This window comes from Parambassis ranga, chromosome 10 (genome assembly GCF_900634625.1).
Source record: "Parambassis ranga chromosome 10, fParRan2.1, whole genome shotgun sequence".
NCBI classification, from domain to species: Eukaryota; Metazoa; Chordata; class Actinopteri; family Ambassidae; genus Parambassis; species Parambassis ranga.
In genome coordinates this window covers 4,824,813-4,896,901 of record NC_041031.1, presented here as the reverse complement: position 1 = coordinate 4,896,901, position 72,089 = coordinate 4,824,813, and the positions used below count along the sequence as shown (strand labels likewise).

General features: G+C 39.8%; 1 long non-coding RNA gene across 1 annotated transcript; it reads left to right on the top strand.

The window, feature by feature from the left end:
* The first annotated feature begins 31,558 nt into the window (after positions 1 to 31,558).
* On the top strand, positions 31,559 to 56,721 carry LOC114442149 (uncharacterized). The gene is made up of 5 exons (XR_003671322.1): positions 31,559 to 31,619; positions 41,332 to 41,337; positions 42,355 to 42,363; positions 43,513 to 43,517; positions 56,712 to 56,721. It is a non-coding gene; the product is annotated as an uncharacterized LOC114442149 (long non-coding RNA).
* The last annotated feature ends 15,368 nt before the right edge of the window (positions 56,722 to 72,089 follow it).

Below are 72,089 nucleotides of genomic sequence, written 5' to 3'. Positions count from 1 at the left end.
AAAGTGTTTAACTTGACTTAAGCGTAGAGTGAAAATAAAAGGACAGAAAATGCACATGATTTATTAGTCTAATTTATGGGAAGTTTGATGAGTAGTTTATGTTTTAATTAACTTAACAAGATAAAAAAACATTAGGCCACAGTCATTTCTTCCTATAACATGTACAGTAATTTATGACATTCATTTTATTAGAGGTTGTTGTAAATGCCAGAGCACTGCCTGTTGAATCAAACCACTGTTAAAACACTTAAAAATATCAGTGTTGAAAATACCTAATCATTTAACAGTGACCTTTAGTAATTGCTGCTCTGCCTGTATTGATTACTGAACCTCGACAGTAGCTGTAGAGCAGACCAGAGATATAACAATTAATAGACGGAGTGCCAGGGCAGCCCCAGCGATGTGTGTGCACTTGTTTGTGTGCGTTTGACAGGATTTCAGATTGAGCTCTCTGCCTCGGTCTGTGCGATGCAGGTTGTCTTCTCTCTGCCAGGTCATCTAGGAAGATGCAGTCATTGCTAACGTGTCAGTGACTTCGCTCCTCGGTCGGGGGGCAATGCTGAAGAACAAATTCCCGGGACTGTTCATACATCAAAAGCAGTCAATAAGTGCTACTGATGCCGCTGCTTCTCCTCTGCAGCAAAATGTCACTGACCTCATGGGTAGCTGTTATCTCTCTCGTTCTCTCTGTCCTGCCACATATGGCCCGAGTCAATATGTGCTCTACTTTAGCTACATTTGACTTATTGATGGATGAAAGTGCCCCTTACTATCTATTTCAAACATTCACAAGTGTATTCCATTACACATAATTGTGACCATACGGTACCATCCATCCAAATTACCCAATGTCACCTTTATCAGCAGTTAGTGGCCTCTTAAAAGAGGATAAAGCGAATGACATAAATGCTATTTATGTAGCCTTATTTTCATACCTCAAGACATGGTTTATGGTCACCTTGCTTGACCCTCTTTGGAAGGCGAAAATGCCTTTTTAGGGCTGCATAATGCCCTAACCCACCATGCCATGCTTCTGGTGTCCTTCCACTGCTGGACAGGTAGACTTGATTTTGTGACAGATTTAAGGGGTTCAGTATTAATCAGTGTAGAAGGAGAATTATTTAAATAAATGTACAAAATAATTAGATTTATATTATATCATCAGGCAGCTAATCTACTACTCCAACAGTGACAAACAAAAACTAGTACCAGAGTTGATGTAAACAATCAAGTCGCCACTGTCATAAAAAAAAAATGACATGATCATAGATCATTCCACAATTAGGTAAAATTAGCAGCTCCGTGCATACACTGAGGTGTGTAAAATAAACAGTTCGCTGTGCTGACTGTGAACACAGTGGTAAACCTAAGTATACCTAGTACTTAACCTTAGTATATTTGTATTTTTCATGGTTTATTTTGGCTGTTTAGGTTGTTTCCTGTTTTACTTTGAAAGTCTGTTGTCCTTGTGTATCTGTGCGTGTTTTACCTCCTCCTGTGTTTCCTGTCTTGTTGAAAAGCCTTTAAGGCTCGTCTTTGAGAGTTTTTCTGCATTAATACCTGTTGTTGCTCCTGTGTTCTGAGTTGTCAGATCTGAGTGACAGCTTCCAGCCCAAACAGAACGTAAAATCCAGCAGTCCCATGTGGTTTTCACGTGTCATTTTTCAGCAGCGTCACTTAGGAAAATGCATAAGCATTGAAATGGGCAGAGTGAGCAATCTGAGCAGCACCCAGTGCTAGTTTTTGAAAACAACTGTTTCCCGATGATGCTACGTTTCTCCATTGGCACTCTATGGTGTTGTCTAGACATGGGGAAAACTCTCAGTGGACCCTGGCCGATCTATGGTAGACATTGCTATTTCTGGGTAAAGCACCTCTAGTTTTTGCAATATTTCCATTATATATGATAATGTGCAAAAACTTCTTTTAGAAAAAGCCAAAAACCATGCTGAGATAGTCTCCTTAAGTTCAGGTACAAATGTGCTTACCTCCAGCAGCTGTTGGTAGGCGGTACCCAGGTCTGCATCCTGATGTGAGAGGTAGATGCTGGGTGATTTAAGATCAAGCTCCCAGGGATGACTTATTCAAGATCTCCAAATACACCAGGCGTGTCTCCTGCTTCCAGCTGGAAGATTTCTTTTGAAGAAAGTGTCAGGTGTGTTGGTAAGGAGGACTCAGGCACAGACACAGACGCAAAGTTCTAGATCCAAGTTTTTTAAACAAAGTCCAAACCAGATCCAACAAGGACAATCCAACAAGGCGAAAGCTCGGGGGAACAAACAAAAACCAATCCAACAAACCGGGCAGGGCTTAACAACTAGAAAAACACTCGCATGGAAAACAAAGGCTGAGACACATGGATGAAAACAAAATGCTCTGGCGGGGAGAGACGACAATAAATACACGGGGGAATGGGAAGACAATGGGACACAGGTGACACACATTAGGACGGGGCAGGTAATCAACAAGGAGGGAGACACACAGAAACATGAGGGAGCAAATGCACGAGCAACAGATCTGGTTGACATTCCTGCTGTCAGCATGCCAATTGCACGCTCCCTCAATGCTTGTGGCATCTGTGGCATTTTGCTGTGAGACAAAACTGCACATTTCAGGGTGGCCTTTTATTGTGGGCAGTTTAAGGTACACCTGTGCACTAATCATGATGTCAGATCAGCATCTTGATGTGGCACACCTGTGAGGTGGGATGGATTATCTCAGCAAAGCAGAAGTGCTCACTATCACACATTTAGACAGATTTGTGAACAATGTTTGAGAGGAATGGTAATATTGTGTATCTGGAATGAAGTTTAGATCTTCAAGTCCATCTCATGAAACATGGGAGCAAAAACAAAAGTGTTGCGTTTATATTTTTGTTGAGTGTATATATTAATAGGGAGCCATTTTTCAAAGATCCAATTGTAAGTCTCCATGTAGTGATGGTGGGTGGCAGCTTTTTATCTCATTCCTTTTTATTTCCTGAATATCTTTTGAAATTCCTGGAATGTGTCAGCTGCCTTTAGGGATATGCATGGTATTTTCTCACAAGACCTCACAGATTGTATTGGCTTTCACAGCTCTCCTTCTATCTGCCTTTCATTTTTGTCTGTGTGAGAGAATAAGTGAGAGTGAAATGATGAATTATAGGCAGAAAGCACAGTATTTAGAGCCAAGATTGCTATAGAAGGTTGATTGATATCTAATTTATAGTAAGACTGAGGGTGAAGAAGCTTAAAAAATATATATAATTCTCTTATTATTTCTACTCCATAGTATCCAGGAGTACCAATACAATCCTACTGGCCAAGCTTACTGTGCTGTGGTAGAGGAGAGGCTAGCTGCATCTCATGAACAGAAGAAGGCAAAGTACCAGGACCTGATCAACAAAGCTCAAGTTGCTCATGCAACCATCTTTCCCATCGAGGTAGGCTGCCGCGGATTCCCAGCGACATTACTGTGTTTTTTTTCTTAGAGAAAATCAGCATAGAGTCAAAACATCTACAGGAGGCCATAAGAGAGATGAAACTAGCTCAAGATGGCTGACAAGAGCCCACAGTTAGAACACTTCTGCGAGCTACAGGGCGAAACACCAGTGACCCTGAGATACCTGCTGATAATGCAGACGTGTTACCACCATTGCGCATACCACAACCGTCAATGTTACCTGCAGTATAATCTGCATAGTTCCTGCACTTGCTGCTTGTAGTGAAGCATCTCTTTATGGCTTATTTCACCATATATATGGTTCCAGTATTTCTCTGTAGGAGTGTGGCCATGCTTACTAGTAAGTCCTGAACTGCATTATTTATACTTTTACCTAATGATAAATAATGTATTTCCTGTGCTGTAACGTGAAGGTTTTTTTTCTCCCTGGTGTGGTCAGACATGGACGGTATGTCATTAAGACAAACACTTTATTAGGGTGTACTTCTATACACTTTTTTAGCAAGTTAATCACAATCATGGTCTTTCACAATATTTTCTCAACATATACAACAAATAAAAATCCAAAAATCACATGAATAAATTCACTAATTGCAACATTAACCAGTTTAACATGGTCCCATTGCTTTTTAGCAACGAAAAAAACAAGGGGGCAAAGCTGCCCTGGAGCTTCCAGATGACAGAACGAATAGAAATAACTGTATGAATCTCAACATGCTGCATGAATTAGAGAGCCCATCTGAATTTCAAAAAGTCTCTGCAAGCGTTAAAGAGGGTTATCAGCATTCAGCGTAGCAGCATGGGGTAGCACGCTAACCATACTACTGAGACACCAGTAAAAAGTGAGATCATCATGACTGTCAAACTAATTAGACAGCTGAAAGGAAAAGATAAACATAAAATATTCGAGGGGCCCCAAAAAAAAGATGATTGGAAGAGGTCTCTGACAGCCTGTTGGAAACCAGCTATGCTGGCTTGCATTACATGGCTTTAAAGTAAGGCTTATGTAAGTTAAGTGATATTTCTAGTAACCTCATTTCCAGTTCTTGTTGGCTCCGCATTTTGTCCTTATATAATGGACAAGTCTACAGATGTGTGTAGAGTTGCCACACTTTGGCCATGTGAAATGAATTACCCTTACATGTCACTCATTGATTTTAAAGTGTTCTACTTTGGTTCAGGGTTGTGGTGCAGGGCATCACCAGCACTGGATCTACCTACAGTATGTTCCAGAGTGCAGTGGTCAAAGCAGTCATGCACTTAAGCCTCTAACTGTGCGATTTTGGGGAAGTCTGTGTTTAACACCAACCCACACAGTACGAATAATGGGATGTGAAGTCAAAGCTCACGATGTATGCGCTCACACTGTACGATGCAATGGTCGGCTGCAACGTCACTGCTCACGCTACACACTCAGGTGATCACACCGAACCGGAAATTGAACTTGTCTAACCCGGAACTGTTGCTATTTCAAAGAAAAAGTCAAAGTCCGTCAGAATTTGTGCACGCATTCACGCTGCCTCAGCTTGTCAAACACAGCCTCCATCACCTCTGTCCAGCACCATGTGTGTTATCATCTAAAAATATTTTGTATAGGAGCAGTGACGTTGAGCGTGTTCAGCAAATGCATGCGCAGTGGAGCAAAACACAGACTTCGGACCGTATCTCTGTTAAAACTGCGATACTCTCACAAGGGGTGACAAAAATATCAGAAATTCAACTGATCATCTGACCAATATAAGTTTTTGTAAAAACAAATACAGGCAAAAAGAAACTACATGTATAAAAGTATTTTCTATTCAGTTTTTGAAATTGGTGTCTAAATAATTGCATATGTAACAAATTATTTACAGCATATGCAACATTTCTGTTATTTCATTCTAATTTATATACTCACAGATTGTTCTAATATTGTTTAAATTAGCTTAAATATTAAAAATTAAATTGACCAATTTTGTAATGGTAAGACCATTTGTTAATGCATGCATGTAAAACTGTTCATTTCTATATATTATTTTAACATTAAACAATGTAATAATTAACTCCACAAATAATTTAGTGTGTGATCATTCTCTTCACAGCGCATTCTGGTTTCACATATCATCACATATTGGTTCATGTAAATGAATGATTGATAGATTCTCAGTGAAATTGTCAAGAGTAGCAGCATTATCATGACAGATCCCATCCAAACACCAACACACCATCTGCACAAATGTTTCTGGTGGAACATGTATACACACACACACACTCTTACTAGCTGTGTAGGTGTGTACATAGAGTTAACGAATGTTCACAAATACACACAGGAGAAAAGTGGGAGGACGGACAGTCTGTGCACAATTTTAGGAATTAGCCTTGAGATGTTCACAGAACTCTGAAGGGGCTTCTAAACATTATCTTGATGCCTACTGTATTTTGACTCATAGCATTACCCATTAGTATAGCATTGTATTTTTCCAATGAAGTCAAGCTGCTGTTAAGAAGTTTTAGAAATATTTACTTATTAAAAATAAGACTGAGGTTGCAGCTTTTATCCTCCAGACAGCTTTTGGCTAGATAAAAACACATATTGTAGAACTGATTTACATTGTTCTCTTTTAACATGTTAGAGTAGAACAGTGTCAACACAGCAAATGGTCATTTCACCAAATGTGGTTTTATCTGAGCATTTGTCACAAAGGCTGTTCTCCATCACACATGTGGATTTAACATGCAGCTGTTTAAAATCAGGTGTGTGCAGAAAAGAGCAGCAGAATTGCTTGTTTACTGGTGTGGAGAACAACCATAGTGTCTGTGAATCAGTCAAGTCACTTTCACTGACATAACTGAGACATTACACAAAACCTTCAGGGGTTCTTCCTGTTTTTTCTTGCCACTGTTGCTCTACGGTGGTTCAGTCTCTGGCTCCGGTCGGATGACGTCACAGGCCGCTGTCGGGTTAGGATTTTAATTCCGGAATTCTGTCTACCATTCCGGAATCCTGCCTATCATTCTGGAATACAGATGTCTATTCCGGAATGCTGCCTGTTTTTCTAGATTTCTGCCTTTTATTCCGGGATGCTGTCTTGCTGACTTCCGTTTCATAATACTAACTGTTATTTGGGAATTCTGCCTATCATTCCGGAATACTGATGTCTAATCTGAAATGCTGCTGCTTATTCTGGATTTCTGATTTTTATTCCAGAATTTTGACTTTGATTCTGGAAAGCTTTACATTCCGGAATGCTGTCTTTGTAAATCTGCTCTTCATTCTGTTATGCTGACTTTTGTTTCAGAATGTTGCCTTCCATTCTGGAATCCTATCTATCATTCTGGAATACTGATGTCTATTCTGTAACTGGGGATCAATAAAGTCTTATTGCAGAATTACGTTTCCATAAATATATGTAAGCTACTTCAATTGAACTAGAACACACTGTAATACAACCTATGGCCTTATGACGTGACAAGACGTGCAATCTTTTTTTCTCTTCCCAACCCTTCAGCTCTATTGGTTAGCATAGTGTTACCAGTCTGTACCAGTTCAGACACTGTAACTCAATGAGGATCCTTGTATTCAGATGTAGTTGGGCAAGATCAATTTATAGCAGGCACAGCCTGAATCCTCTCTGGCTGTTTAAATGCCCAGTTATTACCTTTTTGAAGTCAAAACGTTGGGATTAACCTTTTACCACTGTGATATTGACTCCCTGACTGACGGATATTATATTCTAATGGAATGTGAAGAAGTGACTCCAGTAGTATTCAATAATTTATATTAACATCAGTGGTGAAACCAGGCAGAAAAAGTGTTCTGTTCACTGATGATCTATTAAATTACAGAGCGATGAAGAGAATTAAATGATGATGATGATGATGATTATTATTATTATTATATAAGCAACAGCATCCGATAAGCAATTTTTATGATAGGTAAATCATAATACGGGACACCTTGCAATTATCAGCTGCAGTTGTATTTGTTGTATTTGTATGGAAAACTGACAATTAAGAGCTGCGTATTTCTTCAGCTCTGACAAAATATGCAAAACAAACACTGAAGCACAACAAATATATTGTTTTTTTTGCAGTGTTCACTGATTTTGTCCAAGGTTTCTTTAACAGCACTGAGCATAACTCACAAACCCATTTTACACCCATTTCCTCAATCATTGGATAGTCCAAAAAATATATAGTGGACACACTGTTGCTATGCACAACGGATCATTGCTATAGAGGTCTGGATTACCAGGAAGGGTCAGGTCCAATCACTTTTAACATTTCAAATGACTAATTTAAAATGAACACCCATGATATGAATAATTGATATAATGAAGGGTGGCACGGGGGTTAGCACTGTTGCCTCACAGCAAAGGTTCCCGGGTGCTCCGACTTCCTCCCACATTCTAAAGATGTGCTTGTTAGGTCAATTGGTCACTCTAAACTGCCCATAGGTGAGTGTGAGTTTGAATGGTTGACTGTCTGTATGTTGCCCTGTGATGGAGGGGTGACCTGTCCAAGGTGTGCCTCGCCTCTCATATACTTCACATATTTAAAGACATGTGAAAAGTACAGAACTAGAACTAGAACTTGTTTTTATGCCTCATAGTGCAACAGTTTCACACTTAACATTCAGAGAGAGGGCGTCTAATGATTATTGCTCCAGTAATTATAAAGCACCAGTCAAGACAGGTGATTAGGAAACACAAGGGAGTCAATAATGTGTTGAATAGATGTGAGAAATTGCCACGTGTGAAAATGATTGTGATGTCACAGAATTGCTAGGGCAGACAAGCAATGATCAAAGAAAGAGGTATTCAAGAAATATCATGGAAAGAAAAAAAAGAATTTGACCATTGAATACAAATGACATTATACATGTATGTTTAAGAACACAAGAGGACAGGAGGGATCAGCAAAGATGGAAAATCAAAGAGTAATGGAGGGAGTGGGCCTTTGAAGCTTTCTCACTTAATCTTTGTCTTGGCCCTTCCCAATGACTCCCCATGCTCCACTGGAAGTCATGAAGACGGCACATCTGAACACTTCAAAGAGCTTCCCCTCGCTAACAGCCACTCTTTATGGATAAATATGGCTTAGTTTTAATAAAAAACCCCATCGAACTGCAATGAAGGATGATATCGCTAAATTACATCTGTTCTTCGCGATGAGCGTGGCCTGCTGTGATTATAGTAGGCAAAGAAGGAGATCGAAAAGCACCAAAAATGTATCTGGCTGCTTTTAAATACAATATTTCTCTCCCATCCAAGAATAAAAAAAAAATCTTATTTGCGTCAGCAGCTCCAGAGATCCAGATGGTGCGCAGTGATGATTGAACAATAGCTGGATTCAAACTTTCATTATTTAAAGTCCTGTGATACTGTTCAGCATCCTTATGTGCAGTGTAGCCAGGACTGCTTCTTTATGCTGCATTGAGTTTCCACAGTCACAGCACAGAGCACTATAAACAGCAGGTTTGCAGGAGCCCAAGTGTAATTGTAAAGTCTGATGAAAATACACATGATATTTGCTGGCACAAATTGTGTGCGTGTGAGTTTTGGAGCCAACAATAAAACTATGTGTGTAAAAACTGTATTTTCAGCACACTGTGATTACTCACACCCCCAATTCCTATCATCCAGATTGTGATTTTTATTTTTAATCTGCAGTTTCACATAAAAAACAAGTTTTATTTTCCTTGACGTTGTCCCTATGTAAGCACAAGCCCCACTTGTGGACGTCAGGCCCTCATACCACCCTCATTGAGTCTGACAGTTTGAGCAGGAACATGCATATTAGTGGCCTGCTGGAGGTCATGTTGCAGGGCTCTGGCAGTGCTCCTCCTGCTCCTCCTTGCACAAAGGAGGAGGTAGCGGTCCTGCTGCTGTGTTGTTGCCCTCCTACGGCCCCCTCCACGTCTCCTGGTGTCTCCTCCATGCTCTGGACACTGTGCTGACAGACACAGCAAACCTTCTTGCCACAGCTCTCATTGATGTGCCATGCTGGATGAGCTGCACTACCTGAGCAGCTTCTGTGGTTGTAGACAGCGCCTCATGCTACCTCTAGGGGTGAGAACACTGAATGCACAAAATGCAAAAGTGAGCAAAACATCAGGCAGAAAGGATGAGAGCAGAGAAATGGTCTGTGGTCAGCACCTGCAGAACCTCTCCTTTATAGGGCTGTCTTGATAACTGCCTCTCATTTCCACCTGTTGTCTGTTCCATTAGCACAACAGCAGCTGAAACTGATTCACAATCAGTGTTGATCCTAACTGGACAGGCTGATTTCACACAAGTGTGACTGACTTGGAGTTACACTGTGTTGTTGAAGTGTTCCCTTTATTTTTTGAGCAGTGTATTTAGGTTCTGTTAAATAAAGTTGGTGTCTATTTCATGACATCGGTGTGGGTGCTTATTTTATTAAACCAGAGCAGATTGAGGGGTGCTTATTGGTAGACCAGTTAACCCACACAGTGAATCTGTAGAAGGGACACAGTGGCACTTGTTAGTCTCTTTATCTTAGCAACAGAATCTGACAGCAGCTTCTCATGGTTGGTTAGGCCTGACTAGCAGCTATACATCTCTGTCCACACCACACTGAGTGGAGGTCAGTCAGTCTCCTCTGCCTCCCTGTTGACACACTGTGGTGGTCCACCTGTGCTCCCACTAAATGTTATGGCAGAATTTGGGATGTAGTTACCCTTTTAGTAATCACTTGATACACAGGCTCTAGCTTTGGGCTCTTCCTGGCCCCTGATCCATCCATCTATATTTTCTATTATGCTAGACCACTTACAAAAAGAGCAACAGAGCAATTTGGAGCCCCACTTATCTCTTATGTCCTTTCAAACTTTTTTGGGAATAGATAGAAAATGTGTCAAAGAAAGGTGAGAGTGCAGAAACTACAGATCATAAGTTGTTTGATTCATATTTATATTTAATAAAGAAAGAAGATAAAAAACACTACATTTACCAACTTCTCACCGGAAACATTTGTGTGTGTGTGCAGTGTTGATTCATAGCTATGCTTACTATTAAAGCTAGCTCAAGGGCACTGCTAATGGAGCGGGGACGGTGGCAGCCATATTTCTATCAGCAGGCTGCACTTTCCATACATCTCCACTGCATATAACGCACATTGCACCCATCAGTAACAGCACCAGTCATATAAATTGTTTAGGCGTAAGTGCTAAGCCTTTCCAGTGAAGGACCCGAGCTTAAAATTTATAATGCAGTGACTCACCCTCAGACCAGGGCTTGTTAAAACATACCAATGTCTCTGTCTTACGGGGATCTAACAGGAGCAGCAACAAGGCCTAGATCTATATTTTTTTGCAATTGAGTGCAGAGCTGCAGTCATCAGTGCAATCATGGCTACAAGTACCGAGAGAACTCCGATCTTTTTGCAGTATGACACCACTATAAATACGTAGAGAAGATTGAGGCAAGGCGTCTGGACTTGTAGAGTTTTCTTGAAGATGTTTCACTGCTCATCCAAGCAGCTTCATCGGTTCTAACTGTTTGGTGGGGAACATGGTTTATATGTGGTTACAGACCTATGTGGGTGGGTCTGGGTAAAACTTACAAACAATAGCACTAAATGTTTCCATACTTACCTGTGATGTTCTGGCTGACTGGGCCAGGTGTGTCTAATGACTGGCTAACGACTATGAAACTGTCGGAGGGGGACTGGTTGACAGCCCTTTGTTCTTACTGTGAGTATGTGCAAACTTCCTGGAATGGATGGAATCACTGCATTGTATGTGGTAGAAAGATGATGTCTGAGGCCACCACCTCTGTTAAGGGAAGGTTTTTCCAGCTTAACATAGATGGCTTCCTTGACTCCTCTTTCAAACCACCTTTCTCCTCTGTCTAAAATGTGAACATTGTTGTCCTCAAAGGAGTGTCCTTTGTCTTTGAGGTGGAGGTGAACAGCTGAGTCTTGTCCTGAGGAGGTGGCTCTCCTGGGAGGGGAGAAACACAGCAATGTGATATATGCAGTCCAGTGCAGTGAGGAATGCTCTGATCTGTGCATTGGAGAAACTGAACAACCACTCCACAGAAGAATGGTTCAGCACAGGAGAGCCACCTCTCCTCCACCTCCAGTCAGCCAGACCATCACAGGTAACTATGGAAACATTCAGTGCTATTGTTTGTAAGTTTTCCCCAGACTCACCCACTGAGGTCTGCAACCACATATAAACCATGTTTCCCACCAAACAGTTAGAACTGATGAAGCTGCTTGGATGAGCAGTGAAACATCTTCAAGAAAACTCTACAAGTCCAGACGCCTTGCTTCAACCTTCTCTACGTATGATGACCTGGATGACTGAGAATCTTCATCAACACCACTGTAAATACCTAAATCATAAAAGAGAATCTTAATAATCACCAATTTAATTTAAGAAAAATAAATTGATTACAGATTTTACAAAATTGAACGAAACTGGAATTAATATGTGCATATTTTTATAAAAGTACCCACAGGTGTTTTAATTTATTTTATTAAAAAAAAAATAAATAAATAAAATAAACATACTATTTTTTTGGGGAATGTTGTGCCTATTAACTGTTCAAATCTGCCAGAAACTCCCTGAATTGTTGTCATACTACTGGTGGTCATAAGTGAGTCAGTCATGGCTTTTTAGTTTCAGAAGTGCAGAATTTCTTGTTTTTTACAGAATCTTTTGTTTATGTAAAATATTAAAAAGGTCCTTGAAAGTTAAAACATTCAACATGTGAAGATGTAGTATCCGTTTAATATACAAAGCTGTATGTGTGAGGAGGAGCAAATGTGTCACATCATAAAAGGGGGATTTTTACAGAAATGGCTTTATTTACAGCTCAATATTTTTGAGAAATGTGTTTAAGAAGAAAGAAACATCTAAGAGTTGGACACAAAAAAAGAGGCCGATCGAGACAGAGGAGAACACAGACAGCAAAGTAAAGGAGAGGTGAGGGAATAAGAGAAAAAATAAAGAGATGAAATCAGAGGAAGTGGAAAGATGCAGAGAAAACCCTGGAGTTTCCCCACAGAGGGGTAGACAGCAACAGATAGAGAACAAAGAAAGAGCAGGAGTGAAGAAAAAAGACTAAAGACTATTGTGAGTGATGTGAAAACACTTTTCCGAGCCCCACACACACACTGCAAAAAGCAATGATGATGGCAACACCTATTGTTTGTTTTCTCCTATTGCCGGCCCTACTTTAATATCAGAGTGTGTTTACAAAATAAAACATTTAGTCAGCCGCCGATTGTGCAAGTTCTCCCGCCTAAAATGATGACAGAGGTCTGTAATTTTCATCATAGGTACACTTCAACTGTGAGAGCTAGAATGTGGAAAAAAACATCCAGGAAATCACATTCTTCTGTCCTCCACTCATTACCTGTATTAATGGCACCTGTATGAACTTGTTATCTGTATATAAGACAACTGACCACAGCTGTTTTGTTCTGCAAAGGGGACAGGACTGTGTTAAGAAAAGAATGAACAGGGCCATGTGTCGAGACATTTTGAGCAAAAGTCTCCTTCCATCAGTTAGAGCATAGGCGTCGCTACCATTATATCAGAGGGGGACATGTCCCCCCCACATTTTAAAACGGCCCGTTTGGACCCCCCCACATTTACTCCACCTAACGCTGTTTCGATTGCTCGTGAAAAACTCCGTTCCACTTGGTTCATAAGAGAATAACCTCACCGCTGAAATCCACTCCATGTTTTCCTGGTTACCACAGCGCTGCAATACCGTTACTATAGTAACAGACCTAACAAAGCCAGTGGTCTCTTCGAGCGAGCGTAAAACACCGTAAAGAGAACCGTCGGTGCTGGTCGAAGCTGGTCGAAGCTGGAGGAGGTGACGTCAGTGTCATCCCACAAAGTCCAGCTCATGCTGAAGCCTGACTGTTTGTCACATGGCCCCAGGAGACGTTAGGTTGATGTTAAATCAACTTAGAAAAGTTGGGAGGAAGCTGCTGTTTACTGTCAGTTACAGTAGACGGTCTTATTTGTCTGACGACATGTTGTTGCCTTTTCTGCTCCCTCCCCACACACAGTGGACATGAGGAGATTCTAACAAAGACACAGAGAGTTAGAGTTGTTTTCAGCATTAACCCATGTTGTAATAAGGGCCAGGTTAGCTCCTGTTAGCCTGCTAGCTTCAGCCTCGCCGAGCCAGTGCACATAGCCGCCTGCTCCTATTCTTATCAGCAAGAATAAAATACATGTGATGGACGTCAGGACACAGTGGAGCATTATATGAACAGGGACACACTGATGCAGCAGATGAGGCAGCGCATCATTATAAACACATCCACAAGGTTTGTTGTGAATTAAGTAGTTTTATAAGCAAATAAAAATAAAGACATGCATCTTTTTGTAAGTTAGTATTTTTAGTGTTTCAGTATTATCTGCATTAAGCAGTTTGGTTCATTTTTCTATGGGATTTGCCAGTTTTTTGTCTCTGTAAATGAGAGAAGGCCTCAGATATGGAGGCTGTTAGTGTAGTAGCACCAGTATGTTTGACAAAACTGTTGTTTCACTTGGAATTAGTTTCTGTTTGTCACCGAGTTTTTGTTGAATCTGTCTCTGAAATAGTCATGAAGTGTTTACTTCTGTAGGTAAAATAGTTTAACAACCTGCTAAAATCCACAGGAAAACGCAACTACTTCATATTATTATATTTCATAATATACTGATGTACTTTTTTTCACCACCCACCCACAGAAGGTGTCCCCCCCACATTTTTAATGCTTCCTACGCCACTGGCTAACGTGATGCTAACGTGATGCTAACAGGCTCTTTCTGCATTTTGAAGCAGTTTTTCTTCCATTTACCGTTGATCTGATCTGACAAACTGGATGTGGATACAAAGACTTTGTTCTTGTCGATGGTCATTATCATTATGGGTGCTGCTAAACATGCTGCGTTGTCTCTCTGTTGTTGTAGCTGAGGACGAGCAGAGCAGCGTCGTCATAGACCTGCTGCTGTTGTCATTGTTCAGTTTACTGCTGCTCTCTTTATGTCTTGCTGTAATTACTGTACATTGTGTAATTGTGATATTCTCTCCACAGCTCTGTGATCTTATGACCAGACGCTGCACCAGACCAGTCTTCACCTGCCTGAGGACAGCACGTGATAATAATTGTTATCACTGTTTTTGTTCTATCCTGTATATGTAATGCATTTTATTCAAATCCAAATACAGTAAACTGTTGCCAGCATATCTGGGTTTCATTATTTGTTCAGCATTTTAAAATAACAAATGTAAGACATTGAATGTTTAATGCAACAGACCACACACACAGTTACAGTTTTTCAGTGAACAGATTATTCTCATGTATGATCAACAAAAACAAAAAAAGAACAGAAGCACCAAACATGTTAGAAGCTGAAGAAATAACAGGTCAGTTCCAGGTGTGGGACGCCTCCCTGCTACACAGGCAAAGCCAGTCTGGTTGGCCTGGTCCGCAGTGTCTAGCTGAAGAAGAGAAGTCAGCTCCTCATACGCCATGGCGCCTCCTTCCGTTCTTTCTTTTCTTGCTTCTCTCTCTCCTTGCAATCCTTCTTTTCCTGCTTCTCTCTCTCCTTGCAATCCTTCTTTTCTTGCTTCTCTCTCTCCTTGCAATCCTTCTTTTCTTGCTTCTCTCTCTCCTTGCAATCCTTCTTTTCCTGCTTCTCTCTCTCCTTGCAATCCTTCTTTTCTTGCTTCTCTCTCTCCTTGCAATCCTTCTTTTCTTGCTTCTCTCTCTCCTTGCAATCCTTCTTTTCTTGCTTCTCTCTCTCCTTGCAATCCTTCTTTTCTTGCTTCTCTCTCTCCTCACGTTCTTTCTTTTCCTGCTTCTCTCTCTTCTTGCGATCCTTCTTTTCTTGTTTCTCCCTCTGCTCACGTTCTTTCTGCAGCTTCTTATCTGCCTTTTTTTGCTCCTTCTTGGAAATCTTCGGCTCGCTGAGTTCCTCTTCCAGGAGCCTCTTCTCCTCTCTAACCTCGTTAAGGAGCTGCTGCATGCTCTCAAGGCTTTCGTCTTTAACTGCGAGCACCTCTTCCAGGTGCAGCAGTCGTGTGTGCATCACCTCTGCGCTCTCCTTCAGTTGGCAGTCGAGAGCGTTTTTTTTACTGGTCATAGTGATGATGATGTCTTTATCCTCTTCTACGTGGGAGTGCAGAGTGCTAAGTTTACAGGTCATATCAGCACACCTCCTGTCCAAAATTATAGACCATCTCATAGAAACAGCTTTGTAGACCTGCAGCTCTTCCACAGTGTCTCTGAGGCACCGATTTTCATCGGTGGCTTCTTTGAGCTGCACATCCTTAAACTGTTGAAATGAATACATGTCCTCATGCATGCCTGCCAATGCACGCTGTTTAATGGCCAGATCCTCCTTTAATGCTGCTGCCTGCTCCTCCCACTTTTGCTCCTTGTGGGCCATCTTCTTTTTTAGAGAAGCCAGGTCGGCACGCAGCTGATCGTTTTCTGCACGTAGCAGAGCAGCACTCTCACTCCTGAACATATCTTTAGTTGAAGAAATAGTCCTCACTCAATGGAAAATAATCCTGAATGCTTGAATCACTGTGTGCCAAAATGCTCTTGTTTGTGTACTAAGCTCCACGGCGACAACCTTTGATGATGTCATCAAAGGTTGTCGCCGTGGAGCTTAGTTCAGTGTTTTGTTTTGATTGTGGTGTGCCGTCTCCATGGTAACTTCACCCGGTTAGTACGGTAAAATAACACATGAGACGTTTCAGTATATTCACGGCATTCAGATTTGTGATTTTAACAACTAGCTAGCTAGTATGGTATCCAATGATACCAGATGTCGCCTTTCCCTTTAAGCCTCACAGCATGGGATGTCCTGTCCACCATCTGATTTGGTCCAGTCCACCTAGGCTCCGACCACTTCCTTTTTATCACCTTCAGGAGGGCCCACTCGGCTGTGTGTGGTGTGGCTCCGCCTGGACTCTCCGTCTCTCCTTTCACCTGTAATGCAAAAGCTGACACCAAAGCTTTAAATTCATTATATTATGGTTTCTATTAACACCATACTGCATACTCTTTCAGTCTCAGCGGGCCAGCTGGTCCGGGAAACTGTAGACCTGCAAGAAGCTCATAGGTTGTAAATCATATGGTTATTAACAGAACATCATACACACATCAAGTCAATAGAAAATATTTGAACCCATGTTAATTTGGTCTGTGCACAGATTTTAGCCCATTTTTTGTTTTAGGTTTTAGTTTCATCCTTTCCACTTTTCCCTGTGACTGTGGCTGATATACTGCACCATACCTATGTTTTAGGCCTAAAGCCTGCTCCACCTTGCAACCCCCCTGCAGAACCTGGGTCAAATACATTAATACCTGTCTCACCCTCTTTTTTTCTGGAACAGAACACCATTCACAACTCCACCTGTTTCAGAAACATCCAGATAAAATGGAGCTAAGTGATCTAGGTGAGCCAGATCGGTGCGTAAAACACCGTAAAGAGAACCGTCGGTGCTGGTCGAAGCTGGTCGAAGCTGGAGGAGGTGACGTCAGTGTCATCCCACAAAGTCCAGCTCATGCTGAAGCCTGACTGTTTGTCACATGGCCCCAGGAGACGTTAGGTTGATGTTAAATCAACTTAGAAAAGATTGGAGGAAGCTGCTGTTTACTGTCAGTTACAGTAGACGGTCTTATTTGTCTGACGACATGTTGTTGCCTTTTCTGCTCCCTCCCCACACACAGTGGACATGAGGAGATTCTAACAAAGACACGGAGAGTTAGAGTTGTTTTCAGCATTAACCCATGTTGTAATAAGGGCCAGGTTAGCTCCTGTTAGCCTGCTAGCTTCAGCCTCGCCGACGCCGAGCCAGTGCACACAGCCACCTGCTCCTATTCTTATCAGCAAGAATAAAATACATGTGATGGACCGTCAGGACACAGTGGGGCATTATATGAACAGGGACACACTGATGCAGCAGATGAGGCAGCGCATCACAAGGTTTGTTGTGAATTAAGTAGTTTTATAAGCAAATAAAAATAAAGACATGCATCTTTTTGTAAGTTAGTATTTTTAGTGTTTCAGTATTATCTGCATTAAGCAGTTTGGTTCATTTTTCTATGGGATTTGCCAGTTTTTTGTCTGTAAATGAGAGAAGGCCTCAGATATGGAGGCTGTTATTGTAGTAGCACGAGTATGTTTGACAAAACTGTTGTTTCACTTGGAATTAGTTTCTGTTTGTCACCGAATTTTTGTTGAATCTGTCTCTGAAATAGTCATGAAGTGTTTACTTCTGTAGGTAAAATAGTTTAACAACCTGCTAAAATCCACAGGAAAACGTAACTACTTCATATTATTATATTTCATAATATACTGATGTACTTTTTTTCACCACCCACCCACAGAAGGTGTCCCCCCCACATTTTTAATGCTTCCTACGCCACTGAGTTAGAGCATTGAAGATGAGACGTGGCTGGGTCTTCCAGCATGACAATAAACCCAAATACGCCGCTCAGGCAAGAAGGAGTGGCTCCATAAGAAGCATGGCCTAGGCCAGTCTCCAGACCTCATCCCAAGAGAAAATCTGTGGAGGGAGTTGAAAACCTGTCTTGCCCAGTAACTGGCTAATACAGATTAGGGCAATCAATCATATCAGTTGAACCAGTGGAAGAATAAAAGAAGAGGAAAGTTGAAGCTTTTTGGTCCTCCCGTTTGGTTTTTTGATTTAAAATTAAAGGGTTTCTTACATTTTTGTATGTATTTTAATAAAGCCGAGTTTTCTATTAGGATTATACTTCATTTGGTCCAATAAAAAATCTGCCACCCAACCATCCAGAGATGGATGTGTTGTACAAACAAAGAATACAGACTCTTGACACATTTCAACTGCAGAGGTGTAATATTCTTCCTGGGCATTTTTATCAGCTCTATCACCTGTTCACTTTGCTTTTGCTGTGCCCCTTTAAAAAACTTTCTTCTTATCCACACAAGCTTAGCAGTCAGCTCTGAACTTTGCACAGTCAAATATTTGTGCAGTGGATGTGATCATCTGAAGCTAGGAGGAGGACCAAGTTTTTCTCCCCATCGTTCGATTCGCTCCCTGTGTACCTTTCACCATCCTGTACTCTGTCCGTCTGTATTGGCTCATAGCTGATGATATTGATGGTTCTCTGAGACACTCGTACGCTGACTGAGACGCATATTTTTTCTTAACTGCCTGTCCAAGTGTTTTTTCCCCTCTTCTGATATTTGTGGATTATCATTACAAACTCATTTATGGTCGCAAAAAGAAAGTTTGCAGACATGAAAGAGAAGGAGGAGTGAAAAGGTCGAGCACTAGACAAGATGGATGAAGAGAGAAAAGAGGCAGAGACAGAACAACAAAAACAGAGAGAGAGAGAGTGACGGAGCGAATCCTCCGGGGAGATGTGGAGATGAGATTCATGTGCCATGGGGGTGTGGGGGTGGAAATTAAAGTTTCACAGAACTTAAAGTAAAGCCTATTTATGGGAGCAATTTTCATATTCATGCAATATTTCACACACCACACACACACACACTCATGAGTGCCCCCAAAGACACAAGTGCTTCTCCTGCTGATAAGGAAACCAACCATCACCACAGAGGCGCGTTCAGTCAGGACAATTCAGCGGGCGCGCTGCATAAGTTATCAAGCCCAATCTTAAAATAGCCGAGATTTACAAAGAAATATAAACACTAAGAGAGGACACTTTTTATATGAGGGGGAAATGTACTTTATATTCATGGAGGTTCAACATTAGCAAAGACCGTGTGGTGTGTGTGAGTCAGCCTTATGCAATCGACCCAGAGCGTCGACAGAAAGTCTGACATTATGAGGGGAAGTTTTTCCTTCCACTGGTGGCTGCAGCAGGAGGATTTAGTCAGGTCAGGTCAGAGCTGCAGCACACTTCACTGGTATTCTTTTCATTAAAGCTTGTGAAGCCCATTGGTGGTAGCTGGGTCTCCTATGTTAAAATAAAGCAGCCCCGAGCCTCCACAGTGAGACAATGTACCATGGACCATGTCCTCTAATCAGACATGATGCTTACATTTTTCTGTCTTGTTGCCATGTTAATTACATTAATGAGATAATGTACCAGCAACAGGCTTCCACCCACATTCTAAAGACATGCTAGGTTAATTGGTGACTCTAAGTTGCCTAGGTGTGCGTGTGAGTGTGAATGGTTATCTTTCTGTATGTTGCCCTTTGATGGAGCGGTGACCTGTCCAGGGTGTACCCCGCCTCTCACCCAAAGCTAGCTGGGATAGGCTCCAGCCCCCCATGACCCTGCACTGCAGGACACAGTGGGTTAATAGAAGATGGAAGGATGGATGGATGGATGTTGTTGCTGCTAAATGTACTTTTTTAAGTTTACACACAGTGTCAGACACAAATGACTGAATATACAGTATATCTATATTATTCACTGTGAAACTAGAACATTTAAGTGAAGCCTTTAAAGCTTCATTAGCAAAATTCAGTATTTTGCAGTATTTACTGTAGTTTTTGTTGTTTAACACTATATTACTACGGACTCCCCGATCAGGTTTTTTTTAACCCAGGACCTCTCGCACCCAAAGCAACAATCATACCCCTACACTACACATGGACAGGCCTAATGCATATATATCCGTATCCCGTTCGGGAGGTAACGTTTGATTCCGATTGAGTCTGAACCCACGTAATCGGGCCCGAATTCCGATCATGTGATCGGAGCATCCCTATATATTTCTGCAAATAAATTTACACTTCATCACTCTAGTCCTGTAAATAACATAACACTAGATACAAATGACTGTACAGTTACAGTATGTATCCAACTGTATGTATTTATTCAATCACACACTGTAAAACCTTTCTCTGTATAGTATTTCACTAGCAGCAGCCAGTATTATCACTATAACAATATTGTATTTTTACGTCGTTGTTGTATTTACTAAAGTACAGTATATTACTGTAAATTAATTTGCAATTTACAAACAAAACTGGACTACAATATATTAACTTTATGTATACTGCTACTTTATAAAGCAGGCATTTACAGGCATTGCTATGTATATAGTATGAATAAATGTGCAATTTGCTGCTGTATTCATGTAACCTTACAACATAAAACTGGACACAATTTACTGTATATTTACTATATGTATCCTGTATTTACTACAGCTATGTAAGGGAAGGTGAAATGATGAGGGGCTCTGTATGATTCCCTACTGATGTTTTTATGAAACCATAAAGCAACGTTTTGATTCACAGGAGGATCTTTGTCCTATTTGACCTGACATGTGGATCAAAATGTTGTTTTATGGTCTAATAAAGGTGTCAGTGGAGCATTATACAGCGTGAAGGCTCACATCCTTTTGATCTTCTAGGCTGCCTCACTTTTACACGCACATCTTACCTTCAGGTGCTGGGCTGTCTGTTTTCCACAGCTCCTATATGAATAAATGATATCCACATGTATTCTGAGAAGGGTTAATCACTGTAATCAGCATGCCTCTTTGGCAAGGTGATGGACAGTTGTATGGTGCTCGCTTGTCTTACCAGGTTGCATTGGATGTGAGCTTCTGTGTAAGCACCTGTGCTGGCGTTCATATTTTTGATGGGACATTTGTGTGCACTGTTACTGTCAGCTGTTCAGTGATATAAATGCAGAAAATGAGCTGCAGCTTGTATTCTAGGTAGAAATGACGACACACCCATTTTGTCTCCTTTTGGTTCAGAAGGAACTCTTCATGTTCTTTAAGAAAGGCGCCTTGGGATGTGCTTCATTAAGTTGTGTTGTTAATTTTTTGCAGTGTTACCAAGTAGCTGCTCCTCTGTGTTGTTGATGTACTGTGTATGCTGCTGAGCATGATATAGCACATTTTGTAGACAAAGAATTGAAACTAATTTTGTTGTCTTTTTGGGGTATTGATATTAAATCAGTACCTTGAAGAACCAGAAACATCCCTGAAAAGTTCCTACTGAATAGGTTTGGTGGTGAAAACATGCCTATTTAAGGGCTGCTCTAACATCCATCAATTCTTGTTGTGGTTTTTATTTCATGGCTGTTGTTTTGTGGTTGTAAATAAAATAAAATAAAAATCAAAAATGTATTTTCACTTAAAAGATGTAGAGATAAATGAGGTTGTGTACTTTGTGAGTGGTTACGCTCTGTTTGCTAGTGATGCTGTAGTGAAATGAATTATCCCCTTAAGTGCTACTGCCTTTTAGTGATGGTGGAGTTGATGCATCATCACACTTAACTAGCTTATTTGCTCTAAATAAGGAGATTCTGTTTTAGAAAGCATTTCACATTTAATGGCCCTTTTTCCCCTTGACTATTTATTTTTAAAATAACTGCATATTAAACTTTATAAAAATATGACAACTGAATAAGATTTCTCATGACACATTGGACTAAAGGCTTAATGTCATGGTGATAAAACCAAAATGCACACACACACACACACACACATACACACTCTCTACATGTGGCAGTGTGAGTTAATTATGGCCCAAGTGTCAACAACTGAAGAGCTTAGCTGAGTAATCCTGCCTGCAGTTTGCTTTAAATTCATGCAAAGGCAGAAAACTGCAGTTCCCCTTGCAGCCTCTCCGAATAAGTGGCACATTGGCTTTCAGTGGAAACACTATAAATAAAATATGTGTCAGCTGAAATTTAAAGAGGGAGTTCTCATGCTTTAACATTAAGCCAATAAGAATAATGTTGATTTTTCTTGGTAAGCTTGGGTGCCTCAGTGAATGTGTTAGAATGAGTGAGGCCAAGCAGAAAATCTGTTTAATTTAAAAAAAGGCAACTTGACCCTATTTTCATGACGCCTTCAAACTTAAAAAAATATTATTGGGACAGTAACATGCATCTTCAGGTGAAAATCTGAAACGTGGTCTAAAATAAATATATGAAAGAATAGAGAAAGTTTCAGATAATATTTATTCCTCTCCATACATATTGCAGCAAACATTCACCCAAGAGTCAGTGGTTTGTGTCCACTGCAGCAAAGTCTTTTTGCCCTTCACAAGTATGACTTCAGTCTTCACTCACAGTAAAAGACAATGTGTTGACTTAAGCAGGCGGTTAAAAAAAAATGGACAAACCCTTTGGAACTGCAGAACACCAGGAAACCACTTGGTGGAGTGGCAAAAACTTCTTCTAGAAAAGGCTATGAGTCCAGATGTCTCGATCTAAACTGTTCGAGATGGAGGTATATGCGACCATTGACAGTAAAAACTATGATCCATCCATGACGTCACCCGTTTGTTTCTGAAGAGCTGTTTTGAGGCTCGGTGGCAGGCTCCGGGACGCTCTGACCGCCGCCATGTTGGCAGGGTCACAGTCCACCAAAACTCCAAATATGGACAAAGAGGGGGAGCATGAGTGAAGATAAGGAGGTTGGGCGCTCGCGGAAGCAGGAAACATGCGATGTGAGGTTGCCGCTTGATGAGGACTGACTCACTTTTAAGCCCCCAGAGGCCACAGAGGGAACTGCAGTTTCTCACACTTCCACTTGCTGCATGCATAAAAGGTACTTTACTGTCTTTACAACCAAACTTTCTTGACACCCCCTCCCACAATAAAAAGGAACCAGTTTTAGCAGCTACCTATCTGATCAATGTGTTTCCAGTTGTCATTATGAAGAGCATTATGTGAGCAGTTTTGAGGTGATGAGAAGGCTTTTGTGAGCACAGTTTGGTGCGTCATTTCAGTGTGTTGTCTATCTCATTACAACTGTTAAAGGGAACGCTCTGGCCTGCCTATTAGCACTGCATGCTAATAATCTGTCCATGATCCATAATTAAAGCTCAACCTAGCAGTAAACGTGACAACAGTACTGTGCCACCCACTCAAAGAAGCTGATTAGAGCTTGTTTTCCAGTCTGGATAAATTGACCAGGTCAGTGTTTAAAAGGCAAAAGTGATTAAACACAGCTTGTTGAACTTTTTATCGCACACATTAACACACACACACACTGATAACCTGTCAAGAACTGCCGGATAGATAAAAAAGATAGATAGCCGGGCTTGGGATGAGTCACCAGCCACACACACTTACACACACTCATAGCTCACTGCACCACTCAGGATGTTTTCATATGCAAATTCTGCTAAATACTGAGAGCCTAGTAAAGATTCCCAGCTGTTCCCACCTAGATCCTGATGGGTTTGTTTACTACAGTGTGTGTAATGAGAGTGTGTTCTGAAAGGTTTTAATACCTCTGTCTCCTCCAACAGGTGTTTAGTTGACAACCTCCTCTACCAAACACTGAATGCTACACACACACAGAATCACACACAGTAATAAGGAGTTTGGTAATGATACTACAAGCTTACACACACAGGGGGAGTTTGAATTGCTTTTTTCTGCTTGAATGACTGAAGTTTGGAGAGGTTATTTGTGTATTTGAACACAGCATGGACCTCACTAATACATACTGATGCAACACTGACACAATGGCGATTTACCCAATGACTAAAAGCAAAGACAGCCTCCTACAAAATGAGCCAGGAAGATCATTTTATTTCAATCCTCCACTTACTTTTAGCTCACTCGAACAGTTTCAACACCTCATAATGAGATGGGACTAAAAGCATGAGGAAACTTAACGAAGAGAAGAGACAAAGACTGTGGTAATTAGCCACCTGCAAACACAGAAACTATCTCTCTCTCTCTCTCACACACACACACACACACAGACACCTGTGCAATCACCAAAGTCAAGAGTCATTCCTGAATAAGTTCTTTCTAATTACTCCTTAATTAGGGGCTGAGTAAGTCCTTTCTGCACGATGGTAGCCCCATCTGGCCAAATGAGGCAATTCTTTGGAAGATGGTGATGAAACTTGTAAATGGAAGAGAACATTTAGATTTTTTTTCCTGCTAAATCAAAATAATCATAACTGCTTTGTGGACAAGTAGTGATTGCATGTCAGGGGTGGTAAATTATGTGAAGGACAAGACAAATTACCATCATATTATAATCACTGCAATTGTGGATTTTGTTTATGAGTCATACTAACATAAATGTTTGAGTACAACTCACAGTAGTTCATACAGCTTTCCGATGGCCAAGGTCAATTCTGACTTCTGATTTCTGGTAGAGTCATCGATGTGCTGCTGGAACATGTATGCACTCCAAACTCAACAAAAGTTAATGGTATGTTCATTTTTCCTTCACAAATGAATATTATGATAATGATGAAGTCAGTACTCTGCACTGTTAACACTAGTGTTATAATGGATAGTTTAATTCACAAACAACCCTTTCAGCAAAATAAAAGCCAGCGTGTCAAGCCTGTTTAGCAGCAGCAAGACCAATAGGGATGCAAAGTTAGCACCAGGGCTTGCTAGCTTCTCCACTGACACCTACCTTCCTACTCTTGTTAACACAATTGGTTTATTGGTCTTTAGCTTTCTGTGTGTGTCATGTCTCCTTGCACACTGCGTCCCATGGGCCATGTTAGATGACAAGTCCTGGGCTCTAATTACCTGACTTTCACAGAGGATGAATGAAAGTGTAGCCATTAAGGAGGTAATAAAAACACTTATTAATACTAGGTGTAAATGTAAAGAACCCCAGTCAGATGTCATCCAGATCATGTACTCAAACTCAGATTTATTGATAATAGACTGTAGTAAGTTTTATATACTGGGCATCCATTCTGGGGCACTAGTTATATTAAATATGTTTTAGAAAATAAGGTTTGAAAACATAATTTACATACACACATCCATACTGCTCCCACATATCACAAAAACACCTCTGTTGGTCCTGATATGGCTGATGGTTCAACTGCTTCAATAAAACAGGCAAATAGATGACATGCACTATAGGCACCACTGTGACCTATCTTAATAAATTACCTCGTTTCTTAAATTACCCCACACAGATACAGATGAGACCACCACATACTGAGGGAATGGTGTTGGATACAGTGCGCGGTGAGTTTCTGCTGTGATTGCTGTCTGAAGTAATCTTACCCTTTCCCATTCTCCGAGTCCCTGCAGAGTTAGCATGCATGCAGTTTCAAATGTATTTTTAATTGTCTGTTTCACACAAATGTGCCTACTATGGCGCAACTATGGTGCACTTGCTATAATAATTTCTTGCAGTTCTTTCATTTATGTCAATTTCCTCTTATTGTATGCTGTGTGATGCTGTGTCTATAATGATATTAAATAACACAATCAAGAAACTATAACTATTTCATCAAAAGTGTCATTACAATAAACATGTAATTATATGAAGTGGTGACTACTTGAAGTTCCTAGATATAAGATATTAGCTAGGTGCTTCTCGGGCTTTAATTCTACAGAGATGCTGTTGATTATACTGGAAGTGGAAGAAACTGCTACAGGTTTGGCATAACAAACTAATGCAGTCGACTTGTTTACAAACTGACCAGTCACTGTAAAATGTGACCAGTTGATACTGTGGATGCAGCGTGACTCAAACCCATCCACATCATGCCCAGTTACACAGTGTGCACAACAAACACTGCATTGTTTTCAGCTTGGCAGTCATTGTCAAAGCTGTCACTGCTGGTTAGCTAAGTGATGTCACCGTCTCCACTAGGACAAGATGACATTATACATTTTGGGAAATGTTTAAATAAAATTATGATTATTAGAATCTCATGATGTAATGCATACCTTGTAATTCTTCTTTTTTTCTTGTTTGTGCTCCACTGACTGAATTGATGCCAACTGGAGACAAGAAATGATGATTATATACATGGCATTTTTTTTTGAAGTGCAAGATACAAATAGTCACATAAAATCTTAGAATCTGAATCTTTTAATATGCATGTTTTTCAGCTATGTGTTTTTTTCTTGTAAAAATTGTGTGTGTTATGATGATCAGTACCCCCTTACCATGCCTTTTACAAAACTTGTTTGTAGTAACTGTGGAAATTGGGAGAATTGTATAATTGCCTGCCTGTCCACTAGGTGGCGTTGGGTAGAGTTCTTACCTGTGGGGTAGTAAGCAAACAGAAGAAGAACTTGAAGTGAGTCTGTGTTCTGTAAGAGACGTGTGTCACTGTGGTTTGAGGTAAAAATAAATCTTCCCTTGTTCAACCAGAAGTCTCCTGTGAGTTACCACACATCATGGGCAACAATGAAACGTAACATCAGGTGAAAACAAAACAGCCCACGGTGTCAAGGGGACTCAGACCCGGACTCCTAAGTGACTGTGCATGTCAGTCACTCCAGGATCAGCCGCTGTTACAAACGTGAAAGTTTTTTTTTATGTGTATATATATATATATATATATATTATATTATTATTTTGTAACCTTCCCAAGTGTAGACACTTAGTAACCTGCTTAAATTTTGAACAGTCTAATGTTTTTATCTGGAAGGTGCAGAGGGGTGATGTTGATACTGCTTGTAATGTGTAAAATGAGCATCCTTTTAATAAGTGCCCGTGCTGCAAGTACACTCAAAAGTTCTATTGAAAGTTTAATTTCCATGTTCAGGAAGTCGAGCAGGGGAGTTTTGTTCTGTTCTAATTGGGGCGTGTTTAAAATTGTCACCAGTCCACAGTGGCGAGCCCCATGTGACTGCAACAATGTTCTTGTTGTCTCTTAAGAGAGGTGATCTGTAAATAGATGTATTATAAATGAACATATGAAAGCCACCCTGTAAGATTAAAAAACAAACGTGGCACGTGTGTTTGTGGGATGCAGCTTCACCGCAGGAGTCTGTTCAAGTATTCTGACTCAAGTTAAGACTTTTTTTTCCATTCAATTAAAGATAAAAAAAGAAAGATTTATTAAATATGAAATAGTGTAAGAGCAATTCTTCACGGTGTCAGGTAAATACAACTGAATTCAGACCGAGCTGATTCCATCAGATAACACTGTCATTTCTTTCAAAAGATTAAAAAAAAATTTTTTGAAGAGACAATTTTAAACACACACACAAGACAAGCGGTGTCTATTGTCTATTGTCATCGCTCCCTGAAGATCTGCTCTGTAATAAGACAACTTCCCAAAAATAAAACAAAGAGAAAGCAGTTGTACGGCGGGATGACATACAGACGCGCAGCTGGAAATCAATAAATAATTGCAGCTCTCATAAATTAAAGATGACAGAGAACAAAGGCTGCGTACTGCCATGAGAGCAGCACTAAAAAGAGCAAACGATGAATACAATTGATGCCATCACTGATAATTGCTGCCCTCAGATTCCTTTTAAGTAGGATACATTGTTTTATTTTTAGGCCTGAAAGGCACATAGTTTTGCTTTGTTTGCAAGACTTATATGACCAATTGTAAAGGTGTAAATCCAGCCAGATGTATGACCATGTTGTGCTGATGGAGTTCAGTTTTATGACAAATAAATAAATAAATAAATAGAAATATATTTGTGTCAGCAGTGTAACTACCCTAAGAGTCAACATAAAGTGTATTACCATGAATAAAACCATGATATTGTGGCATTTTATGGCCAATCTAGACAACCACCACTCCAGGATGCAAATAATGGCCTCAGTGAATGATGGTGGATGAGAACAAAAGCAGAAAAAAAATAAACTCACAAACTAATCTTCAGATAACATGGACCCCAGATAATTGTAGTTATTTCAGATTATTACAGAGATTATCTCAGAACTGTTCCGTTGAAAACCACAGTGGCCTTTGTCATCAGTGGGAAAGGCTGCTATTCCTGTGTGAAATGACTCTGCAGTCATCAGGGGTATTTATTCAGCAATTATAGAAAACCTACCACAAGTGGATGTTATTTTTCACCCCATAAATATAAAAGAAAAAGAAACACTTTGGGGAATAGATTATGTGTAAATAATCTAAGCATCTTGGATGTTGTTAAAATAAAAAAATCCCGCTGTAAAGTGACTTGTGGTCTGTGATGCCATTTATTTTAACTTTAATGTTTAACTGTTACATTGCTGGTCCAGCAGGACCCCATTCTTTCAGCTCCCCCCTATGAACAGTAAATTGAGACAGTGGTACTGCTGTGTTCTCGCCCGTAGATAGCTGGGAACTCCAAACAATGGGACAAAGCAGAAAAAAGGTTCAGAAAACAGATGGATGGATGGTACTGCTGTTTGAGCAAGCTGTAGGTGTTGTTCTCAACAATAAGCTTTTGCTTGTCATCCACCGCAGCTGTGGCAGTTGACCTGTTTTTGAGGTGTTACGAGCTTCCTATGAGCAAAAACATTGTCTTGTAAATGGCAGCCTCTTGCTTGGTGTGGTCCAAAAGACTGTATGGCAGCTTCATTTTCACCATGTAAGTGTTTGGGACTCTGTGATCAGGCTCCATCTTCATTAATTTTCTGAAGCATGACTACAGTAATAGGTCTCTTATTGATTCCATTATGTCAACGGGTCTCTTTCTTTTCTCCATCATTCTGTACGGTCTGCTGTGCAGTTCTGCATGTGGTTGATTGTTGTTGATTTACCACTCTAATGTCTGGATAAATGCTAACATTAAATACTTAACTCAATTACTCAGTTCTTAACCCCTGCCTCGCTGCACAAATCAAACAGGATCAACAGCACTCAAAATACACTACTCAAAAAATAAAGGGAGCACCAAAAGAACACATCTCCTGAGGGGTCTTCTCCCAGACCTGGATTAAAGTATCAGTCAACTGTTGGTGGATGGAACGAGACATGATGTCCCAGATGTGCTGGATTGGATTCAGGTCTGGGGAACGGGCAGGCCAGTCCATAGCATCAATGCCTTCATCATGCTGGACCTGCTGACACACTTCAGCCACATGCATTGTCATGCATCAGAAGGAACCCAGGGCGCACTGCACCAGCATATGGTCTCACAATGGGTCTAAGAATCTGATCTTAGTACCTAATGGCAGTCAGGGTACCTCTGGCTAGCACGTGGAGAACTGTGCAGCCCTCCAAAGAAATGCCTCCCCGCACCATTACTGACCCACCACCAAACCGGTCATGCTGGAGGATGTTGCAGGCAGCAGAACGTTCTTCACGGCATCTCCAGACTCTGTCACGTCTGTCACATGTGCTCAGTGTGAACCTGCTCATGAGCACAGGGCGCCAATGGCGAATCTGCCAATCTTGGAGTTACATTGTGTTTTTTAAGTGTTCCCTTTATTTATTTTTTTTCACACCTCCTAACTTGGTCTTGTGTTAAACGCTGACCCTGCGGCTACATCTTCAGAGCATCCCAAAAGGCATTTTAATGCAGAAGCTAACACATCCTGTTGTCAGGTGAAAGGGCCTGGACGGCAGGTCAGACCAGGCTGGAGAGCATGTGGAATTAGTATGCACTAGTATCGCTGACACTTTAACTTTGAACTGTTGTCTTCCCATTTTTTCCCTCCTAATTTTCCTCCTGACCCCTGCCTCTCTCTTTATACCTCCTCCCCTCCCCTCCTCCCTCCTCTCAGTCTGACAGGCAGTGAGGTGTGCAAAGTCATTTTTGGAGGCCATTTCCACGTCCCAGGAGAGGCTCCGAATCGTAGAATTTGCATTCATCTCTGCACAATATAGAGAAACGCTGGAGGAAATATAACTTTCTTGAAAAGATGATGAGAACAGAAGACGATAGCCAAGTGTATTGGGCGAGATAGTGAAGGGTATTGAGAGCAGTGAATGCAAAAATGTTTTCACACAGCTGTGTAGAAAGGCAGAACATTTTTAAATGATGAATGTGATCATCACACACTAGTCACACACGATCCCTTCTACTCATGTGCTACTCTGATCCCTAAAAAAAGGGAGAGATTCTGCATCAGCACAAGTCACTGACATTTAACAGGTACTTCTGCTTTTGATGCAGAATCTGTACACTGATGTTCAGTTATCTATTAATGGCTGCCCACAGAAAGAAGCAGAAGCTTCAAGATCAAGTCCTGATCTGTGCAGAGAAGTGATCTGAAGACATGTTGGGCGATCATAAGGTTTGCCATGGAGATATTGTATAATACAATCATCAAGTCAGAACAGGTGGATAGGCAGATGGAAGGGGAATGAGTCTTGCAATATTAACAAGACAGAATATTCGTAGTGAAAATGAGTTGTCAAGTAAAAAAACGACACAAAAAGATTTGATCCTAAACACATTGAAAAACAGTTGGTCCTGTATGTGTTGCACCTGGATGTAACTTAGTATGTTACTTGGAACTATGGTGTGTCCAATCCACTGTGTGTGTGTGTGTTTAAGATTAAGATTAAGAATTACTTTAATAATCCCTGTGGGATACTGGATACTTTGGTTGTATAAGAGCTGTCTTCAGATTCAAATAAAATATTCATGCAATGGTTTATCTAATTAAGATTAAATGTAAGAGCAGAGTCGGCTCTTGGCGTATAGGCGACCAGTGTTGCGAAGATTACTTTAGAAATGTAATTGGTTACAATTACAAGTTACACTGTTAAAAATGTAATAGTAGTGTAACTATTTCAATTACCTTATCAAAGTAATGTAACTAATTACATTTGATTACATTTTAATTACTTTTCTTAATCTCAACTGTTCCATATTGACATGTTAAAACCTTGCAGCAGTAGCCTTAACTTAGCCAACATTAATACAATAATCAAATCAATCACAAGACTGAATTTCAGTATCTTTTTACTGAAGTGAGGGGAACCAGAGAGGCTAGCACATACACACACCCACACACAAAAGTGGGCTATTGTGCTATATCTTGATCAATAAACAAACAACATATCTGAATGTAAACTTTCACAGCAGTCCATGTACTTTGGGCAAATGCAACCAAATCAGTGCTTATACTCTGGAAGGTAGTTCAAAGTTAAAAAAGAACGTTAGTGTTGGTCCGGCAGCATACATGACAGCATCCTGTGATACACTGAGTCCTGCTGCTATCCTTGCTTGTTTCAGAGCAGGTTCAGGTTCACTGGCTGATTCATCTTCCCTCTCATCAGGCAGACTGGATATGCTTAACAGGACCCTTGGGTGTTTCCTCTAAAAAAGAGATTTAAATGATGATTAGATCATTATAATTATTATACTTTTTCTTCTACAAAAAAACAACCTAATTCAATAATTAATTCAACCTTTTCTGAAAGTTGTTCAAATCAAATTAATTAAAATTGTAACGCTTGAAATTTCCAAAAGAAACTGTAATCTAATTACATACGTTTCTCCAGTATTGTTACAAATACGTTCATTTTGTAATTATATTACGTAATGGTGTTACATGTAATTCGTTACTCCCCAACACTGTAGGCGACATAGGCGGGTGCCCAGGGTGCCACCTGCTAGAGCGGGGCACTGCTACAGGTAAATAGTATGCGAGGTTTGCGGGTCCCAATGCAAATTCCACAGTTCCACCCTCTCCCAATCCCACAGAGTTGGTGGGATTGGGAGAGGGTGAGCGAGGAGAGAAATACATGGTCCGCCGTTTAAACTTGAGTCACAGCATGCGAAGCAGAGCATGGAGAGTGGTACGGAGTCAACAGCTGCAGTTCAAAACAAAGTTTAAGATGGTCAACACAAAGTCCAAGCTACTGACATGTTACAAGGCAGAGAGCTGGATTTTGCTTGGTACAAAAAGTGTAACAGAGTTACAGAGTATGCTGGTAAAACTGGCACATCAGGCCAGGAGGGGTTGAATTAAATTATACTCCAAAAATTTGGATTTTACACAGCAATTAGTATTATTGAGAAAAACACTGTAGTTTCACCTTTACAGTAGTAAAAAAAAAAAACAAACACCTGACCATGTAAGTTGTCTGACAATATGTGAGTGTGATCACTGTTTGAACATATTTGGACATCTCTTCAGACTCTGTGCCTCCGCACATTCAATTATAAAGTAACACAATGGATGCATTAACATGACAATCTCAATTGAATTTAAGTGGGTTTATGTCAACAAAGAACTGTGTGGGAGTGTTTGGACAGCTAGTCATAAAAACATGTCTAGCTGTCCAAACACTTATGGTGTTATGTGCACTGCTGTGTGTGTGTAGGTGTAGCTGAGTTTGACATTTTTATGATCACTGTATATTCATCTGAAGAAACATCCATAACATAACATGACAAAACTGTTCTTACGGTTCAGCGGTTTATTCAGAAAAAAAAAGAGCCAAGACCAACCTGGAGAGAGAAGGAAGCAGAGAGCTGGTGAAATAACTTGTTTACTTGTATGGAGGTCACGATTAAAAGTGGTATCCTTGCATCCTACTTAAAAAAAAAGTAGAGAAGAAGAACAAATACTAAATGATCATAATGATCATGAACATTCTATTGAAGAGCTTATGCTGTGATGACTCTCACTGTCAAAAGAGGGAGACAAAAGTTTAGTTTATACTATAAAAATTAGGTAGCATCGTGGTCAGCACCTGAACAGACACGTTTCATTTTGTATTTTTTATATGCCCCTATAATCTTATTTTCATGCAAAACCTGAATATGAATTATTAGTCTGGGTATACTGTTCATAAATTCCTTTCACGTTTCAGTTTTTCCTTGTCAAAAAGTTCACGTTCAGCCGTTCAGCTGGTTTCTAATCTCAGAGTGATTAAAAGTCCTCTGGCCTGTAATGAGTCTTACCATCTATTGGTCTGTGCTTGCATCATCTGTTCAAAAGATTTAGTGTGGTGAACAGACACTTTGCTAGGAGGCACAGAGGCAAGTGAAATGGTGTAATACATGCATGTCACATATCAGACACTTAGAGCTGGAGCTGATGATCAACAAGGTGAACAGAAAAAGCTCTTTTTACACTCGTTCATCTGTGTTAAACTGGTAGTCATACATACGCACAAGTTCAAACTTGGGTCAGGTAGTTAAAAACACAAACAAACGGGTGTCAGACAGATGCTGCTGTTTCACCCTGGATATCTGTTGAAATGCATGAGGACTTAAACAGTCATGAAGATTCTTCTCATACTGAAACACTGCACAATCCTGCTGTATGTCTGGAAACGAGTATAATGAAATTATCGTTTTTTTTGTTTCTAAGGTCAATCAAAGTTGATTGCCTCGTGCGTACACAAACACATAAAAGTTCGAATCAGTCCATTGAGTATGCAGGACAGCTCTGCAGTGCATTAAGAAGAAAAGTAAAAGACTCTTCCAGCTGGAAATAACATTTTGTTTCTCCAATTTACTGTTATGTTTTTGCTAATGTCTCTGTCTTTTCTGGGTTTACTCTCTACCACCGCTGTTCTCGCTTGCTTTCTCTGTCGCTCTTTGAGCTGGGTTTAGATGGAGCTCTCTGTTCACATCTGTGTGACAGCTGACATCAGGTTTTACAGCTTTTTAAAATGTCTAACGCCCGATCTTTAAGGTCAGATCTGTACATCTGCAAAAGAGAAAGAAAAATGAATTCCATCCCTTCATCTTCTTCCACTTGTATTGATAACCCTTTCCTCCTCCTCCACCTCACCCAGAGTGATACTGAGGTGGACCCATGCTTCCTGACAGACATAATCCCTCCAGCGTGTTCTGGGTCTGCGTGTTCTCCTTCCAATTGGACATGTGACACCTCATCAGAGAGGCAACCATAGGGTATAACAAGCTGATACTTGAAACAACTAAACTGGCTCCTCTAAAAACTGAGGGGTGAAGACTGTACCCTGCCCCTGCTCCAGATGACCTAGGTCCTTAGGTTGTCTCTAAGGGAGACACCAGCCACTCTTTGTTCTGATTCTCAGCTGGCAGAAACATTCTCAGCTTATCTGATTTTGTTGTACTTTTGTAATATAATCTTTGGTTATTGACAGTACATGTCAAAAGATGTACTGTTTTTACAGACCATCACAATACACAGGACAACATGTCTGACCAAGTAACTGATGTTATGGACCTGCTGTGTCCGTCTTACACTGCTGTGGACACTGTGGTCATCCCACCCCAACCTTTTTGCTACTATGGCGACAAATCCACATAACACAAATGGCTTGCACTATAGAGATTTCCAAGACTTTCAAATTTCAACCTCATTATTTTATTTTTTTTTATTACAGGCCTGTAATCTTTATTTTAAGGCCATGCTTGAATACTCAATTTTGATTGGACACTCTGAGATCTATTATTTCTTAAGAAAAATTGGTGCTATGCAGGACGGATTGTTGCTATGGATGTTATTCTGATCATTTGGGTACAATAATTGATTTCTTGAGTCAGTAGCCAAATCAGAAGCAGGCCTGTAACCTTGACAGCACGATGCAGAGCCGCATAATGTTGAAGGCTTCATTATCCTTTAAAAAAAAAAAATAATAAAATCATATTTTGACTCCAGGGCTGCTCTTCTTCATAATGAACTACAGCTATGGTTTTGATTTGTAGTACTACAGCTTCTTTTATTACTCCCAAGTTTTTCTTCCTGTATCCTTTTTAGTCTTTGTGAGGGTTTACATTTAAGTGCTCTTACTTTTTTCTCACACTTCCTTCCCTACGTGGTACCAAAATTAACATTAGACCAAATCAGAAACTGTCCACATGTGGTTAACTAGCAGTGAAAATTGGACCTTTTTTGTAGTGTGCCAAAGCCTTTTAAACTGTAAATGGATGTCCAGTGGAGGAATGTTAGAAAAGTTGTTAGTTGACCGATGCACAAAGACAACCGCTTAATTTGAGCCAATTACAAATCAACTCGTCTGTGAGGAAACCTGCAGAGAACATGAAGAGAACATGTGTAACAGCAAAATGAAACAACAGAAAATGGAATACACATTTATTTGATATTATCTCTGTGTGCCTTTGGAAGTAGTTTGAGTTCAAAACACGCACACGCACACACACACATACACACACACATAATGTTCGATAACGCACGCATGAAGCCACCACATACACACACGCATAATCAAAGACACATAGAGTTTTCAAAGAGAAAAGAGTCAATACAATGTTATGCCTTTTCCCTAAACCCTGAGCTCCAATCTGATTAGAGGAAAGATCAAAGAGAAGGCAGTCAGGCTTCCTGCACAGGGCCTGGCTCTAATTTGCCTGAGGGTGCTCAGAGCAAAGGTAATAATCATATTTACTTCATTCACTCATGTTCTGCTTCTTTCTTTTTCTCCCTCCCATTCTTGGTTGACGTCTCTTTAACTATTTCTGTTTTTTTTTTGTACCACAGTTCATTTCTCTCTCCTCTTTGGCCTTTTATTGTGGGCAGTTTAAGGTACACCTGTGCACTAATCATGATGTCAGATCAGCATCTTGATGTGGCACACCTGTGAGGTGGGATGGATTATCTCAGCAAAGCAGAAGTGCTCACTATCACACATTTAGACAGATTTGTGAACAATGTTTGAGAGGAATGGTAATATTGTGTATCTGGAATGAAGTTTAGATCTTCAAGTCCATCTCATGAAACATGGGAGCAAAAACAAAAGTGTTGCGTTTATATTTTTGTTGAGTGTATGTATATATATATATATATATATATATCATGTCTTCAAGATGTGGGAACAGTTGAATAAAATAATTTATCCAGTTGTTGTGATATAGGCTAATGGAGAATGGCAGTGAAGCTGTCTGTTGTGTGTGTCAAATGACAAACAAAAACACATTATTATTATGATGATGATGATGATGATGATGATGATGATGATGATTATTACTATTATTATTATTATTATTATTATTATTATTAGTGCAGGTTATGTGACAAAACTGCATATTTTCAGTAAGTGTGTTGTGTAAAGAAATTAATCATCATCATCATCATCATCATCTTTTCTCCTACACTCTCTATAGGGAGAACAGAGGTCAGAGTCAAGGGAAAACTGCTGCTGTTTGAGCTGAACCAGATTGAAAGTCTTGACCCTGAGCCACTCAGTTAAAAGGGAGGAGAAGCACTTAACCAACTTATTTAAAAAATAAATAACTAAATAACAATGTCTCGTCATACACATCGCATCCAGCAACACAAATTAAGATTCTTTAACATGCCAGTGGCAAATTATGTACGTGATGTTGCCAATTTCATAAGAAAACATCTAACTTTTTAAGCACATACATCAATTCTTCAGGTTTTTACCATGATATACTGCAACTTCTACTACTGCTAGCACTTCTAATAATATTCTGCATGATAAAAAAAGAGAGTTTGTAATTTATAGATGACAAGCGAGAAAGTGAGAAGTGGTCATCCCAAACCTCCGTCAGTTATTTTTCTCAATAATGCAAGCCGGCTCAAAGTGATGCTGTAATATGTTACAGTGGCTGATGTAACCTCAGCTCACAAATGAGTTATAGAAAGCTGACACAGGCAGAAAATATATGGAAACAGAAAGAAAAAGTTTCATGGCCAATTTATTCTAGTGGTTTGGTCTGATACTATAACAGAGATAGATAGTTGTTATAATATCACCCAGAGACAACTTTCAGCAGCATGGACTATTGACAGAGTTTAATGTAAATCTGGGGCGTGTAACAACACACTCTGCTGCATCTGTGGCAAAACATGATATGTGTTTGAAAAGTGATGCAATATACGTCAAACAGTCATAATAACTGCTGTTGGAGGATACTTGGAGAAAGTCTGGTCAAAGGAAATAACCGACATACAATGATTTTAATGAGGAAAAGTCTGGACATAATAATCTGAATGTGTCAGAACATGAGCACTTGAAGTTTAAAATCAGACCCCACATCAAAATGTACAAGTCTTATGTGCAGTACGACAGCATTAGGGCCATTGTAAGAGAAAAATACTGACCTGGAAGTATATCAGTATTTTCAATTCTGAGATTAAAGTAGCAAATTTGTGTGAAAAAAATCTCACATATTTGTGTGAAAACAACTCACAATCAACTCTACACTCTGTTGTGGAGGGAACATAGAAGAACAGAGAGAGAACAAGACAAAGGAATTTGGGTAGGAAGAGAACAACAGCACGGAGATGCGAGTGGAACATTGAGGCCAGTTTCGTCACAGGGCTTGAGAGAATTCAGATTAAAGCCGGCTAGTTGCCGGCTGTAGATTAAATCTGTCATTGTCACATTGGCTTTGATTGTCTCAACTTTGAGACTGCGATAGGGAAGGGACTGTGTCCTGGTTACAAGAGGGTTTCATCATAATCCAACATGGGAGTTCATTTGTGATAACTGAACATATACTGTACCTCTGGATCTACAACCAGAGTGACACCGAAGTTCTGCTGCCATCTCTGAAACCAGAGGCCCCATCAAAAGTTTTCTAAAACAGTCCTTAGCGAATCAGACCCTGTTGTTAAAGGTAACTGTTTAGAGGTTTACCTGGATATCTAGCCAAGGAGCATCTTGTAAATGAATGAGAAAACATCACCTCACCCAGAGCACTAAAGAAGCATCTCCTTCAATCAGACACATTTTGGCCTGATGACAGATGGCCTCTTACAAGCCACTCCCTCAATTCAACTTTGGAGTCCTTGGCATGTTTTTGAGCCTTTAGTGATGTGACTGTTGGAACATATAACTTTAAATAAAATATGGTACTCCAGTCATTTAATACAGAAGAGGACTTCTCTATTTTTGACACTGTAAACATCTGTTATCTCTCTAATGCATTAAGCCGAGTAGGAATATTGCCTATTTTTCAAATTAATAGTACATTTTATTGTTTAAACATATTGATTATTATTGTGTTAGAAAACAGGCGTAGTTCATTTCACAGTAGAATTTATTGTAATACAAGTTTAAACTGATGTGTATTGGTTTTTCTTTGCTCTAAGAATCATGTCCGTTTAACTGAATTTACCTTGAAATCTAAAACCCATCTTCTTTTAGTTGTACTTCACTTGCCTAATATGTATAATTCTAACAGTGGGAGTTTGCATTGGCTCCGTATGCTTGTAGCGAGTCAAAGTAAAGTGATAGTGTTTTTACTTTTGTCAGTATCACTTTGTCTCTTAATGCTGCAACTGTTAAACATGCCCACAGGAATCCTCAGTGTCAGCTCAGGCTGGTGTGAAAGTCTGGTTAGTGTAATTATTAGCTCCAACCTCATTGAGCGGACACATTGAAGTCAATACTACCACAGAAACAAGTTTAGGATGTGTTTTTACTGAGGAGAAATTAAAGCAGCAGGAGTTTTAAATACAACAGGTGTCAAATATCTAGGATTTTTTTTGTTATATAGTATCTGTCTTTTTAAGACAAGTACTAGATTATGCAGGGTAAGCTGCAGTGAATCATAAACTCCATGAAGGCATTGAAAAGCATTGCTGTGGTAGACACTGCAGGGCAAGATGGATGTCAAAAAAAGTTCATAAAGAGTGAATTTAAAGATTTATTTAAAGGTAGGGTAGGAGATTTTGAAAACTCAGTGAGAGTCAGCCAGATTTTGAAAGTAAACACACGCCCCTTTCTCTCGGAGCTCACCCTGAAGCCACGCCTCCCAACCAGTCTGTGACTTCGGCCATCATGCACGTACCTCTCTGGTGCACAGAGCAGGAAGAGAGTGACAACCAGCCAACTGTAGGTGCAGGGTCGTCCCGGAGGATTGGCTGATGTTTTTAGTGTTTAGCTTCCACAGATGATTCATATTCTTCGTTTTAAAGCGAAACTGCCGAACTAATTGGTTGCTATCGTATTGTAAATAGAAACAAAAAGTGCATCAGAATGAAATCTCCTACCCTACCTTTAAGATATATCTATATTTAGGTACAGTATGAGACATGTTACATTTTGACTAATCAGACAAAAGATGTGGCAGTATTTATTTGCCAAGCATTAATTGCACTGTATTTTCTAATACCAATGAAATTATTGCATCAAAAAGCAGGTCTAAATTGGAATATTCAGCATTTAACTTAGTCAGATGGTTGGTTGGTTCGGATATTATACAAAGACATAGTTGTATAGCATGTGCATGAAGGCTATAACTTCCAGATGCCACCATCTCAGAGGTGTTTTTTTCATCTTTGGCTTTATTTTCAACCTTTAATTTATGCCATTACATGCTGCATGTTTTAAATCCTACAGCTCTGTTTCTCACTGATGGATCTCTGTGTGACATTGTCACCACTATATTAGGTGGGTACACCTTTGATCACACTCCCTCCCACTGTGCTACAGTACCTGCAGCAGCTGTCCATACATTCATATGCGTCTCTGTGTTCAGCTGTTTCTATTGTGACCATGTTTGACATTGATAAGACACCCTCCCACACAGCCAGCCCCATTAACTGATAAAAAAAAACACCGTCGCCTTGGTTGAAGTGTTTGTGTGGAAGGGAAGCTTCCTTACTTAGATTACAATTTTCATCATCTCCAACATAGAACATCATGTTTCTGCAAGAACAATATTTATTAGGAATGACAAGGACTGAGAGGGAAGACAGAGGACTGCTCTATATAACGAGTCATAGGCAGTATAAAGCTTTAAGTTCTCCAACCTTGCCTACAATATATTGTATTGACACTTTTAAATAAGGAGCAGACTCCAAATGTATTTATTTCTTTCAAATTATGTGACATTCTGGACCCTAAGCTTTGAGAAAGTCCATCACAACCTGCTCTCTGTCACCCTTGAGTGCAAAATAGCAAAGTGTAAAGTAGCAAATATTAAAATTTGATTTTAAAAGTAGTATATGTGTACATGCTTAGATTTTACAATGCATTGCTATGCTCTGCCTCCCCTCTCTCACAAATGTATATACCTCATTATCTACGCTGCACTTAGCTTTAAATTTGGCAAACAGTAAATTATATATTACGCCCCAGCCTCCTGAGTGGGTAACTAATAATATGTCTCATATAATATGAAATTCTAAAATTATGACAAATGACAAGAATATAAGCTACTTCCTAAATGATACAGTCCCTCATAATGGCTGCTCTGATACTTGAAATTATAAGGAGCTCTCAGTGGAAGGATGTGTGATTGCACTTGGCCCAGTGATGGAGCCGGTGTGCCAGTAGACCAGATCCAAGTGTTCTCCATTTGTGCCCATGACATTCATTTTTAGTCGTCTCAGCAAAAGCTGTGTTTAACGGTTGAAGGGGTGTCGGTGCTGGAGGAGACTTCTTAAAATATGGTCGGCAGCAGGGGTGCAGTGTTTAATTAAAGAATAAGTATTATCACTCATTATCAACAATGGGGAATATAAAAAATACAATTGAAACTAGAACACATAAACCTTTTAATCTCTTCTAATAAATTAACCATTCCATATCCAAGGTCTGCTAATTCGCTAAACCTATATTTACCCTTTGTATTAAAAAATGTATTTATTTATTTATTTATTTGTCTTACATAAATATAACATTAAAGTAAGCTCTCACCACCTAGTAATTTCCGAAGGTAAAGTGGAATATGGGCATCTACATCATTAAGGGTTAATCCATGTTATGCTGTCCCAGGCAGTGCAGTACTGAGAGGAACTCTCAGCAATTACAGCTGTGACGGGTGATTTGACGGGTTTAAGTTAAGGGGTGAAACACTTGGCAAGCCCCATACGATAATGGAAAGAACAGCTGTCATCCCAGAGGAAAGGTGTTACAGTCCTTGAAAACAAACACACATGTGCACACATTGGCGTCTTCAAAAATGTATGTCGGCAGCAGACGAGCAGCCTTTTCTCGTAAAATGCGTTTAATGTCGTGCATGTGTGTGTGTTTTAACCTAGCCCACAATCTTTACCTAAACCTTATGACTAGCATTAACCATTTGGTTCAAAGGATGACATCAAATAATGAGTAAAAAGGGAAGTTTAGTTTTTGCTAATCTGAGTTCAGTTTAATTAGTTCTCTGAAATACAGTTGATTAAAGTTAAAATTACACCATGCAGATAAGACTTTGAAGGCATCACATGTTTATGTGTGTGGTGCTGTCTTAATACCACAATCTACCACATGTATAAATTGTAAAGTAAAAATGTCACCACAGATCATCCATTTTTCAAAATCTGACAACCTTGTGAGACTATTAGTCCAGTGCATATTGTAATTTCATTTAAACATGTTTTAATTTCATGATACAACCCATGCATGTAAGGGTTAAGTACAGGACGACCTACAGTATCCATACCTAAGGTTTTAACATATTACACAGCTAGTGGCTTGCTTCAACAAAACTGGTGTCCATTTAAAATTATGAGTGTCAATGAATTAAAATGGAAGCTCCCCACACAGAGGAATACTAAATATGTAAAAGGTACCAGCAGGATGCTGACAATTTCAAATCCTTACCGAAGTCTACACAGCTCAGCAAAAGATGAAAAGTTGAGACTTGTGGACCTGACTCAAAGACAAAAAGCTTTACTACCTGTGTTGTCAGCAAAAAAAAAGAGCATACAGGTCAAAAGTGTAAATCCAAAGGTCAGAAAAAAATGACTACATGTATTGATGAAGAGGTGAGCTGGCTACAATCCTCTGGATCAAGTGATAATGCATATCTTGAGTCACTAAAGTTAAGCAGGTCAACTCATCTTATTCCATTCAGATTCCACTCATTTGGTGCTTGGAGCTGCAGTTCAGCTACCTGAGCAGAGCACCTTCACTCAATGGAGTGCAGCCATTAGGGATTTACGCTGATACATCAAAGTAGTCACCCTCTAATTCTGCTGTCTTTACTAGTGAACGCCGGGGATGAAGAGCAACAATCAGCAGGCGGCTCACATTGACTTACTGAGACTGCAGCTTATTGTTATGTGTCTCTGCATTGTGTCTCTGTGTAATTAAAATGTCAGTGTTTGACTTCAGTTGTAGGGCCCTTTTAAACCAACATTTCTAAAAGACTCAGAATTTGTGTCTTGATACGTTTTGATAAGGTTTGACTATTTTTTCTAAGCTTATTAAGGCATAGGCGGTGTTATTTTTTTAAATTTAATTTAATCAATTTATAGGCCAGCATATTCATTTTTACCACTTTTAATCAGCTTTAATGTATCATGGATGTCCATCGAATGCCTATAGCAAGTAGTAATATAGTAATCCATTATTGATCATCATCATACAGTATTTTTGACAAAATTCATGTCATCCTACTCAGTAGTTATTGTATCATCCTGAGTTTCAGAACCTTGTGGTGGCAATATAGGAAAAGGTTAGCAAGCCCCAACGCTATGAAGGATTTGTGACTTGGGTAGTGTAATTTTACCATTTTTCACAACAGCCCATCTGATATTTGCTTCCATCTACTTACTGGCTTACATTGCAAGGCAGCTACATTATTGTGGGGCTCAACACAAATCCATCCCGCCAAGCTTCAAACAAAATGTTCGCAGCAGAATCACTGGTGGACTTGACCAATCAGCTTCTTGTGAGGTAGTACAGGCAAAAATGTAAAAACATGTCCACTGTCATGCCAACTTGCTGCATCATTAATTGACTTATATTCACATTAGGCTTGTTTGCTTCATTCATAAATGTTTGTAAATGTTTTACTGTGACTGGCACCCAATCACTTGGAGAGTTTTCTTTTTGTGATTGACCTTTTTTAGGTTTATACACTGCTCCTATGCTCATATTTGTTTTATTCAGATGATCTAAAGACACCATTCATACATGTAAATATGGTGTTGAGTACTTTCATTCTTGTTTAAAGCCCTAACAAACAGTCTGAGGATTGTTCCCTTTGTCCTACTCCCAGATATTCCCTGAAAAATCTTTTTCTAAAATGTCAATTTGTGCCTTTCTGTGTGACACACCGTTGGTGCAGAGAGCAGGCGTCGATTTATCTCATTTAGTCTCTAATGCCGTGCTTTCTCATTCTCTAATGAGCACATGTCCCACTGTGGTTAGAGATTGTGCTAAAAAGGACAATGAGAATGATTTGATTTTCCTGACAGTGAAATTAAACAAAGGTGGTTATTGTGACCACTAATCAGAGAGACGGCAACACAAATTAAGACCTAAAATCTGAAAGATAACAGGACAGCAGTTCAAAGAACTCCAAAGATGCTTAGAAGGGAAAACAACAGACATTTAGAAGGTTCTTTGAAGGCACAGAAAAATAAAAGAAACATCTTACCATGCTGGTGGGCAGCAGAGGAACATGAGGAGCTGGAGTCGGTGCATGTGGGCCAATCACCATAGCAATGAGAACACAAGACACGCACACAGCCCACTGCTCCATGCTGCAATGGGAAAAGAGCCTTCGCTAAAAGCAGAAAAAAATGAAGAAAAACAGCTGTGGGATGAGGCACCAACAGCTTTTTGCTTTGAAAAGCTGAAGTTTGAGTCTTCCATCTTCATCACAACCACTCTAATGTCTCAGTGTGTTCCTGTGGAAAGCTTTTTGAGAATTTATTGCAAATTGAGGACATGTATTTAAAGCATTTTTCTCTACCAGTAAGGTCAACATCATACTAGTTTAAGCTGTTTTGGTTGCACCAGTCTGCACTACATGGGGGTCAGTCATCATGTTAGTGTGTGAGGGGGTGAAGATACTTCTTTACTCTGTGATAGAAGACAGTGACAGTCACACTTTTATCTGCCAAATACCTTACAAACATATGTGGATATGGTTTAGGTTTTCTGCATTAAGACTGGAGTATAAAATATCTACACTTTACATTGTCAGTCTGACATATTTGCACAGTGCTGAACCCCTTTGTAGACACAATCCCATGTTGATTGTGTACTCTTGTCTGACCTTTTTCTGAGTATTTGGTGTCTGCAGACATGTATTGTTTCCACAAGGTGAGAAAAAAAAATCACAAAAAAAATATATCCTCAGACTCTGTTCCTGTGTGTATATCTGTCTGCTTGTCTGCCTGGTTTGATGCCTCCAGTATCGTTGTCTCTTTCCAACATGTAGACCATATGATAGGTTTGAAAAGGTGAAGCCTTGAAATGTTAACAGTGTGTACACAAGAGGTGTTCCCAGCACATTTTCAGTTATCTAAGGTAACAGATTTGATTTTCTTTGATTTACACAAGGATCAGTATCTTTGATTGAGCTCTAAGTGGTGCTAAATTGACACTGAAAGAAGCAGCTTTTTCTGACCTTAGCTGAGGGTCTTGTATCTTTTATCAGGAAGGAATAGTCTGAAATACAGGTTCAGGACTCTGTTACCTGGTGTGAACCCACTTATCTTTACATCAATTCCACCTAGACAAAGAAGGTAGTGACTGACCACCTAGGAAAGGTGTAATCTTGTTTCAAAAGCCTTTGTAGGCCTTTGTGGTTGACATCGTAGGTCAAGCAGAGGTGTATTAGTTAATGCTGTGGAAGGATTTCAAATTTGTTAATGGTCTGTTTTTTGAATCAAACATCAAAAGAAGATGCCTTGGCCCTAAAACACAGTGTAAACAACTAACAACTAAACAACACAGTGTAACTCCAAGTCAGTCACTCTTCTGTGAAGTCAGCCTGTCCAGTTAGGATCAACACTGATTGTGAATCAGTTTCAGCTGCTGTTGTGCTAATGGAACAGACAACAGGTGGAAATGAGAGGCAGTTATCAAGACAGCCCTATAAAGGAGAGGTTCTGCAGGTGCTGACCACAGACCATTTCTCTGCTCTCATCCTTTCTGCCTGATGTTTGATCACTTTTGCATTTTGTCAGTGCTCTCAGCCCTAGAGGTAGCATGAGGCGGTGTCTACAACCACAGAAGCTGCTCAGGTAGTGCAGCTCATCCAGGATGGCACATCAATGAGAGCTGTGGCAAGAAGGTTTGCTGTGTCTGTCAGCACAGTGTCCAGAGCATGGAGGAGACACCAGGAGACAGGCCAGTACACCAGGAGACGTGGAGGGGGCCGTAGGAGGGCAACAACCCAGCAGCAGGACCGCTACCTCCTCCTTTGTGCAGGGAGGAGCAGGAGGAGCACTGCCAGAGCCCTGCAACATGACCTGCAGCAGGCCACTAATATGCATGTTTCTGCACAAACTGTCAAAAACAGACTCCATGAGGGTGGTATAAGGGCCCGACATCCACAAGACACAAGATTCATTAAAATCTAGGATGTCTTATTTTAGTGTTCCCTTTTTTAGCAGTGTATATTACTTTATTCAACATAATTAGATTAATTTAAACCTTAGGTCAGTTTAACGGCTTCTTTATCGATCTTTTGACCTCATGTCAAACGCTGAGAACTGAATTGTTTTGTTATGTTGCATTTAATGCTTTAATAATTGTTCTCATTTTTTCTGTCAAGTAATTAACCTACAGAAAACCTCAGGGAAGGTTGCATTATTCCATCACAGGAACACTGTAAGGCTGAGACAACAGTTGTTTTAGAAGGGGATTGATTAAGGAAAGTGAAAAAGTCAAACTGATGTCATATTTTTTTGTCCTTTGAGATTGCTATCAGGAAAACAACAACTCATTCACTTCAAAGATGCTGTAAAGTGAATTTCCAGCTTTTTTTCATGTGAAATAAGTTGCAAATGTCATGTCAACGAATTCACATTTTCAGCTAAACCCGCAGAAAATAATGAGTTCCCAGATAACAATGGCATTTTGGTCAGAGAGCATCTTTCTCATATAGAGATATGTAATGAGTTGGATTCATTAAGATAAAACTTATTTTTATGGATTTAGCTGAACTTCTTTCAAAGCATTGTGATATCATCCAGAGTAGCTTTATCCACCACCGTCCACATACTTCAGGTTGTAGAACAACGATGATGCACCTCACAGCACAGTTGACCTTTAGAGGCTGTGTTGGGCCTGTGACCCGTCATCTTGTGTTGATGATGCATGCCAGTACAAAAGACAAGCACAGGGATAAGTTCTACCAGTAAAAAGTTAGACTATGAACTATGTGCTTAGTTGCCGACAAGGGCAAAAAGAGCAAAACAAATGTCCCCGAGTTGTCTTACTTGTCACTCTATTTACTTTTTGAATTCCAGATTTGTTGTTGCCTAATCTGAAACACTCCTGTGTATGAATATGCTGGCAAGAACATTATCAACGTTCTGGAGAAAAATATAGAAAAAAAAGGATTAACAGTGCAACATCCAAACGCCTACAATTTAGAAATAAAAAAAAAAATTAAGTGAATCACAATTTAGACTGTGTAACATCTTACAAAGGTACTAAAACCTGCACCTACAGTATTACTATGTGACAGGCATTAGATCCCTTCAGTCCACTCACTGCAGCTCCACCACATTGTCCTTATTTTTGATTAGCTTTGGCATATGTAGAACTTTAAATCTGACTCCACAGAAAGCATACAGGCGATCTGTCTGGTCAAAATGTGTGGGTGATAGTTATTGAGACTCTAAAAACTGGAAACATAAACCTCAAGAATCTAAAGGGAAGTTCATCCTTTGTGGACTATTAATGTTTCATTTGTTATAAATCACACAAAATCAAGCTTTAATCAGGAAACTGACTAGCATAGCAACTGACTAGCATAGCAAACAATACTGCTTTCATAAGACCTAGACATATTTTGTCATATGATAAAAATTGAAGTATCAAGTTTCTTTCCAAAAGGGTACTACATGTGAGCAGGGAACACGAGGCACTCAGGCAAAGCCCCATGTGCACACACACACACACACACACACTACTCTCTGTGACCTGACCCGAGTAACATAAAACTGTAATTAGCATCTATAACAGCCATCAACCTAGAACATCTAAATTTGTAACTCTTTCCACTGTTTGCTGGTTATTGAACATAAATGTGTTTTCATCAAGGGAGCTGAAGCAAGGACTGGTTAATTATTGTTGAGCACCATTACACACAGGCATGCTGTTCTGTTCCACTCTAAAACTGGCCATTAGTCCCACTCATGTCCTGTCCATCACATCTTTTTTTGTCTTTGCCTTGACTGAAATACATGGAGAGAAATTAGGGGTCGGGGGGGGGGGGGACTACACCTGTAGTAACTCAACCTAACTCTCCTCATACAGGTAGTGTCTCTTGCCTTTGATCAGCATTCTAAGAACCTCCAAAAGTTATTTTAACCACATCCTAAGCAGGAATTAGGTCATAAAATAATTTCACTGTGACACTTAAAAACTGTGTTCTGTCATACATCTGGGAATTTCAGTGGAAGGAGTGCAGAGTAAAGAAGCTTTGTAAACTAAAACAGTGACATGGGAAATAGTCTTGGCATGTGTAAACAACAAGTGCATTTCTCACTGTCAGGGAATTAAAAAGAAAAACAAAAGAGCAGCACACTTACTTCAAACTTTGGCTTTAAAACTAAAACCTGCACTGTGACAAAGAATCTAAGTGATGCCAACAGACTGAACAAACAGATCAGGAAGGCTGGCTCTGTCATTGGCGTCAGACAGGAGACCTTTAAAGCAGTGGTGGAGAGCAGGACACTGAACAAACTGTTGTCCATCATGGATAACCCTGATCACCAGAAAGAACAACCCGGTCCTCTTTGTAATAAACTCACAGTGTAAACACAAAAAGAACTGAGACCTTTTTTCTCTTGGTCCACTTTTTGGTTGACGAGGACTGAGTTCGAATATGTTAAAAGGGACCAGTGAAAACACCCTGAGTTTAATACAAAGAGGACCTGGTTCTCTTTCTGCTGCCATGCTTTGGATATTTGTTTTCTCCATCGCTGAGTTTTCCCCAATGACCAATCTACGGCAAGCGAAGAAGGTGCTCACAATGCGCAGATTAGGCAAACCGCTCCGCTGACTTTTTAGCGAATCGGAGGTGGTCTCAGTACGGTTCATTTTTAAAGGGGTCTGGGTACGGTTGAAGTGTAAAAACAATATAGTTTATACATTAACAGTATAAAGCAAGCATCATTACTAAGCCTTAGGTCAGACCTGGGCAAAGTACGGCCCACGGGCCACACCCGGCCCGCTTGTGTCTTCAATGCGGCCCACGGACCATGCACACAATATTAAACAAAGGCAGCAAAAGTCAGCTGTTGAGCACGGCATCACCGGTAACGTCTTTCCAACCCTCCTTGTCTCTTCCACGCTGCTGTACTGCGTAATCCCATCTACTCTCTGGACACGGTCGCGCTGTGTACACTTTAAAAATGCTGCGCAACTATGCTGAAATGTACGGTAAAGCACACAGAAACTTTCATCGTCATCTGCTCTTAAAAAGCACAGATCTTGCCCGACTTTCAGAACTCTGGGATTTGCAACTTTAACTTTTACTTTAACTCTAATGGTTTTCTTCTGCAAAAATATCTTTACATCATCTGTGCTGCTCTGCACTGTGTGTGTTTCAACATACAACCAGCACACACTCACAGAGGACACATGAGTAACCAGTAAATGACAGCAAAAGATTCTTACAATGATGAAAATGTAACAGGAGCATATTTATAAAGGTAGATACTGAGCCAGTGGTCTCCAATTTATATCATTATTTATGAAAAATGTGGCCCCTTGCTTTTCTTATGGAAGTCTATGTGGCTGCTCTGCTCTTTTGAAATGCCTGGATTGTTTATGCCATCAGGATTAATCCTCTGGGAATAAAGAAAGGTCGACCAAACAGCAGACATGGCTAAAAAAAAAGTCTCTGCTCTATAAATTGAATCAGGGCCATTTTAAATTTAATCTGTATAATTCAAGGTGAACTGCATACCTTTTCTATATTCCCCTGAATATAGAAATGACAGTCCTCTCACAGTGGTTAAAGGATTTTCTCCATACATTCGGTATTATGAGGTATAAGTGTTTCAGTTGAGCACAGCATTAAAAGTTCTTCCTGCTCTTTCTTTGTAGGCTGGATGTGACAAGCTTATGCCTTTCAGTATTTCAATTTTTTTTGACAGGACTCTAACTTTTTGGAGGATGGAGAAGTGAAATGAAGACATTTGTGGTACGTTAAACTAAATCCATGTCTGACACTGTGCCCAAAGCTCCTTTAGCATATAGCAATTTAGGCATTTGCCTCTGAAAAGCCTGCCAAAATAATGTAGCTGCAGTTATCGTGCGATCCCCCAAGAGCTGTGCATTCAGCTGGCTGTCAGGTTATACATACTGATACAGCATATACAGTTCTGAATCGCAGTCATTCCGTTTCTATGATAAATCTGATAAAGCTGTGTGTGTGTGTGTGTGGCTCTTGACTTGTACTGGCATAATTTGTGCTTTTGATACATGCAGCAAGGAGCGGATGTGATTGGCTCTTTCACATATAGCACATGCAATTAGCTGTGCCATCTGCACTAAAAACACAGTGGTCCTTACATAATGAAAAAATATCCACTTAATGCAAGCATAAATTGAAATTACTCACTTGCACAGGACCAGTGAATACACTGACCAGTTATAGTAAATGGCCACTGATATGTAATGTTTTGTGGTGTTGGTGGGATTCATTAGGGTTTACCTACAGAAATATCAAGTTGCTGAATGGATGGCGTGTAGATAGTGCAAGTAAGAATAGATGTTTCAGCAATACAAGGGAGTTTGACTATTGTAAGATGCCAATAAGTGAGTTTTCACTTATTTTTTTACAAAAAATGGCTGATCCTTGTGTGTTTGCAAAATGTGACCATTTTTCAAACCAAACAACAACAAAAATATATCCTATAACTTCCACCATATGATAAATATGTTCTATTTCCTAAAGAAGATGGTTAGGTTTGAGTGAATGTTCTGGAAAGCAATAGAAAGTGGAAAGACCTTAATTTAAAAATAAATGGTTAAAGTTTGTTATATATATATACTAAGCAAATAGATTAATTTCATGCTTATTGCCTGCACCAGTCCAGGCAGTGCTGTTCGCTTACATATGGTCTGAAGATTTACTAATTAAAACAAGCAAAACATGCCAAGCTACAAGTTCATAAAATACAAATAAAGTAAAAATACAAATACAAAATACAAATAAAAACTCATGCAAAGAAAATGAAGTAAGTCACATTGTAAAGTCCAAGTACTACCTAATGTTTATTACTACTTCCTACCTCTGGTGTGAGGTATAATCTTGCCACTGAGAGCAGTTTAGCACAGAGAAATAGTGTTTCCTATAGACTATGCAGCCACAAAGAGGGGAATTAAAAATAAAAAAAGTTACATAAAGAATAAATGTTGACTTTGGACTCTATCAATTATTTCAAGTAGTATTGTCCTGTGATGAAAAATGTACAGTTTAGTATCACCCTAACAAATATGGTCTGGCTGGGTTATAGCCCTGCATTATAGGAAACAAGGGAGCTTTTTTTCATCCAAAGCCAACAGTGAATTGGGAAGCAGAAGATAACAGAGGAGAGCTGAGGGTTCACTGAATATTGCCTCGAAAGCTTGAAACATGAATCACTTTAAAAAGGCCCAGTGAGACACAAAGAAAAAGCTGCAACACCAGTGTGGACACACACACCCACACACACACTTATAAAGTATTGTTGGGCGATGTGGTGGTTTGGAAGAAAAGAAATGACTTTTAGAAAAGTTTTTTTTCTTCCCTCTCTTGCTGCTTGTGTGTTCATTTTTCAGTACTTTGTCCTTTTGTCTTTCCCTCACACTGTTCTCCTGACAACATTACATGAAAGAGGCTTTCACACCTGCAGCACTTAGGCTGTTGGAAACCATAGCACATTTGACTCATGGACAGGTTCATTTAGACAGGTGTGAACACAGTCATTGATCAAAAAACTGCAGTGAGACTCTTGAAAGAGGGAAGTGTGAGAGCACTGATAGAAACATCATCATTTGATCTCTACCTGCAGCCGTTAGCTTCAATCTTCTGCCCAGTTTGTAATGTGTGAGGGTGTTCCTTGCCCCAAAATGAATTGCACAATAGTCCAACACACCTATGTGATTTCTTGCTCTCTGATCAATAAGCAGAATGAACATTCTGATGCAGTTTGTAGTGATGCATCTGATTTGCTTGTGTTTATTCCTCTGCTGTTGCCACTGAGACAGGCATAGCCCTAAGCTTGTTACATACTCAACGAGAACAGAGAAATTTGTTTGTGTCCCCGAGGTGGCAAGAACCAGAATAAAGCTTGTTTGGGCCTGGACTTTTCATACTTAAGAGAAACGTGTGTGCAGAACTCCTCATACGGGCCTCCCACTGCAGCGCGCAAACACATATGCACAGGTTTTTAAAGACGTTTATCTGCTGAAAAACAGCACAAACAGTCATCTAGGTGAACATGTTTGAAGTAGTGCTCTACTTCAAACATGTTCACCTAGATGACTGAGGAGGAAGATCTGTTGCTACTATTCAGGTTTTGCTTTGTCAGCCCAAATATCTGTTTACCTGAATGAGGGATGATAACGAGCTGATAACGTTCGGGGAGGTGAGCGTGTATGTGCTCGCAGCATGATAATAGATCGAACAATAGGTCTGGCAGACAGTATTGTTTGACTTGTGTGGATTTTGCGCACCTGAAGAAGCTTTTCTGCTTCTCCACATTGACCACACCCGCTCTGACCTGACTAAGAAAAAAGTTCTGCCCTGATGATGTGTCAATAACAAGCTGCGAATGCCAAGTATCTATCAAATATGTAAAGGCCCAACCGCACACCTAAGAGATTTGAATGTCTTAGAAATAAAAAAAAAATAAATAAATAAAAAAACTAAATAAGTACCTGTTATCATAGTCTTGTTAGGGTCTGTTGTTGTCTGTCCGTTATTTCAGGTCAGTCTTATTTACTGTCACTGTATAGTGACAAAGTAGGAGAGGTGAAAAGCAAGTTTTAAAAGTTGCTGTTCCATACTAAAATGTGTCCTTCTGCGACACTTTTGCACTTCAGTAATTTCCATGTACGATGTTTACCGAAAACAAATCAGTCTGAACGGGTTTGAGGTGACTTTGACAACATACCCCCTTTCAAAAGTCACTTGCCATTATATCCAAATCACACAGAAATAAACAAAAGAGGCTTTTCTCGCATTCTGTTCGTGTCTCCCATGCTTTACGAAGGGCATCTGTCAGCTGCTTCTCTGTTGTGAAGGTCCACAGACCCACCTTTGCCTTGACTGCACTGACAGTGCTGATCATGTGTGCCTCAGAGTTTAGCTTATTCAGTTTGGCTGTCAGGTCTATAGAAGAAATCCCAGGTCTAGGAGCAGTTGTTTGTGCCCTGTGTGATACGTGACTGCACAAAAGAGCTGATGCAAAATGCTGGAACAGGGGTCACGGGGTCCGACACTGCAGCCAAAACCATAGTTCATAACTTTCCTGGCAAGTGTTTCCGTGTATTACAAACAACAATATCAAACATGGCTACTATGTTCTCAGTGAGCATGATGATTTGTTATGTCTGTCAGGTATGAGCGTTCTATATGCTGTGTGCACTCATTAAAAAGTGACCAGGCCAATACACCCACACTGGTACACACTTTCACACACACACACCTGGAAGCTGCCCAGTACAACCCCGGCCTGACCCGCTGGCCGCTTCAGCGCTCCGTTGGAGAAGTTTGGGGTAAAGAGCTTTGCTGAAGGGCACGACAGAGGTGTGGATGATGCAGGCACTGCATTTTCACTTTCCAGAGCCAGAATGTTCTCCAGGGAGTAGATTAAAATTGGTGACCTTTCAGAGACGCAGGCCAACTACTGTTTTGGTCAAAACTTTGGTCAAAACCTGTAAAACTGCAGAAAAGCTTTAAGTTTTGTCTCATGTGTTTATCTTATCCCTTATAATCTTAAAAAAAACATTTAGAATGTTAAACACAAATGAACTATAATGATAAACTGTGGCTTGGTTTTTGTGGCATAAATACGTGAAAATTGTTGGAGTGATTTGTGGGCCGCCAACAGGTACGGTGGGAATGATTGAGTGGTGAACAGCATTACGGTAACAAAAAGAATTTATCCCAGTGTGGGCCCCGTAACATGTTATTGCCTAGGGCACCACAATGGCAAGCCTTGGATAAGAGCTAGTTAGCTCGCTAGGAGTTTAGTGGCTAAAATGAAATGAACACATCACATGTGAACAGACTGTGCTGTCTTGCCATGTTACTGACTTAATATTACTTTAGGATTATTTCAGATTCGATTATTAATTTTAGTGTGCATTTGATAGGCCTTTAATTAAAAGTGTGCTACTGCTTTATGAATAACACTAATTATTTTTTTAAGTGACTGATAAATATTATTATGATAGTTGTTGATTATGTTGGACTATTGTACCAGTGGATCAATTATCCCTGTTTTATTACTTTAACAAGTAAAATGTATAAATAATTAAACAATTAAAAAACAGATTATAAGTGCAACATCAGTGCAACTATAAAAATAGGAATATGTGATTATGGTCTGCTTTGCTTGGAGCTTTGTCTTTGCAGAAGCAAGTCTAAAATATGTTGGAGCTGCAGGCATTGAAGTAGAGGGCTCCTCAGAACTTCCTGACCAGCAGGAGCCTTGTATTCCTCAGGACCTCCTCCTTGTACCAGCAAGCAGCAGGGATGTCTTCATCTGCAGACTTACATGGTCAGCTGTGTTTTGTTTGTTTGTTTTTTTGTGGTAAATCAGTAGATCCAGCTGACTGGCCATAGGTTCTCTCCAATTCATTCTGGACATAGTAGGTAAAAAGATAACTTTGCTAGTTAAAGCTGCCAGGAAGGGGACATTTTGAGGATAATGCACAATGATTGTGATGTTACATAGGCCTAGTTTTAGCATCGATGGAGGGGAGCCACCAATAATTCGATCCCCACCCAAAGATTCTCATTGGGTGCAGGAAGGGTTCAATTCCACTGGAATCTTGCACACTTGTGATTTTAAACATATGTGTGATGTTGAGAAGTGATATACTATACGTATGTGTTTTTTAGCTATTTTAATCAGTGCACAAAATTGACAATGGTTTCTTGTCTATTCCAGTCTTTCAAAATTTAAAGTAAACATTCACTCAATACAAAGACTCAATATCTGTTTTATTTATTCATGGTTAGAGGATTGTTGTTTTCCTGGTATTATCATTTTTTTTAGTTTTGTATGTTGAGTTTAACTTTGCTTATAAAGTGTAATAGATTGTAGCATATTTGTGGGTCATCTAAAGGGTTAGGAATCTCTCCATTGTAGTTTGACAAACTAGGGGCCCCCACAAAGCTGGAAACGGCCCTGCACTGACTAGATAATTCTTACATTAAAAGAAGTCTTCAGCAGAGTATCCTGTCTACATTGTAGGACCTCTCCTTTGGTTATTTTCATAAGTTCTTTATGTGAAGCATTTGTTTTGTGTGTTCTGTTTCTGTTTGTTGAACCAATGGGTCAATGATCCAACAAGTTGGTGTAAGGCTCATTGGCTCATTTCTTCCTCTGTATTTCATTCTCCACTTCAGGCTGTTTTCTTTGTCATCCTTTGCTATACTTTGCCGCACTAATATGATCTTTGCTGCTCTTCCTGGCCACTTTCCGCAGCATTGCTGTCTAAGAGAATCAAAGCATGTCACTAAAGCTCCAGGGCGTAGTGACAAGAGCAGTCTACATGTAGTGGCTTCCCCTAATGCTCTCTGGTGGATTATCACTGAGGAAAATAGGGTTTCAGCCATGTTATAAACCTCTGACACACACTCTGATCCAATAATAATTCGGTGATCGTTACCACAAAGCAGGCGGAGAGGAAGATGGGTTCATTAGCCACAAATCTTTGTTAGATGTCCTGTTAGAAAGTCCTATAGAGAGAAAGAGGAAACACAACCAAAACAGATTAGCTAATAAATCTGTGAACTAATCAGGGCTCAAAGAAGCAGCATTTTCACACAGAGATGCTTTTATGGAGCCGAACAGGTGTCTGCTCCTGTTTTTAGCAGGGACACAAACACTTGAGTGCTATTTTGTGCTGTGGTGGAGGTAATGCTGTGCAGCCAAGCCGATACTAGCGGAGGCTAGTTTACATTCGAAATAAGTCGAGCATAGAAAAAAAAACTGTTTTGGGGGAGAGGCTAAGGCCAAAATGACCGTAATGCCCTGCATAACACTTCCTGTTTAATTCAATAATTTTATGGTGTATGACCTTCTAGGGACAAATGTGGCATGTGAAGAAGGCACAGGCACCATAGCTACAACAGTGTGAATTGAATGTGAGATGAGGAACAGTTTCCCCTAGCCCTTAGTACAATGTGTTACTAATTATGACAGCTATAGGCTTCATGAGAGCATGTGGTCAAAAGTGAGCCCTTGAAGCTGTGAAATGTCTGGATCTGTGCTGCTGTGGGCCAGTTGAGAAGAGGAGAATGAAGCATATCTGGGTTGACCTACTGGTCAAACATACAGCGACATTTTCTGCACTGTAGTCAGACAGTTGTGGCATTCTATCATTATTGTAATTTACATGTCATAAGAGAAAGGTAATATATTATGGAATTTAATGCATGTGGCTTTGAACAACGGTCTTTATGATATTTAAATTCAACGTATTAGACATTATAACCACACCAGCCAAAGTCAGCCAGCAACCTTCATTAGAAGCGAGTGAAAGATCCACATCTCAAGGCCAAACTGACCAATGTTGTGCTCCATATATCAGAGACTTGGACTAATCACCAGGCCAGAGAGAATTCAGAAACTCAGCCTTGAACATAGACTAGTAAACACTAAAGTTATTAAACCTGATTGAAAATGACCAACATGGTCTATAATGATCTAATGAGCATTTTTATAGATTTTACAGCTGAACCTTTGCATCGCCATAAAAACAGGCAGATGGCAGACTGCACCATTTGCATAATTTTAACAGTTTATTGCAAATATTGAATTCAATGCAGCAGTAGGAGGACCAACTAATGAATATTGAAGAGTAATTGTTAGACAGAATATAAGGTAAATGTCACCCTTTCTACTGTTTTTCATTCATTTTTATCTCACCTCATCTCAACTATTCTGGTTTTTGGGCTCAGGACCTTTATGTTGATGGACATCAATACACTGCAGTGGTCCTTGCCCACGAGATGCCGACAAGTTAACAAATGCTTTCTGAAACGTTAAAAAAAAAACGGCTACTAAAGCTGCCTAATGGACTGTTTCAATCGGTGTGATAAATTAAACATAAACAGTTGTTGTAATGAGGTCATAAATTATGCTAACTGATGTAATAATTAGCTTTTTTTTCATTGCTTAACACATTCTGGGAATAAGTATTCATAAGTCCCTATAATAAGAAAGCCCTTTGAATAACTTTTATTAGTAAGTACGTTTTATCACATAATGGCTCTGTGCATGATACAATGAGGGGATGGGAGCAGGTTTTTTATTTGTGTGTTGCCATGTAAATTTTTCAGTTGTATTGGGGATAAAAAAAAAAGTTTTCAATTTTGAAAAGGTTAATAGAGGTGAATAAAAAGCTTATGGGATATTACAGATTGATGTTGAATTATACAGTATTTTGTGCAAGTTTTTATCATATCTTATTTCATCCTATCATAATTTGTTATTTATTCATAAAGAAATCATACATTCATAAAAGTCTAACCCTTGATAGAAGCAGTGCTTTTAACAAGAGCTCACAACATTGATAGTTGTATTTCTGTTGTATCTCTGGTTTGTAGTTTGCTGCTTGAATACAAACACTGGCCATACTTGTGAGTTCAGAGCTGGTGAAGGTTATAACTGCTGATTTATGGATCTGCTCAATGTGAAGCCTGCTCAACAAAATCCCAAACTCTGTGATATTGACTGTGTTTATTTGATGTGTGTGATGGGTGAAAATGTGATGCCAGTTCTATACGAATTAAAGTAGGACTGTAATAAGTTAAAGTTGAAACTTTATATTTTACTTCTTGCTCTTTCTTTTGTCTATTTACCATCCATTTTGTGTTAACCCACCTATTCTGACCACCCTCACCTTCATTCTTTATCTTTTCCCATCTGTCTCTCCACCCTGTACCTTCAACCTGCTCTCCAACAATTTGCACTGCCTCATCCCTGTAGCTAAGTTACATGCAGACAATATATTCCCTGTTATCATGGAGGATTTATAAGACTAGCTGGAGAAAAAAAAAAAAAAAAAAAAGCATAGGGTGTACCCTCATATTGTTGGTTTATTTTTGAAAGTGTGGATGACCAGCATCATATAAAGTATTTTTTTATTGTTATGATACTTGTGAAAAGAAAAAAAATGGGAAAATTTGAGTATGAACCTAATTGTGTTTCAATGTTGTTAAAATCCTGCACAATATTGTGATATTTACATATAAAGCACATTACAGAAAAAACACACTTTTCCCCTCAACTAGAGGACAACATTTAATTTTGTTGAATTTTCTGTCTATTTATAATATCAGAATCCTTGTTTTGTCTTTCTCTTTTTTTTCTTGAATTATTTGAAAGAAAGGTAAAACTACAAATAAGTTACAAAAAACACCATCAAATAAAATAAAATGCACAACAATAGTGGCTAAAATAAAATAAACACTACTGAACATGCAGCCAAAAATACATGTGTACAACACATAACGCATTTAAAAAAGACAATCCCAATCATATCCAATTTGTCACACACACCAGCATTTTAATGAACTTGAACTCACTTTACAATGGCGGACAAGCTGATGGAAGCTAACAACAGAGGGCAGGCTGGACAGCACAGTGTCCCCTCTGCACAAACCAAACGTATAGTTGGTAACTTAAATCAATAATACAGTCAAAAGTGATTAACAATAATCAAGTACTCATGCAGACACCTAATGTCAACATCCACAACATGAATCACCAAGCTGCCTCTCCTTTCCTGAGTCGACACACATCCTCGTGTCTAACCAGTCTGTCATGCGGAACTGTGTAAGATTAGTTTGAAAGGGTATAAGTATATTCTCTGACCTTGCTACAAGGCTAGACAGGTGTGTGTCTTTCCTAATCAAGTCCAATCAGTATCATCAAAGGCAATTGGACTCAAATGAAGGTGTAGAACCATCTGAAGGATGATCAGGACAAATGGACGCACCTGAGTTCAATATATGAGAGTCACAGCAAAGGCTCTGAATACTTAGGACCATGTCATATTTCACTTTTTCTATTTTAATACATCTGCAAAAATGTCAACAATTCAGTTTTTCTGTCAATATGTCGTGTGTACATTAATGAGGAAAAAAATTAACTTTAGCAAATGGCTGCAATATAACAAAGAGTGAAAAATTTAGGGGGGTCTGAATACTTTCTGTACCCACTGTATGTGTTGGTCGACTAACCTGGTGCTAGTTGCTCTTGTCGGTAGTCGCTCTCTTTGGTCAGCTGATCAATCTTCTGAACTAAAGGGATTTTCTTCTGTCAGCCAGCTGTGTAGTGGGGCCAGGTTTAGCCTTGAGAACTAAATCATATCTTACAAATGAGCTGAGAAAAGTCTGATGATTTTATGAAGAATATTACATAGGGAGGGGGAAAACTGTTTACAAAAATTACAAAAGGTATCTGATCTGAGTTATCAAAGGGCATTAGGGTTTCTGCCTAGTTGACAATGAATGCGGTGTGTTGTGGAACAACATATGATTGTGTATGAAAACAGGAGCTCAATTTCTCCCGCAGCATCATAATCTCGGTGTTACAGGAAAATTGCCACTATAAAGCTGTTATTTTTAAAAAAATGAGAAAATTAGACCAGCTAAAAAAAGCTCATTAACAGGGGCAGCTGAAGCTGATTAAGTGGCTTAAAAAAACTGCTAAAAAGAAAAATTAAATGCACATTAGGCCATCGGGATATGAAAATGAAGAAAAGGACCAACCATGGAGATCAATATGCTTGGTAAAAGAATATGTAATTAAGTAAATATATGATTTGTAACTTGTCATAATTTTGGTGGGCACTGTTGCATCTTTGTTATTTAATTGTTTAATAGGACTTATCGACAAGCACTTCTCTTTAGTAGATCAAAGTGCTCCATGCAGCTCATGTAGCTACAGGTAGGCAAGTGATAGCTTAGATATGTTTATCATATACTACTTTGTTGTCACTCAGTTGTTTTTTATGAAGGCATACATAGTCTTACATGTTTTGTTATTTGCCATTTGTCATATTTTGCTCTGCTTTGCTAAATAAAAGGTGAATTACCCTCTCTCTCTTGATTGTTACCAACTCCTCTATTAACCCTACATTTAGCTATTACATTCTGGATCACCCCAACAGCTAGTTGGACATGTAGCAGAGGAGGGTGTTGATCCATGGACTTCTGCAGAGTACAAAAAGCCATTGTTTTGGGTAGCCATTGTCATTTTTACAGAAAGCATCACAGCTTTGTAAACCTGTGTGTTTTAGTCAGTTCCAAGCTACTGCTGCTTAGTAGAGCTACCAGCATGCTTGGTTATAAGTGTTAAACTCCCCCACTCTTTTAAAAAAATTAATCTCATATTCATAGAAATCTATACATCATCAGCATAAATGTGGACTCTTCATTATCTGTTCCTTTTTCCTATGAAGGTCGTTTGAAAAGGCTTGTATGTGTGTGTGTGTGTGTGTGTGTGCCTCAGGCCTCTGCAATTGGCATTCCAGCCCACATGTAGTCATTCTGTCTCACTGATTGAGCCTGTTGTCTAAATGAGGAGCGCTTAATTACCTCCTCACAGCAGCTCTGTTCACCATGCAGCTTACCCACCAAGACCACAGAACAGAACACAACACGACACCTCTGGTTAACAAATTAGACAGAGAGGCAGGGAGACAGTGATGACGGAACCAAAGGGACGTCGGCAGAGAACAAACAAGAAAAAAAAGAAGGCAAAGGGATGAGAGATGAGATTAAAGAACTGGTGAATTTCGATAGAAAGAACAAAGACAACCACAGGAACCCATTGAATAAATGAGAGGCCAAAACAAGAAGTTAAAACTGATGACAGAGGGGTTAAATTAAATGAGTGGGAAATGTCATGCACATGGGAGAAGGTGAGGGAAGTAGGAAAAAAGAAAGAGGCGGACAGGAAACTAAACTGACACCGAAACCGCAGGAAGCTGCTTTAACAAATGGGACTTTGCCGCAGCCTACCCGCGCTGTGCTGTGATATGGCCCATTTTTCATTAACACTGTGATTTATCAACACGGTGCTGAGAGGATCGTAGCAGGGGCTTTTGATTAAGGCCATTAGATATTAGACATTAGCTGTGAGATTACTCACACTGCTGGGGTGCGTTTGATTTTTTTTTTTTATGCCAGGGATAGCCCAGGGGCAGCCACTGTACTCTACTGCTGACTGCTCTCCCCCCCTTGACAATGAAAATGATGGGGTCTCTCCAGTGGCTCAGCAGGTGAAGGGAGTGTGTCATAGGTTAAGTACACTCAGCTAAATCTGACCTTTGTCATGCCCCTCTCTACTTTTCCCACAGCTTTTTTTCCTTTTTTTGTGACTGACCCATGGATTCTTCCTATACAACTCTGTACAAATTCACACATGTAAAGTATGTTTATTAGGGAGTTAATGTTACACCCCTCAAATGGCCACATAAAGGTCACTTATTGAAATGGACACACAGAAAAATTATTACCAGCATAAATTACACTTGTGTTTGTGTGTGTGTGTCTTTCACTGAAAAATGTAGTGTAGGTAAATTCATGACAAAAAAATGTGAGAGGAAAAAAGGGTATGATGTTCACTGCTGGTGTGGTATAATATGTCAGTATAATTGACATTATTATCAATCACTGTTAAATATCATGTGGGAAGTCTGTTTTGCTTTTATTTCCCCTTTTTTTGTTTTACATTCAGTCGAAATAAGGACCTGACAGGCCGTCTTCCAGCTGACTGGAGTTCTGCTTGGCTCTTGACTTTGAAAAGAAAATTGACATGTCTAGACGGTGGTTAGACAGCTGTTTTCTGCTAAGTGAGTATTAATTAATGCACTTTGCAATTTCCTTGCCACCAGTTTGTGTAGGATGCTGCTGCTAGGATGCTGCTGCTCAAAGATGAATCACATCATCTTCACAAATAGTTCCAGTCTATTGGAAAGAAACAAAAAACAACTGCTCATGTTTGTGGTTACTTAGGCAACATCAGAGAAACAATTCCTTCTTTTCCTGGAAATTAAATAGTTTAAATGTATTTGTTTATTACTTCCTGAGAGCTGTATTAATTGATCTGAAGCCAATTTCCTGTTGAATATATATATATATATATATATATATATATATATATATATATATATATATATATATATATATATATATATATATAAACTGGGACGTCTGATTCCATTCAAGTCTGAAAACCACGTAATCGGCCTGTTTTCCGATCACGGGATCAGGTGTGGGCAGCCCTAGTTTTGACATAATTTATTTTGCCCTATGCCTAAAGGCCTTTGTGGTGTTGTTCTTGGTTGTGCAAAAAAAAAAAAAAAAAGATACACCTCACCAGTTAATGAATGTGAATGGTGGAGTGTTGGTTTAAAGATGTTGGAATTTTTGTGGTTTAAAAGTTTTTATGGTTGCACCAAAATGACTGACACACGCACAATATATCCAGCAAAGTTAAAAAAAATCTGTAGGTCTGGCTCTGATGTTTTAGCCCCTCTGTTAACAATAAAATGAGATGACTGCATTTATCTACATCATATGGGTTTACCCCTCAACCTACATGAACAGTCAGCCTGTTTCCAAACACAAATGCTACGGCAAGGGGGAGCCAGGACACAAGGTCAGGGGGGAAACAACATCCTCCTCACCCAGGATTGGGTACCAAGCTCCAATAGTAAGCCCCCACCTGCTCAACAAAAGAGCAGCTGACCCAAGAGAGAAGATCATAGGCAAGATGGACACCTGGAACCTCCGCAGCCGGTTACCAAGACTAGGTGTAGTTTCTGAAAGTCTACTAGTCTGCAGCACTACAAACAATCCCTACTGTGACCATCACTGAGACCAACAAGCTGATGGACACCACAGCAACAGTGATCCTTGAGATGCTTGGCCACAAAATACACACCACCAAGGAGCAGTGTCCTGCATGGAGGAGGTTAGAGGCAAAAACAAGGGCAACTACAGAACTACAGAGAAGGAGGATGAAATCAGGTAAGAAATACAGCAGACTGTCCATAACAGAAGCCCTGGAGACTGCTGAACAACGACTTCCAGCCCTGGCCACATGCTTGAAGAGATACACCAGAGAGATAGAAGCACAGAGAATAAACAGGATGTTCTCCACCGAACCATCCAAAGTGTACTCTCAATTGGAAAGTATAAACGTGACAGTGGAACCATCAAGACTGGAGACTGAACAATACTAGAAGAATATATGGGAGAGAGAGGCTGGCAGACCTGAAAGCTGACCACAGCAACCTCCCTGAACAGGAACCAGTAATCATCACAACAGCAAATATCCAAGAGAGGGTTTCAAACATGAAGGACTGGACAGCGCCGGGGCCTGACATGATCCACACCTACTGGCTGAAGAAGCTAACTGGCCTCCATGAGCGCCTGGCAGCTCAAATGAACCAGCTGCTAATAGATGGGACTCACCCAGAGTGAAGGCAGGACAGTCCCAAAAGGGAGCAGTCCCATCCAATTACCAGCCAATAACCTGCCTCTGCACAACATGGAAGCTCCTGTCAGGCATCATAGCGGCTTAGATGAGCAAGCACATAGACATACAGCACATACAAGCAGTCACTCGAGACTGTAAGACCAGAGAGACCAACCTGTGCACCGCCTGGATTGACTACAAGAAAGCATATGACTCAATGCCACACACATGGATCCGGGAATGCCTGGAGCTATACAACATCAATAGGACCCTATAGACCTTCATAACGAACTCAATGGGGCTGTGGAAAACAACCCTTGTGGCCAACCTCAAACCAATTGCACAGGTCTCCATCAAGTGCGGCATCTACCAAGGAGATGCTCTGTCCCCGCTACTGTTCTGCATAGGCCTGAACCTCCTCAGCCAGATCATCACCAAGACTGGCCTCGGTTACCGACTACAAAATGGAGCAACCATCAGCCATTTATCACATGGATTTATTATAATGCTTGAAAATATGACCTATACAGCACAATATATCCAGCAAAGTTAAAAAAAATCTGCAGGTCTGGCCCTGATGTTTTAGCCCCTCTGTTAGCAATAAAATGAGATGACTGCATTAATCGACATCATTCATTTCCAAACAAATAAAACATGGCTGCCTTTAGTTGGTTTAACAATCACATGATAACAGAGGTCTAGTCTTTCATCAGCATGATGAGTGGGTTTGATAACTGCTATCATCTCAGGAGCTGTTCTCATAATAATACTCTATAATAAAAAGAATAACAATGCCCAACATCCAGCCAGCAACTACCAAACAAACCTGACACACAACTGTGCTCACCAGAGGTGGTGACTGTAAGTGAACCTCTCTCACCCACTTAATGTTATTTTCTTTCTCTAAATCCCCAACACTCTTGATTTCTGGCTTACAACCAGTCAGTGTATTATGATTTCATTCTCTCTAGGAAAAGTGGTCTCTTGGCCTCTTCCCTCCTGCTCCCTCTTCCCTTGCCTCTAATTCAATTACGCCTTTGTCTTATCTGCCTCTTCACTGCTCTCTCTGAGCTAATCTGATTATAAAGGAGAGCTGGCAATTAAAACACAGATATGAAGAAGATCTATCCTTCATGCTTGCTGCCTTAATGAGATCCAGCTTCATGCCTCTCATGCAGCTAAAGTTCAATTAGGTGACACACTCCAATGAGGAGTGTACTGTACAGCTTATCAGCCCCTGCAGGATTTGTTTGAATGTTGGCATCAAACTTCTTAGTAATGAAAACAAGATGTTGTTGTTGTTTTTTTCTTTAAATTTTGTTGGACATCAACCACACATATGATCCAAAACACATCTGCTCCATCTATCCTGTCTGTGATACACACAGTCTACCAATTTTAAAATTGTCATAGTAAATACATTAAATTGAAAACAGATGATGATGTTGCCTGTCAATATCATTATTAATTTAAATTGATCATGCTGCCCAATGGTTTTGTAATGAGCTGACATTTACGCCATCAGAGCTTTTTTGTGTCAAGTATTAGACTGTAAAACTTTTTAATTTTTCTCTTTTTACTACTTCACAATTTTTAAACAAACAAACAAAAACATATTGTTGATAGCATATTTTTAGCCCTCTGAGGACCCCAGACTGAGCTTGGAGCCCCCAACAGTTGCCTGTTTTGACTGCTGGCTGACCTCTGAATGTTATATGAGGGAGTAGTGAGGGAAGGAAAGGTGCTCATCAGTTTAAAGACCTTGACGCTCCATCAAAAAAGTAAGGTTAACTTAAGATTTCAAATCCATCAATGTGAATAATTACAGCAACAAGCAACACACTCAAGAAATTTAAACTCAACTCATCTGCTGTGAAAAAAATATAAAAATGAATACGGTAGGCTATTAGATTATTTAGAGGTTGTTAATAATGTCTTCTTACTCTCCATTCAACACTTTATTTTCAGCAATGGATTTTTCAGTATATATATTTTTCACAGCTGATATTTATTCCTCTGGCAGAGCTGTGTGTGTTTGTGAGCCTCTGTGTGCATGTTTGTGATATTTACTCATTTGGCTGGCTGTGCCCTTTTATATTTATGCGTGAGTACCGTTGCATGTGGTTGTGCACTCATGTGTGATATTTGCTCAACTGGTCATGCAGGTCGTTCATGTGCGACCACCTCTTCCTAACACTCAATACGCTCAACATGTGCATGCCTGCTGACACAATACGATAAAGTACACCAGCATTCACAATATTCTAGCACCAGGTGCATATATGTGCCAACCACTGGAGGCGCTGTGGGATTTCTCAGTAGCTTGTTGACTGATACAAAAATGTCAGAATACATACAAAAACAATAAAAATAATAATTATAATAAAAAAATCACATGTTGCTATGGTTACCTACCACATGGTTTGAAGGTATGATGTCTGCCTGTGTGCACACATGACTGGTTGCACACATGCCCCATATGTATCCACACAATGTTCAGTCAGTGTGAGCAGCAAATGCCCAAGCAAAGGAAAAAAAAAGAAAAAAAAAGTGCTTGTGAGCAACTTAGGGTTAAGTGTCTCGCCCTGGCACATATCTGCATCTAGCCAGAGTGGGATCAAACCACCAACCTTGCAGTTGGTGGACAGTTCTAAATTTGATCCAAACTTTTATCTAAGAAGGTGCAGGTCACGGACCTCTTGGTTTATTTTCAGCCCTCTGTGATCCATATCAAATGTTGCTACACTTTTCAGAGTTAGGCATTAAGACCCTCGCCTAGGGTTAGAAACAGATGGTCATCCTTTCATAACATACACCATCAACAGTGATGAGTAATGTATGTATATTTCACACAATACTGGGCATGTTGAGCCATAACAACAGACTTTGTGGACTTCCTGAAAACCTGCTGCTTCCTGTTGCTTTGAAAGTGAACCGCAACACTAAAGCTATGACAGGACAGCCAATTAGTGAGCTGAACCTTGCTGAGAAACTCCCTAAAGCTGATGTGAGCACAACTGTGCATGAGTACTAAAAAAAATGTTGACTGGAAGAGAGAAGCCAGCGGGCAACAATACAATAAGAGAGAGACTCACACAGGCAAAGAGGCGAGGAGGGAAGAGGGAGTCATCGAATGTCTTTGGAGCATCTGTTTCATTGTTATTTGGATGTTCTAAACAGGTTAATGTTTTAGTTTACCCTCATTTGCAGTCATTAGTTTAGCACGAATAACATCTGCGTGTGTCTACTATTTATTCTTGTAAATGGGAGGGTGGCATTAGCACAGCAGATGGCTTGATACTTAGGGTGTGAATACACTTAAGGAGCAATGATCTCAATCTCCTTGTCTCTTAATCACTGCTCTGCACTCTCTCTCTTCTATGTGTGCCTCAACTACTCTTAAATCCGTCACTAAAAGCACACCTAACAGATCCGTCTTTAACACCGTGCCAATCTTTTTCCACACCTGCACTTCACACTTCTGTTCCCACGTCCAGCAAAAACAACCGATTAAACTGCAGGAGAAGAGGAGATGAAGTTTTTCTTTCTGTTTGACTGGCAGAATAAAAAAAAAGGTGTCAGAAAATTTCTCCTTACCAAATAGTGATGGTTTTGCTCAGTGTAATCATCTACAACTGGTCCCAAATGTTATTTAGTGTGTTCCAAATCAAATTTTTATCAGTTCTGGGAGGCGGGGGGTGGGGGGTGGGGTGGGGGGGTGATGTTGTTCATTTGGGTAACTAATGTTACTTCATCTTCATTTTTAAAATTGAAAAGTAAACCTCTTGTCTTGTTTGCTCCCTAGTCAGGGGTTTCTTGTGCATTTATATTTGATAAACACGTGCTGATGAAAAATGCACATATTGTGTTGATGTGCCGGCTGTGTACTGCAGCAGCTTGCAGATGTGAGTGCATACAGCTGGAAAAAATTGCTCAAAAAATTATTTTGACTGAAGCAGAGCTGTCTTTGTTGCATATAGACATGCAAGTATCAACATCTTCATCAACCATACTGTGATCCTTAGCAATACCATTTATGCAGAGCAGCATACCGGGCAGCCAATTAGGTTTCTCTTTTTTTTTTTTACTTTATAGACATTATTTGGGGTTGTATTGATTGGCTCATATTAAGCAAGGGCCTTCTGCTCATCAGCTGGAAATGAAGCCATAAAAGAACTGCATCATCCAATCATGGCCCCAATGTACAGATCACAGTATCTCTAAGATAGTAACAGATCAATGCTTAAAAGCTCAGTACACACTTAATAATAATAAAAAAAACATCAAAACTGAACACAACACACTTCAAACACACAACAAGCACCACATTCATGACTGGGATAGGTAGTCTTTGATACTGAGAGGAGCACATGTACCAAAAATGGTAGTCTGCTTCTTTTTGAGCAGGGGAGGAGCAGTTTAGATGCAGGAGGAGTTAATAGAGAAGCCTATTGTGGATGAAAGCAGAGGAGAGAAGAGGAGGAGAATGTTTTTTGTAGCCCACTCTAGCACATTAAGAATCACAACAAATAAGCATTTATTGATTTTATGACACTTTTATTCCATAATGGCATATTGCCACATTTATTTAATGCCATATTTCCTTATTTGGCACCTCAGCTCCTCTAAAATAATACTTCTGTTTGTCATCTCTTTATTTTAATTAATTATTTTTTATTATTATTTAGGTTTATAGTTTGGTGCATGTAAAGCCTAAAACACACCATAAGACAGTCAAGAAAGCATTCCTGCAAATGTGAAAAAAAAAATCCACATTAAAAATGTATTAAATCTCATATGCATGAAAAATACATCCTGTGTGCAAAAAGTTCTCTCCATATAGACCCTATAAAGCCGTGTGAAACAAATACATATATAGTTGACAACCATTGGCAATAATGCATGGGGGTTTGCTGTCCAACTTCCCTGACCTTAGCATGCTGGGTGAAACAGTCATAACCCACGACGCAGCCAACTGGGCCTCTTTATTTAGTATTCATTTCTACAGTATCTCATGACTGAACCCCTGAGGGACATGTACCTCTAAAACTATTGCTGTTTTTATTGCCAAGGATCTCTTCAAAGTGAGTCATTTTTTAAAACTACATTAGTGCAAACATAATTTGTTTTTCTGTCAAAGCCTGTTTTTTTAATGCTAGAGAGCTTCAGGTGTTTTCACAGATGTCTATCAATAATTTTGTATTTTTAATGCCAATGTAAGACCATCAGCAAACAGTTACACATATATTATGCTATGTTTTACTGATATTTAGGAAAAATCATATACAACTGTTTACATGTTTATAACTTATATGAAAGCTGACATCACATTCCATCTAAATGAAAAAAAATGGCTGCAGCCTGTCCTTTTTCTGGCATGTGAAGGAAGGTGCTGTGACACATTTAGTGCATTTCACATTGTTTACAAAGTACTTTCACCCAGGAGACCAGGTCCTGCCTGAGCATCAGGCAACATTAGGCTTAATGTGGCAGGGGAAGGTCAACCTTGCACTTCCAGCTATAAAATGTAGAAGTTTCCACTTTCTCTGGAAACACTCCACCAGCACACACAGAAACTGGCAGTGTGAAAGTTCATGTGCAACACACTGGAGCTCATTAAAGCAAGCTGAAAAAAAAAAAAATCCACGATTGTTTCAGGAAACGCCAATTAAAAGTTTGTCCCCCCCATAACTTTGGAGGTGTGTCACATCTTCAACAAAAAAGGAGCTCGGATTGGTTAAATCAAATCTTATTGTAGTTATTACTACACTTTGTTTTTATTATGATTATTATCAGCACTGTACTTTTAGTGCTCAAACAAAAGCAACTCAACATGACCTCAAAGCACCCATGGTGCTCCTATAGGTCTGGGACCAGTGTACTAGAACTGATGAAGCCTTGAAAAGTAAAGGTGAAATTTCAGGAATTCAAGCAAGTCTGGCTGTCCTTATTTTAGCATGAAATAAAGGTGACTCCCAGACATGCACAGCATCAGGATTTGTTCTCTCCTGGTGCTAGAGGAGAGCTTACCATATACACGAGAGGGTGAGAGATACATAGAAGATTAATGTAAACAATAAATAAATAAATAAATAAATGACTATAATGGTACACAGCTTTGCGATTGTAGTTCCGACTTAAAATAGCTGTAAATCCCATCTAGGTGACAGGGCAAATAAATAAACAAATAAATATAAATTAATTAATTAACATGCAAAGGTAGATGACAGCGCTCTGGTGGTCATAAAAATCAACAACTCATTTAATAGCATATTGGTTGCAGATAATTATATATTATAACCCTGTAGTAAAGAGTCTTTGAAAACACTTGGATGACATTAAACAGTTATAGCTGCTTAATAATCCCTGGTGTCAGGGAAGGGGGAGAAAGTGGGGCGCAGCAGGGAGAGAGTTCAGCTTCCTGACAGCCTGGTGGATGAAGCTGTCCCTCAGTCTGCTGGTCCTGGCCAGGAGGCTGCGCAGTCTCTTTCCTGATGGCAGCAGACTAAAGAAGCGGTGTGAAGGGTGGGTGGGGTCTCCTGTGATGCGGAGAGCCTTTCGGGTGAGATCATTCCATAATCTTTGGAATGATAGAAATATCTTTCCAGCCATTTGTCGTGACACCATTACCTTTCGGGTTATTCTTTTAAACTGAAACTTACAGTAATGTCAATGTTTTCAAATACCTTTCTCTCAATTGAATAATTATAATAATACCTACAATAATATGATATCATAGAAGCAAAACATTCAATTCAGGAGCAGCTCAAATTGACTGAATTGCCACTTGTGCCTTCTATGTCTCAGTCCACCAGCACACTATAGCCACAAATGTCAACCACCATCCATTTTCTTGCTGTAAGAACTATATTTTACACAGAGTTTGACTTATATTTTATAAAACATGTGAAAAAGGGCAACTTACAGCTTTCAAAGTTCATTCTCAGAACACAGCACTATTCACACACCTCCTGTTGTTCTCCCTTCAGGCATGATAGCATCACCGGGCCAAAACACTGCAGCCCTCACTCCAGGCTTTTGGCTATCTTGACTCAACACCATCACGTCAGTGCATCCTGGAGCTGCCGTTTACCTCAGCACAATCAAAAACAGCATTTTTGCCGCTGCAGGAAATCTCTAGCTGTGCACAGACGGGTCATCTGCTGGACACCAGCAGCTTCGATCCATCAGGCCAAACATATCAGGCTGATGGCGCCTGAATATCTCTCACTGTTAAATACAAACAAGGTGTTTACCACTGGGGTCAACTCTGCCTCAGAGCTCACAACCTTCACTTAACATTTAATCAGTCGCTTTTTTTTTTTTTTAGAAATCATGTGGAAGCAGAAATATGTGAGGAATACATTATTAGTGCTTAATCATGTGAAATTTCTGTAGTTACTGCAACATATTGAATTTGACAATAAATAATTAATGACTGAGCCCTCAGTCCTTAAAGAATTCCTCCTTCACGGAGTAGTAGCTGCTTATGTCCTCCTAAGCAGATGTGCACTTCAATAGTCCTCTTCATTTGAAGCTTCCTAAAGGCCTTTGAAATGTATATTTTTTTTACCCATATTTGATTTAATTTCCATCCAATAGAAATGGATGAAAAGATAACGATTAATTGGAATAAAGATGACTGAAGAGTCGGACTGTAACTCAACAGGGACATAAATTAATTTCCATACTTCCTGTTCCCGTCCTCTGAGGTTCCTGCCTGGTTCTGTCCTTTTGTCAAAGTCTTTCTTTCATCCTTGCCCCTTGACAGACCCACTGGGACAAGGTCAAGCTTTTAACAACAATGAAAGTAATGTGTCCAGCAGGTATCACATTATTATATTCGGTTGACTGACCAGTTCATTGGAAATAAAAAGACAGTGATTATTACTGGCAGACTCTCCAGCTTGCTCTAAGTGACTATTAGATTGAATGAGTTTAAATTAGATGGAGCTGGGGGTGCAGATGGGAAATATATTGATGTCATATTAAAGTTAATACACATCAATAATAGTGCAGTATAATATTGAAGTGTTTTGTTGTTTAGCTTTGGGACCATTTGTTTAGGTAATAAATAAAAAAGCAGTCTACATACATTTTTTAGTTTTCACATTTTTTCCCCTTGCAATTACAGCCTTCTGCCAGTAGGGTTCCCTACTTCTAGTGTAGTAGTGACAGCACTATTTGAACTTCCGAGGAGTATCTGTAGAGTTTGAACTTCCTCAGCTGTTGCAGGAAGTTCATCTTGTTGCTTATATATGGAAAGACAAATCTCTGCTCCATTTGATTTATTAAAAGACACTAGGTGAAGGTTACGTGTCATGTGGAACCCCCAAACCCCCATCTGTGGATCCCAGTCTATTCAAAACCCACTTCCAGTTTTTCACATGTCTTCATTTCTTGTTTGCATCACAGGATTGTGTTTGACTATCATTACTGTTTCCATCCTGAGCCTGTGGACTCTCACTGACCTCAAAGATATTTTGAGCAGCTGTCAGTAGTCTGTATTTGCTGCTATTAATTGTAATCAATGTGTTTTTCCCCTGTTTTATTTTCCCTCTCCTCCATGAAAGAATCTATCACGGCTGAATAAGATTGAATTGAATTTAGTGTCCTTCAGTGTAAATAAATAGACAGCCAGTTTGATGGTTCTTTAATTCAGTGGACTCCTGAAAACAACAGTTTTCACACTAAGATCTTAAGCTGGTGAACGGAAGTGTGGAGACGAATACAGATGCATTATGAGGGGAAATCGTCCTTTGCAGTTTACGCTACTTTTTCTTTGTGTATTTGTAAGTCTCTCTCAGACTCTGTGGTGTGTCCTGAGGAATTACTTCAGCAGACACTGAGACATATTTATCATTTATCATTTATCATGACATCATTATTTTGATTATTAGGGCCAGATGTATGAAGGCACTATTTGTACTGTTTCCTCTAGGTTTGTAGCAGCCATCCTTCAACCTTCAGAGTGTTCACTCCTAGTCACAGTGCCACCAGCTTGGAACAGAAGGGTTACCTCATGTGACCAATTTCATCTACATTTAAATTGAAGGGGCCAAGACTGCCGGAGGCTCCACACAGGTTAATCTGCAAGGGGGCCCAAGGGCCAATTCTACTGTGGACCTCGTACCAGCTAATCCGCAGGGGGCCCTAAAGGGCAAAACCTCTGTGGGTGCCACACCAGCTATCGAGGCCCTGTGGACCAAACTGCTTCAGGCTCTACAAAGCCTAACCCAAAGGGGGGCTACATGCCAGACGTTAGCTAACCACCAAGAACAACTGGAGGTCAAAAGATCTACCAGCACCACACCAGGTAACACCACATTAAGACCTGTTGAGGGTCCCACATGAGGAGCTGATTCATTCACTCACTGCTCGACCTCCTCTGAGGTTATAACAAACACAAGCTGATTATGATGTTGATTATGACAACTATGGGAAATAGCTGTGATTGACTGTGTGGCAGATTTGCTAATTTTGGGAAATTCTGACAGGCTGAACATTACATGGTCACTACTTTATGTAC